General features: G+C 49.5%; 27 non-coding genes across 27 annotated transcripts; all 27 read right to left on the bottom strand.

The window, feature by feature from the left end:
- Positions 1-21912: 21912 nt before the first annotated feature.
- On the bottom strand, positions 21913-21989 carry Trnas-cga (transfer RNA serine (anticodon CGA)). The gene has a single exon. It is a non-coding gene; the product is annotated as a tRNA-Ser (tRNA).
- An 829-nt stretch (positions 21990-22818) lies between these two features.
- Positions 22819-22895, bottom strand: Trnas-cga (transfer RNA serine (anticodon CGA)). The gene has a single exon. It is a non-coding gene; the product is annotated as a tRNA-Ser (tRNA).
- Positions 22896-24627: 1732 nt separating this feature from the next.
- On the bottom strand, positions 24628-24704 carry Trnas-cga (transfer RNA serine (anticodon CGA)). The gene has a single exon. It is a non-coding gene; the product is annotated as a tRNA-Ser (tRNA).
- Positions 24705-25832: 1128 nt separating this feature from the next.
- On the bottom strand, positions 25833-25909 carry Trnas-cga (transfer RNA serine (anticodon CGA)). The gene has a single exon. It is a non-coding gene; the product is annotated as a tRNA-Ser (tRNA).
- A 1129-nt stretch (positions 25910-27038) lies between these two features.
- Trnas-cga (transfer RNA serine (anticodon CGA)) lies at positions 27039-27115 on the bottom strand. Its single transcript has one exon. It is a non-coding gene; the product is annotated as a tRNA-Ser (tRNA).
- Positions 27116-27642: 527 nt separating this feature from the next.
- Trnas-cga (transfer RNA serine (anticodon CGA)) lies at positions 27643-27719 on the bottom strand. Its single transcript has one exon. It is a non-coding gene; the product is annotated as a tRNA-Ser (tRNA).
- Positions 27720-28548: 829 nt separating this feature from the next.
- On the bottom strand, positions 28549-28625 carry Trnas-cga (transfer RNA serine (anticodon CGA)). Its single transcript has one exon. It is a non-coding gene; the product is annotated as a tRNA-Ser (tRNA).
- A 225-nt stretch (positions 28626-28850) lies between these two features.
- On the bottom strand, positions 28851-28927 carry Trnas-cga (transfer RNA serine (anticodon CGA)). Its single transcript has one exon. It is a non-coding gene; the product is annotated as a tRNA-Ser (tRNA).
- A 225-nt stretch (positions 28928-29152) lies between these two features.
- Positions 29153-29229, bottom strand: Trnas-cga (transfer RNA serine (anticodon CGA)). Its single transcript has one exon. It is a non-coding gene; the product is annotated as a tRNA-Ser (tRNA).
- A 225-nt stretch (positions 29230-29454) lies between these two features.
- Positions 29455-29531, bottom strand: Trnas-cga (transfer RNA serine (anticodon CGA)). Its single transcript has one exon. It is a non-coding gene; the product is annotated as a tRNA-Ser (tRNA).
- Positions 29532-29756: 225 nt separating this feature from the next.
- On the bottom strand, positions 29757-29833 carry Trnas-cga (transfer RNA serine (anticodon CGA)). Its single transcript has one exon. It is a non-coding gene; the product is annotated as a tRNA-Ser (tRNA).
- Positions 29834-30058: 225 nt separating this feature from the next.
- Trnas-cga (transfer RNA serine (anticodon CGA)) lies at positions 30059-30135 on the bottom strand. The gene has a single exon. It is a non-coding gene; the product is annotated as a tRNA-Ser (tRNA).
- Positions 30136-33971: 3836 nt separating this feature from the next.
- On the bottom strand, positions 33972-34048 carry Trnas-cga (transfer RNA serine (anticodon CGA)). The gene has a single exon. It is a non-coding gene; the product is annotated as a tRNA-Ser (tRNA).
- A 527-nt stretch (positions 34049-34575) lies between these two features.
- Positions 34576-34652, bottom strand: Trnas-cga (transfer RNA serine (anticodon CGA)). Its single transcript has one exon. It is a non-coding gene; the product is annotated as a tRNA-Ser (tRNA).
- An 831-nt stretch (positions 34653-35483) lies between these two features.
- On the bottom strand, positions 35484-35558 carry Trnas-cga (transfer RNA serine (anticodon CGA)). The gene has a single exon. It is a non-coding gene; the product is annotated as a tRNA-Ser (tRNA).
- A 225-nt stretch (positions 35559-35783) lies between these two features.
- Trnal-caa (transfer RNA leucine (anticodon CAA)) lies at positions 35784-35860 on the bottom strand. The gene has a single exon. It is a non-coding gene; the product is annotated as a tRNA-Leu (tRNA).
- A 1130-nt stretch (positions 35861-36990) lies between these two features.
- Positions 36991-37067, bottom strand: Trnas-cga (transfer RNA serine (anticodon CGA)). Its single transcript has one exon. It is a non-coding gene; the product is annotated as a tRNA-Ser (tRNA).
- Positions 37068-37898: 831 nt separating this feature from the next.
- On the bottom strand, positions 37899-37973 carry Trnas-cga (transfer RNA serine (anticodon CGA)). The gene has a single exon. It is a non-coding gene; the product is annotated as a tRNA-Ser (tRNA).
- Positions 37974-39402: 1429 nt separating this feature from the next.
- On the bottom strand, positions 39403-39479 carry Trnas-cga (transfer RNA serine (anticodon CGA)). Its single transcript has one exon. It is a non-coding gene; the product is annotated as a tRNA-Ser (tRNA).
- An 828-nt stretch (positions 39480-40307) lies between these two features.
- Trnas-cga (transfer RNA serine (anticodon CGA)) lies at positions 40308-40384 on the bottom strand. The gene has a single exon. It is a non-coding gene; the product is annotated as a tRNA-Ser (tRNA).
- A 527-nt stretch (positions 40385-40911) lies between these two features.
- On the bottom strand, positions 40912-40988 carry Trnas-cga (transfer RNA serine (anticodon CGA)). Its single transcript has one exon. It is a non-coding gene; the product is annotated as a tRNA-Ser (tRNA).
- Positions 40989-41816: 828 nt separating this feature from the next.
- Trnas-cga (transfer RNA serine (anticodon CGA)) lies at positions 41817-41893 on the bottom strand. Its single transcript has one exon. It is a non-coding gene; the product is annotated as a tRNA-Ser (tRNA).
- A 228-nt stretch (positions 41894-42121) lies between these two features.
- On the bottom strand, positions 42122-42196 carry Trnas-cga (transfer RNA serine (anticodon CGA)). The gene has a single exon. It is a non-coding gene; the product is annotated as a tRNA-Ser (tRNA).
- A 1129-nt stretch (positions 42197-43325) lies between these two features.
- Trnas-cga (transfer RNA serine (anticodon CGA)) lies at positions 43326-43402 on the bottom strand. The gene has a single exon. It is a non-coding gene; the product is annotated as a tRNA-Ser (tRNA).
- A 527-nt stretch (positions 43403-43929) lies between these two features.
- On the bottom strand, positions 43930-44006 carry Trnas-cga (transfer RNA serine (anticodon CGA)). The gene has a single exon. It is a non-coding gene; the product is annotated as a tRNA-Ser (tRNA).
- Positions 44007-46647: 2641 nt separating this feature from the next.
- Positions 46648-46724, bottom strand: Trnas-cga (transfer RNA serine (anticodon CGA)). Its single transcript has one exon. It is a non-coding gene; the product is annotated as a tRNA-Ser (tRNA).
- A 21288-nt stretch (positions 46725-68012) lies between these two features.
- Positions 68013-68087, bottom strand: Trnas-cga (transfer RNA serine (anticodon CGA)). Its single transcript has one exon. It is a non-coding gene; the product is annotated as a tRNA-Ser (tRNA).
- Positions 68088-69599: the final 1512 nt, after the last annotated feature.

The following is a 69599-nucleotide window of genomic DNA, read 5'->3' as shown; positions in this document are numbered from 1 at the left end:
GACATGGCATAGATACAGCCTGGGGAACGTTTCCAGAATGAGATTTTCACTCTGCAGCGGAGTGTGCGCTGATATGAAACTTCCTGGCAGATTAAAACTGCGTGCCGGACCGAGACTCGAACTCGGGACATTTGCCTCTCGCGGGCAAGTGCTCTACCAACTGAGCCACCCAAGCACGACTCACGCTCCATCGTAACAGCTTTACTTCTGCCAGTACCTCGTCTCCTACCTTCCAAAGTTAACAGAAGCTCTCCTGCGAACCTTGCAGAACTAGCACTCCAGAAAGAAAGGATATTGCCGAGACATGGCATAGCTACAGCCTGGGGAACGTTTCCAGAATGAGATTTTCACTCTGCAGCGGAGTGTGCGCTGATATGAAACTTCCTGGCAGATTAAAACTGCGTGCCGGACCGAGACTCGAACTCGGGACATGTGCCTCTCGCGGGCAAGTGCTCTACCAACTGAGCCACCCAAGCACGACTCACGCTCCATCCTCACAGCTTTACTTCTGCCAGTACCTCGTCTCCTACCTTCCAAAGTTAACAGAAGCTCTCCTGCGAACCTTGCAGAACTAGCACTCCTGAAAGAAAGGTTATTGCGGAGACATGGCATAGCTACAGCCTGGGGAACGTTTCCAGAATGAGATTTTCACTCTGCAGCGGAGTGTGCGCTGATATGAAACTTCCTGGCAGATTAAAACTGCGTGCCGGACCTAGACTCGAACTCGGGACATTTGCCTCTCGCGGGCAAGTGCTCTACCAACTGAGCCACCCAAGAACAACTCACGCCCCATGCTCACAGCTTTATTTCTGCCAGTACCTCGTCTCCTACCTTACAAAGTTAACAGAAGCTCTCCTGCGAACCTTGCAGAACTAACACTCCTGAAAGAAAGGATATTGCGGAGACATGACATAGCTACAGTCTGGGGAATGTTTCCAGAATGAGATTTTCACTCTGCAGCGGAGTGTGCGCTGATATGAAACTTCCTGGCAGATTAAAACTGCGTGCCGGACCGAGACTCGAACTCGGGACATTTGCCTCTCGCGGGCAAGTGCTCTACCAACTGAGCCACCCAAGCACAACTCACGCTCCATCCTCACAGCTTTATTTCTGCCAGTACCTCGTCTCCTACCTTCCAAAGTTAACAGAAGCTCTCCTGCGAACCTTGCAGAACTAGCACTCCTGAAAGAAAGGATATTGCGGAGACATGGCACAGCTACAGCCTGGGGAATATTTCCAGAATGAGATTTTCACTCTGCAGCGGAGTGTGCGCTGATATGAAACTTCCTGGCAGATTAAAACTGCGTGCCGGACCGAGACTCGAACTCGTGACCTTTGCCTCTCGGGGGCAAGTGCTCTACCAACTGAGCCACCCAAGCACGACTCACGCTACATCCTCACAGCTTTACTTCTGCCAGTACGTCGTCTCCTACCTTCCAAAGTTAACAGAAGCTCTCCTGCGAACCTTGCAGAACTAGCACTCCTGAAGGAAAGGATATTGCGGAGACATGGCATAGCTACAGCCTGGGGAATGTTTCCAGAATGAGATTTTCACTCTGCAGCGGAGTGTGCGCTGATATGAAACTTCCTGGCAGATTAAAACTGCGTGCCGGACCGATACCCGAACTCGGGACATTTGCCTCTTGCGGGGAAGTGCTCTACCAACCGAGCCACCCAAGCACAACTCACGCCCCATTGCCACAGCTTTATTTCTGCCAGTACCTCGTCTCCTACCTTCCAAAGTTAACAGAAGCTCTCCTGCGAACCTTGCAGAACTAGCACTCCTGAAAGGAAGGATATTGCGGAGACATGGCACTGCTACAGCCTGGGGAATGTTTCCAGAATGAGATTTTCACTCTGCAGCAGAGTGTGCGGTGATATGAAACTTCCTGGCAGATTAAAACTGCGTGCCGGACTGAGACTCGAACTCGGGACCTTTGCCTCTCGCGGTCTAGTGCTCTAGCAACTGAGCCACCCAAGCACAACTCACGCTCCATCCTCACAGCTTTATTTCTGCCAGTTCCTCGTCTCCTACCTTCCAAAGTAACAGGAGTTCTCCTGCAAACTTGCAGAACCAGCACTCCTGAAAGAAAGGATATTGCGGAGACATGGCATAGCTACAGCCTGGGGAATGTTTCCAGAATGAGATTTTCACTCTGCAGCGGAGTGTGCGCTGATATGAAACTTCCTGGCAGATTAAAACTGCGTGCCGGACCGAGACTCGAACTCGGGACATTTGCCTCTTGCGGGCAAGTGCTCTACCAACCGAGCCACGCAAGCACAACTCACGCCCCAAGCTCACAGCTTTATTTCTGCCAGTACCTCGTCTCCTACCTTCCAAAGTTAACAGAAGCTGACCTGCGAACCTTGCAGAACTAGCACTCCTGAAAGAAAAGATATTGCGGAGACATGGCATAGCTACAGCCTGGGGTATGTTTAAAGAATGAGATTTTCACTCTGCAGCGGAGTGTGCGCTGATATGAAGCTTCCTGGCAGATTAAAACTGCGTGCTGGACCGAGAATCGAACTCGGTACCTTTGCCTCTCGGGGGCAAGTGCTCTACCAACTGAGCCACCCAAGCACGACTCACGCCCCATCCTCACAGCTTTACTTCTGCCAGTACCTCATCTCCTACCTTACAATGTTAACAGAAGCTCTCCTGCGAACCTTGCAGAACTAGCACTCCTGAAAGAAAGGATATTGCGGAGTCATGGCATAGCTACAGGCTGGGGAATGTTTCCAGAATGAGATTTTCACTCTGCAGCGAAGTGTGCGCTGATATGAAACTTCCTGGCAGATTAAAACTGCGTGCCGGACCGAGACTCGAACTCGGGACATTTGCCTCTCGCGGGCAAGTGCTCTACCAACCGAGCCACCCAAGCACAACTCACGCTCCATCCTCACAGCTTTACTTCTGCCAGTACCTCGTCTCCTACATTCCAAAGTTAACAGAAGCTCTCCTGCGAACCTTGCAGAACTAGCACTCCCGAAAGAAAGGATATTGCGGAGACATGGCATAGCTACAGCCTGGGGAATGTTTCCAGAATGAGATTTTCACTCTGCAGCGGAGTGTGCGCTGATATGAAACTTCCTGGCAGATTAAAACTGCGTGCCGGACCGAGACTCGAACTCGGGACGTTTGCCTCTCGCGGGCAAGTGCTCTACCAACTGACCCACCCAAGCACGACTCACGCCCCATCCTCACAGCTTTACTTCTGCCAGTACCTCGTGTCTTACCTTCCAAAGTTAACAGAAGCTCTCCTGCGAACCTTGCAGAACTAGCACTCCTGAAAGAAAGGATAATGCGGAGACATGGCATAGCCACAGCCTGGGGAATGTTTGCAGAATGAGATTTTCACTCTGCAGCGGAGTGTGCGATGATATGAAACTTCGTGGCAGATTAAAACTGCGTGCCGGACCGAGACTCGAACTCGGGACCTTTGTCTCTCGCCGGCAAGTGCTCTACCAACTGAGCCACCCAGGCACAACTCACGCCCCATCCTCACAGCTTTACTTCTGCCAGTACCTCGTCTCCTAGCTTCCAAAGTTAACAGAAGCTCTCCTGCGAACCTTGCAGAACTAGCACTCCTGAAAGAAAGGATATTGCGTAGAAATGGCATAGCCACAGCCTAGGGAATGTTTCCAGTATGAGATTTTCACTCTGCTGCGGAGTGTGCGCTGATATGAAACTTCGTGGCAGATTAAAACTGCGTGCTGGACCGAGACTCGAACTCGGGATATTTGCCTCTCGCGGGCATGTGCTCTACCAACCGAGCCACCCAAGCACAACTCACGCTCCATCCTCACAGCTTTACTTCTGCCAGTACCTCGTCTCCTACCTTCCAAAGTTAACAGAAGCTCTCCTGCGAACCTTGCAGAACTAGCACTCCTGAAAGAAAGGATATTGCGGAGACATGGCATAGCCACAGCCTGGGGAATGTTTCCAGAATGAGATTTTCACTCTGCAGCGGAGTGTGCGCTGATATGAAACTTCATGGCAGATGAAAACTGCGTGCCGGACCGAGACTCGAACTCGTGACCATTGCCTCTTGCGGGCAAGTGCTCTACCAACCGAGCCACCAAAGCACGACTCACGCCCCATCCTCACTGCTTTACTTCTGCCAGTACCTCGTCTCCTACCTTCCAAAAATAACAGAAGCTCTCCTGCGAACCTTGCAGAACTAGCACTCCTGAAAGAAATGATATTGCGGAGACATGGCATAGCCACAGGCTGGGGAATGTTTCCAGAATGAGATTTTCACTCTGCAGTGCAGTGTGCGCTGATATGAAACTTCCTGAGAGATTGAATCTGCGTGCCGGACCGAGACTCGAACTCGGGACATTTGCCTCTCGCGGGCAAGTGCTCTACCAACTGAGCCACATAAGCACGACCCACGCTCCATCCTCACAGCTTTATTTCTGCCAGTACCCCGTCTCCTACCTTCCAAAGATAACAGAAGCTCTCCTGCAAACCTTGCAGAACTAGCACTCCTGAAAGAAAGGATATTGCGTAGAAATGAAATAGCCACAGCCTAGGGAATGTTTCCAGTATGAGATTTTCACTCTGCTGCGGAGTGTGCGCTGATATGAAACTTCGTGGCAGATTAAAACTGCGTGCCGGACCGAGACTCGAACTCGGGACATTTGCCTATCGTGGGCATGTGCTCTACCAACCGAGCCACCCAAGCACTACTCACGCTCCATCCTCACAGCTTTACTTCTGCCAGTACCTCGTCTCCTACCTTCCAAAGCTAACAGAAGCTCTCCTGCGAACCTTGCAGAACTAGCACTGCTGAAAGAAATAATATTGCGGAGACATGGCTTAGCTACAGCCTGGGGAATGTTTCCAGAATGAGGTTTTCACTCTGCAGCGGAGTGTGCGCTGATATGAAACTTCCTGGCAGATTAAAACTGCGTGCCGGACCGAGACTCGTACTCGTGACCTTTGCCTCTTGCGGGCAAGTGCTCTACCAACCGAGCCACCCAAGCACGACTCACGCCCCATCCTCACAGCTTTACTTCTGCCAGTACCTCGTCTCCTACCTTCCAAACATAACAGAAGCTCTCCTGCGAACCTTGCAGAACTAGCACACCTGAAAGAAATGATATTGCGGAGACATGGCATAGCCACAGGCTGGGGAATGTTTCCAGAATGAGATTTTCACTCTTCAGTGCTGTGTGCGCTGATATGGAACTTCCTGACAGATTAAATCTGCGTGCCGGACCGAGACTCGAACTCGTGACATTTGCCTCTCGCGGGCAAGTGCTCTACCAACCGAGCCACATAAGCACGACCCACGCCCCATCCTCACAGCTTTATTTCTGCCAGTACCTCGTCCTACCTTCCAAAGATAACAGAAGCTCTCCTGCGAACCTTGCAGAACTAGCCCTCCTGAAAGAAAGGATATTGCGGAGACATGGCATAGCCACAGCCTAGGGAATGTTTCCAGTGTGAGATTTTCACTCTGCAGCGGAGTGTGCGCTGATATGAAACTTCGTGGCAGATTAAAACTACGTGCCGGACCGAGACTCGAACTCGGGACCTTTGCCTCTCGCGGACAAGTGATCTACCAACTGAGCCACCCAAGCACAACTCACGCCCCATCCTCACTGCTTTACTTCTGCCAGTACCTCGTCTCCTACCTTCCAAACATAACAGAAGCTCTCCTGCGAACCTTGCAGAACTAGCACACCTGAAAGAAATGATATTGCGGAGACATGGCATAGCCACAGGCTGGGGAATGTTTCCAGAATGAGATTTTCACTCTTCAGTGCTGTGTGCGCTGATATGAAACTTCCTGACAGATTAAATCTGCGTGCCGGACCGAGACTCGAACTCGGGACATTTGCCTCTCGCGAGCAAGTGCTCTACCAACTGAGCCACATAAGCACGACCCACGCCCCATCCTCACAGCTTTATTTCTGCCAGTACCTCGTCCTACCTTCCAAAGATAACAGAAGCTCTCCTGCGAACCTTGCAGAACTAGCCCTCCAGAAAGAAAGGATATTGCGGAGACATGGCATAGTCACCGCCTAGGGAATGTTTCCAGTGTGAGATTTTCACTCTGCAGCGAAGTGTGCGCTGATATGAAACTTCGTGGCAGATTAAAACTACGTGCCGGACCGGGACTCGAACTCGGGACCTTTGCCTCTCGCGGACAAGTGATCTACCAACTGAGCCACCCAAGCACAACTCACGCCCCATCCTCACAGCTTTACTTCTGCCAGTACCTCGTCTCCTACCTTCCAAAGTTAACAGAAGCTCTCCTGCGAACCTTGCAGAACTAGCACTCCTGAAAGAAAGGATATTGCGGAGACATGGCATAGCTACAGCCTGGGGAATGTTTCCAGAATGAGATTTTAACTCTGCAGCGGAGTGTGCGCTGATATGAAATTTCCTGGCAGAATAAAACTGCGTGCCGGACCGAGACTCGAACTCGGAACGTTTGCCTCTCGCGGGCAAGTGCTCTACCAACTGACCCACCCAAGCACGACTCACGCCCCATCCTCACAGCTTTACTTCTGCCAGTACCTCGTGTCTTACCTTCCAAAGTTAACAGAAGCTCTCCTGCGAACCTTGCAGAACTAGCACTCCTGAAAGAAAGGATATTGCGGAGACATGGCATAGCCACAGCCTGGGGAATGTTTGCAGAATGAGATTTTCACTCTGCAGCGGAGTGTGCGCTGACATGAAACTTCGTGGCAGATTAAAACTGCGTGCCGGACCGAGACTCGAACTCGGGACCTTTGTCTCTCGCCAGCAAGTGCTCTACCAACTGAGCCACCCAAGCACAACTCACGCCCCATCCTCACAGCTTTACTTCTGCCAGTACCTCGTCTCCTACCTTCCAAAGATAACAGAAGCCCTCCTGCGAACCTTGCAGAACTAGCACTCCTGAAAGAAAGGATATTTCGGAGACATGGCATAGCCACAGCCTGGGGAATGTTTCCAGAATAAGATTTTCACTCCGCAGCGGAGTGTGCGCTGATATGAAACTTCCTGGCAGATTAAAACTGCGTGCCGGATCGAGACTCGAACTCGGGACCTTTGCCTCCCGCGGGAGAGTGCTCTACCAACCGAGCCACCCAAGCACAACCCACGCCCCATCCTCACTGCTTTACTTCTGCCAGTACCTCGTCTCCTACCTTCCAAAGATAACAGAAGCTCTCCTGCGAACCTTGCTGAACTAGCACTCCTGAAAGAAATGATATTGCGGAGACATGGCATAGCCACAGGCAGGGAATGTTTCCAGAATGAGATTTTCACTCTGCAGTGCAGTGTGCGCTGATATGAAACTTCCTGGCAGATTAAATCTGCGTGCCGGACCGAGACTCGAACTCGGGACATTTGCCTCTCGCGGGCAAGTGCTCTAACAACTGAGCCACATAAGCACGACCCACGCTCCATCCTCACAGCTTTATTTCTGCCAGTACCCCGTCTCCTACCTTCCAAAGATAACAGAAGCTCTCCTGCAAACCTTGCAGAACTAGCACTCCTGAAAGAAAGGACATTGCTTAGAAATGGCATAGCCACAGCCTAGGGAATGTTTCCAGTATGAGATTTTCACTCTGCTGCGGGGTGTGCGCTGATATGAAACTTCGTGGCAGATTAAAACTGCGTGCCGGACCGAGACTCGAACTCGGGACATTTGCCTCTCGCGGGCATGTGCTCTACCAACCGAGCCACCGAAGCACAACTCACGCTCCATCCTCACCGCTTTACTTCAGCCAGTACCTCGTCTCCTACCTTCCAAAGCTAACAGAAGCTCTCCTGCGAACCATGCAGAACTAGCACTCCTGAAAGAAATAATATTGCGGAGACATGGCATAGCTACAGCCTGGGGAATGTTTCCAGAATGAGATTTTCACTCTGCAGCGGAGTGTGCGCTGATATGAAACTTACTGGCAGATTAAAACTGCGTGCCGGACCGAGAATCGAACTCGGGACGTTTGCCTCTCGCGGGCAAGTGCTCTACCAACCGAGCCACCCAAGCACAACTCACGCTCCATCCTCACAGCTTTACTTCTGCCAGTACCTCGTCTCCTACCTTCCAAAGTTAACAGAAGCTCTCCTGCGAACCTTGCAGAACTAGCACTCCTGAAAGAAAGGATATTGCGGAGACATGGCATAGCAACAGGCTGGGGAATGTTTCCAGAATGAGATTTTCACTCTGCAGCGGAGTGTGCGCTGATATGAAACTTCCTGGCAGATTAAAACTGCGTGCCGGACCGAGACTAGAAATCGTGACCTTTGCCTCTTGCGGGCAAGTGTTCTACCAACCGAGCCACCCAAGCACGACTCACGCCCCATCCTCACTGCTTTACTTCTGCCAGTACCTCGTCTCCTACCTTCCAAAGTTAACAGAAGCTCTCCTGCGAACCTTGCAGAACTAGCACTCCTGAAAGAAAGGATATTGCGGAGACATGGCATAGCTACAGCCTGGGGAATGTTTCCAGAATGAGATTTTCACTCTGCAGCGGAGTGTGCGCTGATATGAAACTTACTGGCAGATTAAAACTGCGTGCCGGACCGAGACTCGAACTCGGGATGTTTGCCTCTCGCAGGCAAGTGCTCTACCAACCGAGCCACCCAAGCACAACTCACGCTCCATCCTCACAGCTTTACTTCTGCCAGTACCTCGTCTCCGACCTTCCAAAGATAACAGAAGCTCTCCTGCGAACCTTGCAGAACTAGCACTCCTGAAAGAAAGGATATTGCGGAGACATGACATAGCTACAGCCTGGGGAATGTTTCCAGAATGAGATTTTCACTCTGCAGCGGAGTGTGCGCTGATATGAAACTTCCTGGCAGATTAAAACTGCGTGCCGGACCGAGACTCGAACTCGGGACGTTTGCCTCTCGCGGGCAAGTGCTCTACCAACCGAGCCACCCAAGCACGACTCACGCCCCATCCTCACAGCTTTACTTCTGCCAGTACCTGGTCTCCTACCTTCCAAAGATAACAGAAGCTCTCCTGCGAACCTAGAAGAACTAGCACTCCTGAAAGAAAGGATATTGCGGAGACATGGCATAGCTACAGCCTGGGGAATGTTTCCAGAATGAGATTTTCACTCTGCAGTGGAGTGTGCGCTGATATGAAACTTCCTGGCAGATTAAAACTGCGTGCTGGACCGAGACTCGAACTCGGGACATTTGCCTCTCGCGGCCAAGTGCTCTACCAACCGAGCCACCCAAGCACAACTCACGCCCCATGCTCACAGCTTTATTTCTGCCAGTACCTCGTCTCCTACCTTCCAAAGTTAACAGAAGCTCCCCTGCGAACCATGCAGAACTAGCACTCCTGAAAGATAGGATATTGCGGAGACATGTCTTAGCTACAGCCTGGGGAATGTTTCCAGAATGAGATTTTCACTCTGCAGTGGAGTGTGCGCTGATATGAAACTTCCTGGCAGATTAAAACTGCGTGCCGGACCGAGACTCGAACTCGGGACATTTTGTAAGTAGGCTGTTTATGTTTTCTCTATGTAAGTAGGCTGTTTATGTTTTCTCTATTTAAGTAGGCTGTTTATATTTTCTTGTTGGCAACGTTAAGTAGGCTGTTTAGGTTTTTTTATGGTAACGCCACCTCTGTATGAAAATCACTGGCTGTGCTGTGTGCAGTCTGTGGCTGCTTTGCATTGTTGTAATACTCGCCATTGTAGTGTTGGGCAGCGGCAGCTGGATGCGAACAGCGCGTAGCGTTGCGCAGTTGGAGGTGAGCCGCCAGCAGTGGTGGATGTGGGGAGAGAGATGGCGGAGTTTTGAAATTTGTCATGAACTGCTATATTTATATATGATGATATCAAGGTAAATGCATTGTTTGTTCTCTACTAATACCTTTCATTTGCTAACTATCCCTATCAGTAGTTAGTGCCTTCCATAGTTTGAATCTTTTATTTAGCTGGCAGTAGTGGCGCTCGCTGTATTGCAGTAGCTTGAGCAGCGAAGATTTTTGTGAGGTAAGTGATTTGTGAAAGGTATAGTTTAATGTTAGTCAGGGCCATTCTTTTGTAGGGAATTTTGAAAGTCAGATTGCGTTGCGCTAACAAAATATTGTGTGTCAGTTTAAGCACAGTCATGCATAAATAGTAAAAAAGGGGACGTTTCATATGTCGACCCTTAGCCTAGGATACCTCACTGGAATCTTCTGATTTTTTTCTTGTAGTTTGTGTAATTAGTGTAGATTTTGTTTATTGCTAGCGCGTAATTATAGAGAGAATTTCCTTTGTAGTTGCAGTCTTTCATTGTGGTACAGTAAAACAGTTGTAGCATGCATGCAGTTTTACACCAAGTATTTCTCAGCAGCGCGTGCAATTAACTAGATATTTTTTCAGTGTTATGTTAATGTGTTCTCTTATTTTTGCTCTTCAAATTGTGCTTTTCTGTGTTGTCGTGTGAAATATTGTGACAATAATGGCGTGTGAAAAACGTAATACTAGGCTCCAAAGTAAACTGAGAAATGACAGTGAAAACGAAAGCAGTGTGTTAGCGCCGCAGAGTAATGAATTAACAGACATTCAAAGTAGTAATTTGGTAACTGTGCATAGGGAAATGGAGCGGGCGGCAAACAATGGCGTGGACAGTGAAACAATTAGTGAAGAGGGACGCATTATCGAACGATCGGTCGGCAACAGCTCGCCTCAGGAATCCGAAATGACAGGAAACAATCTCGCAAATACTGTAGATTCAGGTTTTGGTTCCTCACCGTTTTCTCAAATAAGTCAAGACACATTTTCTGCTTGTCAAAATGTGAATGTTGCCGGTGCAAATTCACTGCCGAAAAGCACTGAGGAACATGTTCCAGACACCAGTGCATTGTTATTACAATTAATACAGCAAATGGGACAAACACAGCAAAAGCTTCAAAAGTTAGACACAATGGAACAAAATCTTCGAAAGTTAGACACAGTGGAACAAAATCTCAAAAAGTTAGACACAGTGGAACAAAATCTTAAAAAGTTAGACTCATTGGAACAAACTCTTGAACAAACACGTGAAGACTTAACTACTGAGTTACATAACATTGAATCGAAATGTCAAAAAGTCTGTAATGACGTAAAAACACAAATTTGTGAGCATTTTCAACCTATTTTTTCGCGGCATGAAAATGCATTACAGAATCACGAAGCAGCCATAAAAGAACTGCAAATTATTGTTCATGAAAATCATGAGACCTTGCAAGCTAAATTTGACTCAGTTGCATCTACCGATTCGGTTACGCAACTTGCAAAAACTCAGGATAAATTAAAGGACACAGTAGATTCGATTTCAACACAAATGGACACTCTGAAACTTGGTTCAGAAAAACACACTGAGGAAATGTGTTCATTATCAGAGAAAGTAGTTCAACTTTCGGATCAGCTAAATAATTTATCTACGAAGGTAGATGATAATCTGAATGACGCAAAACCGGTAGTCTTTAATGACACAGAACAGAGCGAACAAATTAGGAAACTGAAACAAAATCTGAATCAAATTGATACGCAACACCAAAGAGAAATCCGGGAAGTACAAGATCAGCTGACACAGGTAATACAAGAATTACGTATTTCAGAAGACACTCGCGCTCCAACACGGGAAGAGGAACTTAGAAATACGCAAAAGCCACAAAATAATAACACAGGGCATTTCGGTAATTATGAAAGAAATTGGCAAGGTACACCGAATTTTGAGATGGAACCGCCGACACGACGTAACTATGACCGAGATGCTACTCGCAGACACAATGATTTTGACTATAAGCTGCTCATTACTACACGTAAATTCAAAACGTTTAAGAATTCTGCCAACGACATTCATCCACAAGCGTGGCTCCATCAATTCTCTCATTGTTTCCCTCCCAACTGGTCATTGGAGCACAGGTTAGAATTTATGTGTGGCTACTTAGAGAATGAACCAGGTGTAAGAATGCGATCGGTCATTCACGATTGTCACAGTGAAGGAGATTTTTATCATGCCTTCCTCTCAGCGTATTGGTCTCAAGCTACACAAGACCGTGTAAAACATAGCATCATGATGATGAAACACTTTGAACAATCTGAATTTTCCAGTCTTGTCAAATATTTTGAAGACATGTTGCATAAGAATCAATATCTATCAAACCCATACAGCCCCTCAGAACTCATCCGCATTTGCTTACTCAAATTGCCTGAACATTTACGACATATTATTTTAGCAGGACGCTGCAAAGATGACATTGAAGCATTTCAGGGTCTGTTACAAGAACTGGAAATTGACACTGACAATCGGGGAACGCGGAAACAGGAGCACAACAATTACAGGTCACATCTGTCACAATTCCACGATGAAAGAAATAATAACTGGACACGACAAGGCTATTCTCACAACACATATCGTGACCAAAACAGACACCACCCGTATGACAACCGTTGGCAGAGTAGTAATAATTACAGGGAAAGATCACCTCTCCGCAGTAATGACTATCACAGAGACAATCAGAGAAACAGACAATATGGGAACCAAAATAATTATTATCAAGGGAGACAGAATAACTTCAGACGCAACGGTCCAGCGCGCAGTTACGATTCAGGGAGAAATTCTCCACCACGTGACCGACAAGAAAGATACTATCAAATCTACCGACATGACGACAGACGATATGATCGTAACGACAGACCTGAATTGCATCAGAACTGGCGAGATTTAAACAGAGCAGGGCCCTCTCGAGGAGGTGAATTTGTAGAAGTTAGGTCTCCAAATCCCAATAACGACAAAAAAAAACTTCATCACCACATCTTTAAAGGACATTGCTCATGAACAAGATAAAGATCCGATTTGGAAAGACATCAAGAGCAAATGGCATGAAAAGACACACACACAGATTCGGCATTATTACCTGGTTAGAAACAACATACTCTTCAAACGCTGCACTGTTGATGACAAGCTATGGGTACTTTGCATTCCTGACGATTTTGTTAATAAGCTCATTTGGTACATTCATTTCAGCTATGCACATTTTGGCCCAAGAAAATGTTATCATATTCTTCGAACGACTTGTTATTTTAACAATATGGAAAAGAGAATTCGAAGAGTCTTGTCTATTTGTAAACTTTGTCAAAAGGCGAAACCATCTACTATCTCCCATAGTGCTCCGCTGTTTCCTATCATTCCTTCTAAATTAAAAGAATTTGCTGCTGTTGATCTCTTGGGACCGCTTGTCAGAACATCTAATGGATTTTCGTACGTTCTAGTCGCTGTTGAACTTACTTCAAAATTTGTTTCTTTCACACCGTTACGTAAAGCCACTGGACGGTCTGTATCCAACGCCTTTGTTAAAAATTTCTTACGTGAAGTTGGACACGTTAGTAAAGTCATTTCAGATAACGGACCGCAATTCAGATCTGCTGTTTGGTCACGCATGCTTCGCAACCATAAAATCAAACCTGTTTTTATTTCATTGTACTCACCACATTGTAACCCGTCTGAACGGATTATGAAAGAAATCAATAAGCTTTGCAGACTTTATTGTCACAGAAAGCATCAGCATTGGGACAGATATTTACACTTATTTCAAAATGTGCTGAATGAAATGCCTCATGATTCCACTGCTTTACCACCTACTCTTGTACTAAAGAATGAAGAACCACCGAACAGAATCAGAGAGCTTGTACCTTTCCCAAATACACGTAAACTTCGACACAAAGACATAATTGATTTGGCTCTTAAAAATATAAAATCTGCAGCAGACAAAAGGAGAAAACTACACGGTAAAGCAAATGCAAAGAAATTGTATATTGGTCAGAAAGTTCTCATTAAAGCTCATTCATTGTCACATAAGAAGAAACACTTGAGTCACAAATTCTTTCTAGTTTACAATGGACCTTACAGAATCCGACGTATACCACATGATAATTGTGTTGAAGTTGAAACTCTGCGTACTAGGAAGAGTAAAGGTTTACACCACATTTCACATGTAAAACCATTTATTGACAGATAATCTGTCTTTTAACTTTGTCTTTGCCATAAAACGTTTCACTTCACGTTACTAGTATGCTTTAGAAACTGTTACCATGCAACAATGTTTGAAGTTAAATATCCAGCCAAGAACCAAGAGAAATTATTTAAACAGAAATTACGAATGCATTGTTATTGTGGACAGACGACACAGTGTTATTGTGTGTGTGCATTCTTGCTTGTTTGTTGCACGATTGCGTAACGACTATAAAGCTCACATACTTAGAACATTTACCAGTACTGCTAATGAGATTTTAATGCAACATTTTGGTTAACTTGAAAATACATTCCGGATTTAAAGTACTTTCTGTGAGATACCAGATGAGACAATAGTTAGTTTATGTGACAGCTACACGATTTTATCACGACGCTACTAATGAGTGACAATTTACAATGTTGATTTTGCGGTGTTTCTGTTTTATATCTGCACAGTTTTTCTGTATTATTCTGGAAAGTAAAACATGTTTTAGTAGTAACTTTTATGGTATAGCTACAAGGAGACAGCCTTTTCTGTAGCACAACAATACGTTACAGCACAGTACTTTCTTCATCACGGCAATAAGTGTAATAAGTATGATATCTATACGCAAAGCATTTCACTTTGTTTATCATGAGGTCAGTACATTGACTTCTGCAGAACTTAGCTTTCGGAGGACGATAACTACGACACTTCCACAGAGATTATGTTGCAACAAGACGCACATTTAGCGCTACAGGACACGTATTTGAGTGATCAATTTTGTACTAAAAACATTTATTTTCAAAGATATTTGAAACACAATGATACAAAGTTTTTCCGTGATACATTTCATTCCATTGCAATAATCTGTAGCACCTGAGGGTATAATTACATTAATCCTCAGGGGGGTACATGCTTACTTTGTGTACCATGTGTGTGGCAACCACAAGGAACCCTAGCTAATATGGTATTTGCTTATACAACTTTACACATCGGTACCATATTTCTCTAACACACAATTTACACAGCTATCTGATCATTTAACTGAGAGAGACAAACATTTATTTTTACTACATCAGTGACACATGTTTACGCAATTACACAGTTGGATAACTTCACACTTATGAAATTGTATTTTGTCTGTACTTTGTGAAATGCTCATATTTTTTCGGAACCATTGTGATACTATGAGAGCTTTGAATGATGTATTTGGTATGGATTCATGATTTTTAAAGTACGTTTGAGGCAGATGACACTTTTGACATGAGCAAAGAATTTTTTTAATTATTGGAGGAAGCTACGACGATTTTGAGATTTGACCGAGGTGTTATGATGTTATTTTTACGACGACGATGTGTATTATGCTGCTGAGGTATGTTTACGATTAATAGGCTGAGGCTATATGAGTTATTTGATTATGCTTCATATTTATAATGACGAAATATTGACGAGTGTCGATGGATACGTATATGTGTAATAAGGTAAGGAGTAATGAATAGTGGGTAGGGACTCTTGACTTGTGAAAAAGGATGTTGGAAACCAAGAATCGTACTTTAAGAGTTATGACATGTGTGAATCATGTGTGAATGTATCACAATGCCACTGAACATTTTTTGGACACTGTTATATTCATAGGATTTTGTTTCTACAGATTTGCAACGCTAATTCTTGACCTGTGAAATATTTTTATGTGAGGCTGTCACTGTAGCGGTAAATATTTCCGTAAGAAAGTTAAGTGACCACCTGCACGTAATGCGTCGCGGGCACCCAGCTGTGTCAGACGCCTGGAGAAAAAGCCATTATTGCGAGCCCTTTTCAGCGGCACAGGTAGAAAAAAAAGGGGACGTGGGACGTGTCAAACACCTGGAGAACAAGCCATTAGGGTGTGCCTTTCATCGCTAATGCGACACCCTCATTACTTGAAAACATATGATTACTCGCACTTTGTGCTAATTACTGAAATGCTTATGAATTGATGGGAAATATTCGTACATCTGCACACCTGATTACGACAAGCGTCTTTCTACGAGAGTTGAGAGAATTTCTACTAACTTATGAAATGTCACATGACTATTGAATGATATTTTTATGCTTTGGTTTGCGTAACTGCTTATTTCATTTGATACCTGTTTTTCAGCTGTGTTGCAGCATTGCTTTTATAAAATGAAATGCATTTGCTAATGTGAACACTTTCTGTCAACAGATCTATTAAATAATTATTTTATGATCCACATTCTTTAAAAAAAAGGAGCACTTGGAAAGGAAAGAACAATAAGAAGGAACTAATAACAGTAACACATAATTTTCTTTTCAAGTACTTGGTAATTTCTTTTGTAGAATAAATTGTGATGCATCACTCTAATGTTAAGATGTGACATAGGTATTAGACATGGCCATTTTAGTGTAATATTTTTTCTGCTTGCGCTATGTCATGTTTAGGTATAAGTTGCTGCTGTTTGCCAGGCATAGTGTTATTGAATTTGACTTTTGCTAATTTATACTGTAGCTTGCTTTGCAATTTTCCATTTTTTTCATTGCTGTTTATAATAATTGTTTTACGTGCTGCTGCATTGCCTCGTCCCTTAGTTTAGCATCTGAGCTCAGTAGATTTAAGTTAGCTTAAGAGGGGGTAGACTATATGAGAAACTGACTATGGAGAATAGGTAAAGAATGCATTGCGAAGTTATATAAAAAAGGATTTGGGCCCAAATGAGTATTGTACAATCAGAAATAATTATTTTGAAAGAAATATGATTAGAATACAGAAAAGAGGTACAGATAGGACTTTTTGGGAATAATGATGAACGAAGGGAGATCTCCAAGAACAAAAAAGGTTTTGTTCGCAAAATACTGCAGTACCAAATCTTACACTGAAAACAAACCCTGTCCTTTTCTCCTGTGTTATTCTGGTATGTGTATATGTACCCTTGTGTATTTGTCTTTTTCCTGTCTTTATGTGTTTAGCTAATAAGATTTATGTTGTAGAATTTTTCAAATACTATGTTATTTACTTTGTAAAGATATTAGACATTATTCATTCTGTTTAAATGCTTATGTGTGAAGTTGATGTTTCGAGAGTTATTCTGAACTTTTATGTACGTACTCATGTCATAATTCCTGTAACACTGATGTCTATGTTAGTTCGATTCTTTTGTAAAGCCTGTACTACAAATGTTATCTGTATTGTTATGTTCTTTAATGATGTATTTTGTACCTTTGTTATTGTATTCTTCTGTTATAAAATTGTAATTGTCACCAGTTCATGATATTATTAACTTGTAAGTTACATTTCACTGCACACGTTTCTGTTGGTCATAGTATATGGACAATATGTGAGAAGTTGGGACTGTTAGTGTTTGCACATGTGTTAATAATTCCGCAAGGGACTGGATAACAGCATTGCTGGTTCTAAGGACACGTCAAACAAATTTTTTGTGAGTGGACAAGGGGTGGTTTATGGACTTGCTATATTCTCCGCAAGACTCTTCGATGGTGATTGTGCACCTGCACAGTCGCAACAGATGGCTGCTGGCCGTGTCTACAAGGACTACAGTAGGTCTACATCTTTGATGATTCATCAATACCATTATTTCTACAAGGACTGCAGTGGGGTCTGCACCTCTGGTGGCCCACCAATACCACAATCTCTACCAGGACTACAGTGGGTCTGCTCTGTGATGACCTACCTACCAATATTCTTCAAAACTTCGAATGACTCTGCTGTGGGTTTGCTCTGTTGTGACCCATTACTTGTCTGCATGTCGAGAGTCAGCACTGTCTTTCCGTTGGAAGGACAACACTACTTCTTCAAGACTGCATGGAAATCCACTACTTCCGTGTGCATTTTCTTCTACTGCTCAGACTTTGAGAAAAACACTATATTTTACCGTAATGAATGATCAGGAATTTTAGCTTTTGACCAACATTGTATCAATAAGTGTGTGCATTTGATTTCTTTGTTATCGTAATTATGAAAAAATTTTTCAATTCTGTATTGGCCACTGCCCAATCCTATTTGTAAAAATTTTTTGTGGGGAGCATGGGGGCTATGTAAGTAGGCTGTTTATGTTTTCTCTATGTAAGTAGGCTGTTTATGTTTTCTCTATGTAAGTAGGCTGTTTATATTTTCTTGTTGGCAACGTTAAGTAGGCTGTTTAGGTTTTTTATGGTAACGCCACCTCCGTATGAAAATCACTGGCTGTGCTGTGTGCAGTCTGTGGCTGCTTTGCATTGTTGTAATACTCGCCATTGTAGTGTTGGGCAGCGGCAGCTGGATGCGAACAGCGCGTAGCGTTGCGCAGTTGGAGGTGAGCCGCCAGCAGTGGTGGATGTGGGGAGAGAGATGGCGGAGTTTTGAAATTTGTCATGAACTGCTATATTTATATATGATGATATCAAGGTAAATACATTGTTTGTTCTCTATTAATACCTTTCATTTGCTAACTATCCCTATCAGTAGTTAGTGCCTTCCATAGTTTGAATCTTTTATTTAGCTGGCAGTAGTGGCGCTCGCTGTATTGCAGTAGCTTGAGCAGCGAAGATTTTTGTGAGGTAAGTGATTTGTGAAAGGTATAGTTTAATGTTAGTCAGGGCCATTCTTTTGTAGGGAATTTTGAAAGTCAGATTGCGTTGCGCTAACAAAATATTGTGTGTCAGTTTAAGCACAGTCATGCATAAATAGTAAAAAAGGGGACGTTTCAATTTGCCTCTCGCGGGCAAGTGCTCTACCAACCGAGCCACCCAAGCACAACTCACGCTCCATCCTCACAGCTTTACTTCTGCCAGTACCTCGTCTCCTACCTTCCAAAGTTAACAGAATTTCTCCTGCGAACCTTGCAGAACTAGCACCCCTAAAAGAAAGGATATTGCGGAGACATGGCATAGCTACAGCCTGGGGAATGTTCCCAGAATGAGATTTTCACTCTGCAGCGGAGTGTGCGCTGATATGAAACTTCCTGACAGATTAAAACTGCGTGCCGGACCGAGACTCGAACTCGGGACATTTGCCTCTCGGGGGCAAGTGCTCTACCACCTGAGCCACCCAAGCACAACTCACGCCCCATGCTCACAGCTTTATTTCTGCCAGTACCTCGTCTCCTACCTTCCAAAGTGAACAGAAGATCTCCTGCGAACCTTGCAGAACTAGCACTCCTGAAAGAAATATATTGCGGATACATGGCATAGGTACAGCCTGGGGAATGTTTCCAGAAAGAGATTTTCACTCTGCAGCGGAGTGTGCGCTGATATGAAACTTCCTGGCAGATTAAAACTGCGTGCCGGACCGAGACTCGAACTCGGGACCTTTGCCTCTCGCGGGCAAGTGCTCTACCAACCAAGCCACCCAAGCACAACTCACGCCCCATGCTCACAGCTTTATTTATGCCAGTACCTCGTCTCCTACCTTCCAAAGTTAACAGAAGCTCTCCTGCGAACCTTGCAGAACTAGCACTCCTGAAAGAAAGGATATTGCGGAGACATGGCATAGCTACAGCCTGGAGAATGTTTAGAGAATGAGATTTTCACTCTGCAGTGGAGTGTGCGCTGATATGAAACTTCCTGGCAGATTAAAACTGCGTGCCGGACCGAGACTCGAACTGGGGACATTTGCCTCTCAGGGGCAAGTGCTCTACCAACTGAGCCACCCAGGCACAACTCACGCCCCATGCTCACAGTTTAATTTCTGCCAGTACCTCGTCTCCTACCTTCCAAAGTTAACAGAAGCTCTCCTGCGAACCTTGCAGTACTAGCACTCCTGAAAGAAAGGATATTGCGGAGACATGGCATAGCTACAGCCTGGGGAATGTTTCCAGAATGAGATTTTCACTCTGCAGTGGAGTGTCCGCTGATATGAAACTTCCTGGCAGATTAAAACTGCGTGCCGGACCGAGACTCGAACTCGGGACATTTGACTCTCGCGGGCAAGTGCTCTACAAACCGAGCCACCCAAGCACAACTCACGCTCCATCCTCACAGCTTTACTTCTGCCAGTACCTCGTCTCCTACCTTCCAAAGTTAACAGAAGCTCTCCTGCGAACCTTGCAGAACTAGCACTCCTGATAAAAAGGATATTGCGGAGACATGGCATAGCTACAGCCTGGGGAATGTTCCCAGAATGAGATTTTTACTCTGCAGCGGAGTGTGCGCTGATATGAAACTTCCTGACAGATTAAAACTGCGTGCCGGACCGAGACTCGAACTCGGGACATTTGCCTCTCGCGGGCAAGTGCTCTACCACCTGAGCCACCCAAGCACAACTCACGCCCCATGCTCACAGCTTTATTTCTGCCAGTACCTCGTCTCCTACCTTCCAAAGTGAACAGAAGATCTCCTGCGAACCTTGCAGAACTAGGACTCCTGAAAGAAATATATTGCGGATACATGGCATAGGTACAGCCTGGGGAATGTTTCCAGAAAGAGATTTTCACTCTGCAGCGGAGTGTGCGCTGATATGAAACTTCCTGGCAGATTAAAACTGCGTGCCGGACCGAGACTCGAACTGGGGACATTTGCCTCTCAGGGGCAAGTGCTCTACCAACTGAGCCACCCAGGCACAACTCACGCCCCATGCTCACAGTTTAATTTCTGCCAGTACCTCGTCTCCTACCTTCCAAAGTTAACAGAAGCTCTCCTGCGAACCTTGCAGTACTAGCACTCCTGAAAGACAGGATATTGCGGAGACATGGCATAGCTACGGCCTGGGGAATGTTTCCAGAATGAGATTTTCACTCTGCAGTGGAGTGTCCGCTGATATGAAACTTCCTGGCAGATTAAAACTGCGTGCCGGACCGAGACTCGAACTCGGGACATTTGCCTCTCGCGGGCAAGTGCTCTACAAACCGAGCCACCCAAGCACAACTCACGCTCCATCCTCACAGCTTTACTTCTGCCAGTACCTCGTCTCCTACCTTCCAAAGTTAACAGAAGCTCTCCTGCGAACCTTGCAGAACTAGCACTCCTGAAAGAAAGGATATTGCGGAGACAGGGCATAGCTACAGCCTGGGGAATGTTTCCAGAAAGAGATTTTCACACTGCAGAGAAGTGTGCGCTGATGTGAAACTTCCTGGCAGATTAAAACTGCGTGCCGGACCGAGACTCGAACTCGGAACATTTGCCTCTCGGGGGCAAGTGCTCTACCAACTGAGCCACCTAAGCACAACTCACGCCCCATGCTCACAGTTTTATTTCTGCCAGTACCTCGTCTCATACCTTCCAAAGTTAACAGAAGCTCTCCTGCGAACCTTGCAGTACTAGCACTCCTGAAAGGAAGGATATTGCGGAGACATGGCATAGCTACAGCCTGGGGAATGTTTCCAGAATGAGATTTTCACTCTGCAGCGGAGTGTGCCCTGATATGAAACTTCCTGACAGATTAAAACTGCGTGCCGGACCGAGACTCGAACTCGGGACATTTGCCTCTCGCGGGCAAGTGCTCTACCAACCGAGCCACCCAAGCACAAGTCACGCCCCATGCTCACAGCTTTATTTCTGCCAGTACCTCGTCTCCTACCTTTCAAAGTTAACAGAAGCTCTCCTGCGAACCTTGCAGATCTATCACTCCTGAAAGAAAGGATATTGCGGAGACATGGCATAGCTACAGCGTGGGGAATGTTTCCAGAATGAGATTTTCACTCTGCAGCGGAGTGTGCGCTGATATGAAACTTCCTAAGAGATTAAAACTGCGTGCCCGACCGAGACTCGAAATCGGGACATTTGCCTCTCGCGGGCAAGTGCTCTACCAACTGAGCCACCTAAGCACAACTCACGCCCCATGCTCACAGTTTTATTTCTGCCAGTACCTCGTCTTCTACCTTCCAAAGTTAACAGAAGCTCTCCTGCGAACCTTGCAGTACTATCACTCCTGAAAGAAAGGATATTGCGGAGACATGGCATAGCTACAGCCTGGGGAATGTTTCCAGAATGAGATTTTCACCCTGCAGCGGAGAGTGCGCTGATATGAAACTTCCTGGCAGATTAAAACTGCGTGCCGGACCGAGACTCGAACTCGGGACCTTTGCCTCTCGGGGGCAAGTGCTCTACCAACTGAGCCACCCAAGCACGACTCACACTCCATCCTCACAGCTTTACTTCTGCCAGTACCTCGTCTCCTAGCTTCCAAAGTTAACAGAAGCTCTCCTGCGAACCTTTGCAGAACTAGCACCCCTGAAAGAAAGGATATTGCGGAGACATGGCATAGCTACAGCCTGGGGAATGTTTCCAGAATGAGATTTTCACTCTGCAGAGGAGTGTGCGCTGACATGAAACTTCCTGGCAGATTAAAACTGCGTGCCGGACCGAGACTCGAACTCGGGACATTTGCCTCTCGGGGGCAAGTGCTCTACCAACTGAGCCACCCAAGCACGACTCACACTCCATCCTCACAGCTTTACTTCTGCCAGTACCTCGTCTCCTAGCTTCCAAAGTTAACAGAAGCTCTCCTGCGAACCTTTGCAGAACTAGCACCCCTGAAAGAAAGGATATTGCGGAGACATGGCATAGCTACAGCCTGGGGAATGTTTCCAGAATGAGATTTTCACTCTGCAGAGGAGTGTGCGCTGATATGAAACTTCCTGGCAGATTAAAACTGCGTGCCGGACCGAGACTCGAACTCGGGACATTTGCCTCTCGGGGGCAAGTGCTCTACCAACTGAGCCACCCAAGCACGACTCACACTCCATCCTCACAGCTTTACTTCTGCCAGTACCTCGTCTCCTAGCTTCCAAAGTTAACAGAAGCTCTCCTGCGAACCTTTGCAGAACTAGCACCCCTGAAAGAAAGGATATTGCGGAGACATGGCATAGCTACAGCCTGGGGAATGTTTCCAGAATGAGATTTTCACTCTGCAGAGGAGTGTGCGCTGATATGAAACTTCCTGGCAGATTAAAACTGCGTGCCGGACCGAGACTCGAACTCGGGACCTTTGCCTCTCGGGGGCAAGTGCTCTACCAACTGAGCCACCCAAGCACGACTCACACTCCATCCTCACAGCTTTACTTCTGCCAGTACCTCGTCTCCTAGCTTCCAAAGTTAACAGAAGCTCTCCTGCGAACCTTTGCAGAACTAGCACCCCTGAAAGAAAGGATATTGCGGAGACATGGCATAGCTACAGCCTGGGGAATGTTTCCAGAATGAGATTTTCACTCTGCAGAGGAGTGTGCGCTGATATGAAACTTCCTGGCAGATTAAAACTGCGTGCCGGACCGAGACTCGAACTCGGGACATTTGCCTCTCGGGGGCAAGTGCTCTACCAACTGAGCCACCCAAGCACGACTCACACTCCATCCTCACAGCTTTACTTCTGCCAGTACCTCGTCTCCTAGGTTCCAAAGTTAACAGAAGCTCTCCTGCGAACCTTTGCAGAACTAGCACCCCTGAAAGAAAGGATATTGCGGAGACATGGCATAGCTACAGCCTGGGGAATGTTTCCAGAATGAGATTTTCACTCTGCAGAGGAGTGTGCGCTGATATGAAACTTCCTGGCAGATTAAAACTGCGTGCCGGACCGAGACTCGAACTCGGAACATTTGCCTCTCGGGGGCAAGTGCTCTACCAACTGAGCCACCTAAGCACAACTCACGCCCCATGCTCACAGTTTTATTTCTGCCAGTACCTCGTCTCATACCTTCCAAAGTTAACAGAAGCTCTCCTGCGAACCTTGCAGTACTAGCACTCCTGAAAGAAAGGATATTGCGGAGACATGGCATAGCTACAGCCTGGGGAATGTTTCCAGAATGAGATTTTCACTCTGCAGCGGACTGTGCCCTGATATGAAACTTCCTGACAGATTAAAACTGCGTGCCGGACCGAGACTCGAACTCGGGACATTTGCCTCTCGCGGGCAAGTGCTCTACCAACCGAACCACCCAAGCACAAGTCACGCCCCATGCTCACAGCTTTATTTCTGCCAGTACCTCGTCTCCTACCTTTCAAAGTTAACAGAAGCTCTCCTGCGAACCTTGCAGATCTATCACTCCTGAAAGAAAGGATATTGCGGAGACATGGCATAGCTACAGCCTGGGGAATGTTTCCAGAATGAGATTTTCACTCTGCAGCGGAGTGTGCGCTGATATGAAACTTCCTAAGAGATTAAAACTGCGTGCCCGACCGAGACTCGAAATCGGGACATTTGCCTCTCGCGGGCAAGTGCTCTACCAACTGAGCCACCTAAGCACAACTCACGCCCCATGCTCACAGTTTTATTTCTGCCAGTACCTCGTCTCATACCTTCCAAAGTTAACAGAAGCTCTCCTGCGAACCTTGCAGTACTAGCACTCCTGAAAGAAAGGATATTGCGGAGACATGGCATAGCTACAGCCTGGGGAATGTTTCCAGAATGAGATTTTCACTCTGCAGAAGAGTGTGCGCTGATATGAAACTTCCTGGCAGATTAAAACTGCGTGCCGGACCGAGACTCGAACTCGGGACATTTGCCTCTCGGGGGCAAGTGCTCTACCAACTGAGCCACCCAAGCACGACTCACACTCCATCCTCACAGCTTTACTTCTGCCAGTACCTCGTCTCCTAGCTTCCAAAGTTAACAGAAGCTCTCCTGCGAACCTTTGCAGAACTAGCACCCCTGAAAGAAAGGATATTGCGGAGACATGGGATAGCTACAGCCTGGGGAATGTTTCCAGAATGAGATTTTCACTCTGCAGAGGAGTGTGCGCTGATATGAAACTTCCTGGCAGATTAAAACTGCGTGCCGGACCGAGACTCGAACTCGGGACCTTTGCCTCTCGGGGGCAAGAGCTCTACCAACTGAGCCACCCAAGCAGCACTCACGCTCCATCCTCACAGCTTTACTTCTGCCAGTACCTCGTCTCCTACCTTCCAAAGTTAACAGAAGCTCTCCTGCGAACCTTGCAGAACTAGCACTCGTGAAAGAAATGATATTGCGGAGACATGGCATAGCCACAGCCTGGGGAATGTTTCCAGAATGAGATTTTCACTCTGCAGTGGAGTGTGCGCTGATATGAAACTTCCTGGCAGATTAAAACTGCGTGCCGGTCCGAGACTCGAACTCGGGACATTTGCCTCTCGGGGGCAAGTGCTCTACCAACTGAGCCACCCAAGCTCGACTCACACTCCATCCTCACAGCTTTACTTCTGCCAGTACCTCGTCTCCTAGCTTCCAAAGTTAACAGAAGCTCTCCTGCGAACCTTTGCAGAACTAGCACCCCTGAAAGAAAGGATATTGCGGAGACATGGCATAGCTACAGCCTGGGGAATGTTTCCAGAATGAGATTTTCACTCTGCAGAGGACTGTGCGCTGATATGAAACTTCCTGGCAGATTAAAACTGCGTGCCGGACCGAGACTCGAACTCGGAACATTTGCCTCTCGGGGGCAAGTGCTCTACCAACTGAGCCACACAAGCAGCACTCACACTCCATCCTCACAGCTTTACTTCTGCCAGTACCTCGTCTCCTACCTTCCAAAGTTAACAGAAGCTCTCCTGCGAACATTGCAGAACTAGCACCCCTGAAAGAAAGGATAATGCGGAGACATGGCATAGCTACAGCCTGGGGAATGTTTCCAGAATGAGATTTTCACTCTGCAGCGATGTGTGCGCTGATATGAAACTTCCTGGCAGATTAAAACTGCGTGCCGGACCGAGACTCGAACTCGGGACATTTGCCTCTCGCGGGCAAGTGCTCTACCAACTGAGCCACCCAAGCACAACTCACGCTCCATCCTCACAGCTTTACTTCAGCCAGTACCTCGTCTCCTACCTTCCAAAGTTAACAGAAGCTCTCCTGCGAACCTTGCAGAACTAGCACTCCTGAAAGAAATGATATTGCGGAGACATGGCATAGCCACAGCCTGGGGAATGTTTCCAGAGTGAGATTTTCACTCTGCAGTGGAGTGTGCGCTGATATGAAACTTCTTGGCAGATTAAATCTGCGTGCCGGACCGAGACTCGAACTCGGGACCTTTGCCTCTCGAGGGCAAGTGCTCTACCAACCGAGCCACCCAAGCAGCACTCACGCTCCATCCTCACAGCTTTACTTCTGCCAGTACCTCGTCTCCTAGCTTCCAAAGTTAACAGAAGCTCTCCTGCGAACCTTTGCAGAACTAGCACCCCTGAAAGAAAGGATTTTGCGGAGACATGGCATAGCTACAGCCTGGGGAATGTTTCCAGAATGAGATTTTCACTCTGCAGAGGAGTGTGCGCTGATATGAAACTTCCTGGCAGATTAAAACTGCGTGCCGGACCGAGACTCGAACTCGGGACATTTGCCTCTCGCGGGCAAGTGCTCTACCAACTGAGCCACCCAAGCACAACTCACGCTCCATCCTCACAGCTTTACTTCAGCCAGTACCTCGTCTCCTACCTTCCAAAGTTAACAGCAGCTCTCCTGCGAACCTTGCAGAACTAGCACTCCTGAAAGAAAGGATATTGCGGAGACATGGCATAGCTACAGCCTGGGGAATGTTTCCAGAATGAGATTTTCACTCTGCAGAGGAGTGTCCACTGATATGAAACTTCCTGGCAGATTAAAACTGCGTGCCGGACCGAGACTCGAACCCGGGACATTTGCCTCTCGCGGGCAAGTGCTCTACCAACCAAGCCACCCAAGCAGCACTCACGCTCCATCCTCAGAGCTTTATTTCTGCCAGTACCTCGTCTCCTACCTTCCAAAGTTAACAGAAGCTCTCCTGCGAACCTTGCAGAACTAGCACTCCTGAAAGAAATGATATTGCGGAGACATGGCATAGCCACAGCCTGGGGAATGTTTCCAGAATGAGATTTTCACTCTGCAGTGGAGTGTGCGCTGATATGAAACTTCATGGCAGATTAAATCTGCGTGCCGGACCGAGACTCGAACTCGGGACCTTTGCCTCTGGAGGGCAAGTGCTCTACCAACTGTGCCACCCAAGCACGACTCACACTCCATCCTCACAGCTTTACTTCTGCCAGTACCTCGTCTCCTAGCTTCCAAAGTTAACAGAAGCTCTCCTGCGAACCTTTGCAGAACTAGCACCCCTGAAAGAAAGGATATTGCGGAGACATGGCATAGCTACAGCCTGGGGAATGTTTCCAGAATGAGATTTTCACACTGCAGAGGAGTGTGCGCTGATATGAAACTTCCTGGCAGATTAAAACTGCGTGCCGGACCGAGACTCGAACTCGGGACCTTTGCCTCTCGAGGGCAAGTGCTCTACCAACTGAGCCACCCAAGCACGACTCACACTCCATCCTCACAGCTTTACTTCTGCCAGTACCTCGTCTCCTAGCTTCCAAAGTTAACAGAAGCTCTCCTGCGAACCTTTGCAGAACTAGCACCCCTGAAAGAAAGGATATTGCGGAGACATGGCATAGCTACAGCCTGGGGAATGTTTCCAGAATGAGATTTTCACTCTGCAGTGGAGTGTGCGCTGATATGAAACTTCCTGGCAGATTAAAACTGCGTGCCGGACCGAGACTCGAACTCGGGAACATTGCCTCTCGGGGGCAAGTGCTCTACCAACTGAGCCACCCAAGCACGACTCACACTCCATCCTCACAGCTTTACTTCTGCCAGTACCTCGTCTCCTAGCTTCCAAAGTTAACAGAAGCTCTCCTGCGAACCTTTGCAGAACTAGCACCCCTGAAAGAAAGGATATTGCGGAGACATGGCATAGCTACAGCCTGGGGAATGTTTCCAGAATGAGATTTTCACTCTGCAGAGGAGTGTGCGCTGATATGAAACTTCTTGGCAGATTAAAACTGCGTGCCGGACCGAGACTCGAACTCGGGACCTTTGCCTCTCGAGGGCAAGTGCTCTACCAACTGAGCCACCCAAGCACGACTCACACTCCATCCTCACAGCTTTGCTTCTGCCAGTACCTCGTCTCCTAGCTTCCAAAGTTAACAGAAGCTCTCCTGCGAACCTTTGCAGAACTAGCACCCCTGAAAGAAAGGATATTGCGGAGACATGGCATAGCTACAGCCTGGGGAATGTTTCCAGAATGAGATTTTCACTCTGCAGTGGAGTGTGCGCTGATATGAAACTTCCTGCCAGAATAAAACTGCGTGCCGGACCGAGACTCGAACACGGGACCTTTGCCTCTCGAGGGCAAGTGCTCTACCAACTGAGCCACCCAAGCACGACTCACACTCCATCCTCACAGCTTTACTTCTGCCAGTACCTCGTCTCCTAGCTTCCAAAGTTAACAGAAGCTCTCCTGCGAACCTTTGCAGAACTAGCACCCCTGAAAGAAAGGATATTGCGGAGACATGGCATAGCTACAGCCTGGGGAATGTTTCCAGAATGAGATTTTCACTCTGCAGTGGAGTGTGCGCTGATATGAAACTTCTTGGCATATTAAATCTGCGTGCCGGACCGAGACTCGAACTCGGGACCTTTGCCTCTCTAGGGCAAGTGCTCTACCAACCAAGCCACCCAAGCACGACTCACACTCCATCCTCACAGCTTTACTTCTGCCAGTACCTCGTCTCCTAGCTTCCAAAGTTAACAGAAGCTCTCCTGCGAACCTTTGCACAACTAGCACCCCTGAAAGAAAGGATATTGCGGAGACATGGCATAGCTACAGCCTGGGGAATGTTTCCAGAATGAGATTTTCACTCTTCAGTGGAGTGTGCGCTGATATGAAACTTCCTGGCAGATTAAAACTGCGTGCCGGACCGAGACTCGAACTCGGGACCTTTGCCTCTCGGGGGCAAGTGCTCTACCAACTGAGCCACCCGAGCACGACTCACACTCCATCCTCACAGCTTTACTTCTGCCAGTACCTCGTCTCCTACCTTCCAAAGTTAACAGAAGCTCTACTGCGAACCTTTGCAGAACTAGCACCCCTGAAAGAAAGGATATTGCGGAGACATGGCATAGCTACAGCCTGGGGAATGTTTCCAGAATGAGATTTTCACTCTGCAGTGGAGTGTGCGCTGATATGAAACTTCTTGGCAGATTAAATCTGCGTGCCGGACCGAGACTCGAACTCGGGACCTTTGCCTCTCGAGGGCAAGTGCTCTACCAACTGAGCCACCCAAGCACGACTCACACTCCATCCTCACAGCTTTACTTCTGCCAGTACCTCGTCTCCTAGCTTCCAAAGTTAACAGAAGCTCTCCTGCGAACCTTTGCAGAACTAGCACCCCTGAAAGAAAGGATATTGCGGAGACATGGCATTGCTACAGCCTGGGGAATGTTTCCAGAATGAGATTTTCACTCTGCCGTGGAGTGTGCGCTGATATGAAACTTCCTGGCAGATTAAAACTGCGTGCCGGACCGAGACTCGAACTCGGGACCTTTGCCTCTCGGGGGCAAGTGCTCTACCAACTGAGCCACCCAAGCACGACTCACACTCCATCCTCACAGCTTTACTTCTGCCAGTACCTCGTCTCCTAGCTTCCAAAGTTAACAGAAGGTCTCCTGCGAACCTTTGCAGAACTAGCACCCCTGAAAGAAAGGATATTGCGGAGACATGGCATAGCTACAGCCTGGGGAATGTTTCCAGAATGAGATTTTCACTCTGCAGTGGAGTGTGCGCTGATATGAAACTTCCTGGCAGATTAAAACTGCGTGCCGGACCGAGACTCGAACTCGGGACCTTTGCCTCTCGGGGGCAAGTGCTCTACCAACTGAGCCACCCAAGCACGACTCACACTCCATCCTCACAGCTTTACTTCTGCCAGTACCTCGTCTCCTAGCTTCCAAAGTTAACAGAAGCTCTCCTGCGAACCTTTGCAGAACTAGCACCCCTGAAAGAAAGGATATTGCGGAGACATGGCATAGCTACAGCCTGGGGAATGTTTCCAGAATGAGATTTTCACTCTGCAGTGGAGTGTGCGCTGATATGAAACTTCTTGGCAGATTAAATCTGCGTGCCGGACCGAGACTCGAACTCGGGACCTTTGCCTCTCGAGGGCAAGTGCTCTACCAACTGAGCCACCCAAGCACGTCTCACACTCCATCCTCACAGCTTTACTTCTGCCAGTACATCGTCTCCTATCTTCCAAAGTTAACAGAAGCTCTCCTGCAAACCTTTGCAGAACTAGCACCCCTGAAAGAAAGGATATTGCGGAGACATGGCATAGCTACAGCCTGGGGAATGTTTCCAGAATGAGATTTTCACTCTGCAGTGGAGTGTGCGCTGATATGAAACTTCCTGGCAGATTAAAACTGCGTGCCGGACCGAGACTCGAACTCGGGACCTTTGCCTCTCGGGGGCAAGTGCTCTACCAACTGAGCCACCCAAGCACGACTCACACTCCATCCTCACAACTTTACTTCTGCCAGTACCTCGTCTCCCAGCTTCCAAAGTTAACAGAAGCTCTCCTGCGAACCTTTGCAGAACTAGCACCCCTGAAAGAAAGGATATTGCGGAGACATGGCATAGCTACAGCCTGGGGAATGTTTCCAGAATGAGATTTTCACTCTGCAGAGGAGTGTGCGCTGATATGAAACTTCCTGGCAGATTAAAACTGCGTGCCGGACCGAGACTCGAACCCGGGATATTTGCCTCTCGCGGGCAAGTGCTCTACCAACCAAGCCACCCAGGCAGCACTCACGCTCCATCCTCACAGCTTTACTTCTGCCAGTACCTCGTCTCCTACCTTCCAAAGTTAACAGAAGCTCTCCTGCGAACCTTGCAGAACTAGCACCCCTGAAAGAAAGGATATTGCGTAGACATGGCATAGCTACAGCCTGGGGAATGTTTCCAGAATGAGATTTTCACTCTGCAGCGATGTGTGCGCTGATATGAAACTTCCTGGCAGATTAAAACTGCGTGCCGGACCGAGACTCGAACTCGGGACATTTGCCTCTCGCGGGCAAGTGCTCTACCAACTGAGCCACCCAAGCACAACTCACGCTCCATCCTCACAGCTTTACTTCAGCCAGTACCTCGTCTCCTACCTTCCAAAGGTAACAGAAGCTCTCCTGCGAACCTTGCAAAACTAGCACTCCTGAAAGAAATGATATTGCGCAGACATGGCATAGCCACAGCCTGGGGAATGTTTCCAGAATGAGATTTTCACTCTGCAGTGGAGTGTGCGCTGATATGAAACTTCTTGGCAGATTAAATCTGCGTGCCGGACCGAGACTCGAACTCGGGACATTTGCCTCTCGCGGGCAAGCGCTCTACCAACCGACCCACCCAAGCAAAACTCACGCTCCATCCTCTCAGCTTTACTCCTGCCAGTACCTCGTCTCCTACCTTCCGAAGTTAACAGAAATTCTCCTGCGAACCTTGCAGAACTAGCACTCCTGAAAGAAAGGATATTGCGGAGACATGGCATAGCTACAGCCTGGGGAATGTTTCCAGAATGAGATTTTCACGCTGCAGCGGAGTGTGCGCTGATATGAAACTTCCTGGCATCTTAAAACTGCGTGCCGGACCGAGACTCGAACTCGGGACATTTGCCTCTCGCGGGCAAGTGCTCTACCAACCGAGCCACCCATGCACAACTCACGCTCCATCCTCACAGCTTTACTTCTGCCAGTACCTCGTCTACTACCTTCCAAAGTTAACAGAAGCTCTCCTGCGAACCTTGCAGAACTACCACTCCTGAAAGAAATGATATTGCGGAGACATGGCATAGCCACAGCCTGGGGAATGTTTCCAGAATGAGATTTTCACTCTGCAGTGGACTGTGCGCTGATATGAAACTTCCTGGCAGATTAAATCTGCGTGCCGGACCGAGACTCGAACTGGGGACCTTTGCCTCTCGCGGGCAAGTGCTCAACCAACTGAGCCACCCAAGACGACTCACGCTCCATCCTCCCAGCTTTACTTCTGCCAATACCTCGTCTCCTACCTTCCAAAGATAACAGAAGCTCTCCTGCGAACCTTGCAGAACTAGCACTATTGAAAAAAAGGATATTGCGGAGACATGGCATAGTTACAGCCTGGGGAATGTTTCCAGAATGAGATTTTCACTCTGCAGCGGAGTGTGCGCTTATATGAAACTTCCTGGCAGATTAAAACTGCGTGCCGGACCGAGACTCGAACTCGGGACATTTGCCTCTCGCGGGCAAGTGCTCTACAAACCGAGCCACCCAAGCACAATTCACGCTCCATCCTCACAGCTTTACTTCTGCCAGTACCTCGTCTCCTACCTTCCAAAGTTAACAGAAGCTCTCCTGCAAACCTTGCAGAACTAGCACTCCTGAAAGAAAGGATATTGCGGAGACATGTCACAGCTACCGCCTGGGGAATGTTTCCAGAATGAGATTTTCACTCTGAAGAGAAGTGTGCGCTGATATGAAACTTCCTGGCAGATTAAAACTGCGTGCCGAACCGATCCTCGAATTCGGGACATTTGCCTCTCGCGGGCAAGTGCTCTACCAACCGAGCCACCCAAGCACAAGTCACGCCCCATGCTCACAGCTTTATTTCTGCCAGTACGTCGTCTCCTACCTTCCAAAGTTAACAGAAGCTCTCCTGCGAACCTTGCAGATCTAGCACTCCTGAAAGTAAGGATATGCGGAGACATGGCATAGCTACAGCCTGGGGAATGTTTCCAGAATGAGATTTTCACTCTGCAGTGGAGTGTGCGCTGATATGAAACTTCCTAAGAGATTAAAACTGCGTGCCCGACCGAGACTCGAACTCGGGACATTTGCCTCTCGCGGGCAAGTGCTCTACCAACCGAGCCACCCAAGCACAACTCACGCCCCATGCTCACAGCTTTATTTCTGCCAGTACCTCGTCTCCTACCTTCCAAAGTTAGCAGAAGCTCTCCTGCGAACCTTTGCAGAACTAGCACCCCTGAAAGAAAGGTTATTGCGGAGACATGGCATAGCTACAGCCTGGGGAATGTTTCCAGAATGAGATTTTCACTCTGCAGTGGAGTGTGCGCTGATATGAAACTTCCTGGCAGATTAAAACTGCATGCCGGACCGAGACTCGAACACGGGACCTATGCCTCTCGGGGGCAAGTGCTCTACCAACTGAGCCACCCAAGCACGGCTCACGCTCCATCCTATCAGCTTTACTTCTGCCAGTACCTCGTCTCCTACCTTCCCAAGTTAACAGAAGCTCTCCTCCGAACCTTGCAGAACTAGCACTCCTGAAAGAAAGGATATTGCGGAGACATGGCATAGCTACAGCCTGGGGAATGTTTCCAGAATAAGATTTTCACTCTGCAGCGGAGTGTGCGCTGATATGAAACTTCCTGGCAGATTAAAACTGCGTGCCGGACCGAGACTCGAACTCGGGACATTTGCCTCTCGCGGGCAAGCGCTCTACCAACCGAGCCACCCAAGCACAACTCACGCTCCATCCTCTCAGCTTTACTCCTGCCAGTACCTCGTCTCCTACCTTCCAAAGTTAAGAGAAATTCTCCTGCGAACCTTGCAGAACTAGCACTCCTGAAAGAAAGGATATTGCGGAGACATGGCATGCTACAGCCTGGGGAATGTTTCCAGAATGAGATTTTCACGCTGCAGCGGAGTGTGCGCTGATATGAAACTTCCTGGCAGATTAAAACTGCGTGCCGGACCGAGACTCGAACTCGGGACATTTGCCTCTCGCGGGCAAGTGCTCTACCAACCGAGCCACCCATGCACAACTCACGCTCCATCCTCACAGCTTTACTTCTGCCAGTACCTTGTCTACTACCTTCCAAAGTTAACAGAAGCTCTCCTGCGAACCTTGCAGAACTAGCACTCCTGAAAGAAATGATATTGCGGAGACATGGCATAGCCACAGCCTGGGGAATGTTTCCGGAATGAGATTTTCACTCTGCAGTGGACTGTGCGCTGATATGAAACTTCCTGGCAGATTAAAACTGCGTGCCGGACCGAGACTCGAACTCGGGACCTTTTCCTCTCGGGGGCAAGTGCTCTACCAACTGAGCCACCCAAGCACGACTCACACTCCATCCTCACAGCTTTACTTCTGCCAGTACCTCGTCTCCTAGCTTCCAAAGTTAACAGAAGCTCTCCTGCGAACCTTTGCAGAACTAGCACCCCTGAAAGAAAGGATATTGCGGAGACATGGCATAGCTACAGCCTGGGGAATGTTTCCAGAATGAGATTTTCACTCTGCAGAGGAGTGTGCGCTGATATGAAACTTCCTGGCAGATTAAAACTGCGTGCCGGACCGAGACTCGAACTCGGGACCTTTGCCTCTCGGGGGCAAGTGCTCTACCAACTGAGCCACCCAAGCACGACTCACACTCCATCCTCACAGCTTTACTTCTGCCAGTACCTCGTCTCCTAGCTTCCAAAGTTAACAGAAGCTCTCCTGCGAACCTTTGCAGAACTAGCACCCCTGAAAGAAAGGATATTGCGGAGACATGGCATAGCTACAGCCTGGGGAATGTTTCCAGAATGAGATTTTCACTCTGCAGAGGAGTGTGCGCTGATATGAAACTTCCTGGCAGATTAAAACTGCGTGCCGGACCGAGACTCGAACTCGGGACATTTGCCTCTCGGGGGCAAGTGCTCTACCAACTGAGCCACCCAAGCACGACTCACACTCCATCCTCACAGCTTTACTTCTGCCAGTACCTCGTCTCCTAGCTTCCAAAGTTAACAGAAGCTCTCCTGCGAACCTTTGCAGAACTAGCACCCCTGAAAGAAAGGATATTGCGGAGACATGGCATAGCTACAGCCTGGGGAATGTTTCCAGAATGAGATTTTCACCCTGCAGCGGAGAGTGCGCTGATATGAAACTTCCTGGCAGATTAAAACTGCGTGCCGGACCGAGACTCGAACTCGGGACCTTTGCCTCTCGGGGGCAAGTGCTCTACCAACTGAGCCACCCAAGCACGACTCACACTCCATCCTCACAGCTTTACTTCTGCCAGTACCTCGTCTCCTAGCTTCCAAAGTTAACAGAAGCTCTCCTGCGAACCTTTGCAGAACTAGCACCCCTGAAAGAAAGGATATTGCGGAGACATGGCATAGCTACATCCTGGGGAATGTTTCCAGAATGAGATTTTCACTCTGCAGAGGAGTGTGCGCTGATATGAAACTTCCTGGCAGATTAAAACTGCGTGCCGGACCGAGACTCGAACTCCTGACCTTTGCCTCTCGGGGGCAAGTGCTCTACCAACTGAGCCACCCAAGCACGACTCACACTCCATCCTCACAGCTTTACTTCTGCCAGTACCTCGTCTCCTAGCTTCCAAAGTTAACAGAAGCTCTCCTGCGAACCTTTGCAGAACTAGCACCCCTGAAAGAAAGGATATTGCGGAGACATGGCATAGCTACAGCCTGGGGAATGTTTCCAGAATGAGATTTTCACTCTGCAGAGGAGTGTGCGCTGATATGAAACTTCCTGGCAGATTAAAACTGCGTGCCGGAACGAGACTCGAACTCGGGACATTTGCCTCTCGGGGGCAAGTGCTCTACCAACTGAGCCACCCAAGCACGACTCACACTCCATCCTCACAGCTTTACTTCTGCCAGTACCTCGTCTCCTAGCTTCCAAAGTTAACAGAAGCTCTCCTGCGAACCTTTGCAGAACTAGCACCCCTGAAAGAAAGGATATTGCGGAGACATGGCATAGCTACAGCCTGGGGAATGTTTCCAGAATGAGATTTTCACCCTGCAGCGGAGAGTGCGCTGATATGAAACTTCCTGGCAGATTAAAACTGCGTGCCGGACCGAGACTCGAACTCGGGACCTTTGCCTCTCGGGGGCAAGTGCTCTACCAACTGAGCCACCCAAACACGACTCACACTCCATCCTCACAGCTTTACTTCTGCCAGTACCTCGTCTCCTAGCTTCCAAAGTTAACAGAAGCTCTCCTGCGAACCTTTGCAGAACTAGCACCCCTGAAAGAAAGGATATTGCGGAGACATGGCATAGCTACAGCCTGGGGAATGTTTCCAGAATGAGATTTTCACTCTGCAGAGGAGTGTGCGCTGATATGAAACTTCCTGGCAGATTAAAACTGCGTGCCGGACCGAGACTCGAACTCGGGACATTTGTCTCTTGGGGGCAAGTGCTCTACCAACTGAGCCACCCAGGCAGCACTCACGCTCCATCCTCACAGCTTTATTTCTGCCAGTACCTCGTCTCCTACCTTCCAAAGTTAACAGAAGCTCTCCTGCGAACCTTTGCAGAACTAGCACCCCTGAAAGAAAGGATATTGCGGAGACATGGCATAGCTACAGCCTGGGGAATGTTTCCAGAATGAGATTTTCACCCTGCAGCGGAGAGTGCGCTGATATGAAACTTCCTGGCAGATTAAAACTGCGTGCCGGCCCGAGACTCGAACTCGGGACCTTTGCCTCTCGGGGGCAAGTGCTCTACCAACTGAGCCACCCAAACACGACTCACACTCCATCCTCACAGCTTTACTTCTGCCAGTACCTCGTCTCCTAGCTTCCAAAGTTAACAGAAGCTCTCCTGCGAACCTTGCAGAACTAGCACCCCTGAAAGAAAGGATATTGCGGAGACATGGCATAGCTACAGCCGGGGGAATGTTTCCAGAATGAGATTTTCACTCTGCAGAGGAGTGTGCGCTGATATGAAACTTCCTGGCAGATTAAAACTGCGTGCCGGACCGAGACTCGAACTCGGGACATTTGCCTCTCGGGGGCAAGTGCTCTACCAACTGAGCCACCCAAGCAGCACTCACGCTCCATCCTCACAGCTTTACTTCTGCCAGTACCTCGTCTCCTACCTTCCAAAGTTAACAGAAGCTCTCCTGCGAACCTTTGCAGAACTAGCACCCCTGAAAGAAAGGATATTGCGGAGACATGGCATAGCTACAGCCTGGGGAATGTTTCCAGAATGAGATTTTCACTCTGCAGAGGAGTGTGCGCTGATATGAAACTTCCTGGCAGATTAAAACTGCGTGCCGGACCGAGACTCGAACTCGGGACATTTGCCTCTCGGGGGCAAGTGCTCTACCAACTGAGCCACCCAAGCACGACTCACACTCCATCCTCACAGCTTTACTTCTGCCAGTACCTCGTCTCCTAGCTTCCAAAGTTAACAGAAGCTCTCCTGCGAACCTTTGCAGAACTAGCACCCCTGAAAGAAAGGATATTGCGGAGACATGGCATAGCTACAGCCTGGGGAATGTTTCCAGAATGAGATTTTCACCCTGCAGCGGAGAGTGCGCTGATATGAAACTTCCTGGCAGATTAAAACTGCGTGCCGGACCGAGACTCGAACTCGGGACCTTTGCCTCTCGGGGGCAAGTGCTCTACCAACTGAGCCACCCAAGCACGACTCACACTCCATCCTCACAGCTTTACTTCTGCCAGTACCTCGTCTCCTAGCTTCCAAAGTTAACAGAAGCTCTCCTGCGAACCTTTGCAGAACTAGCACCCCTGAAAGAAAGGATATTGCGGAGACATGGCATAGCTACAGCCTGGGGAATGTTTCCAGAATGAGATTTTCACTCTGCAGAGGAGTGTGCGCTGATATGAAACTTCCTGGCAGATTAAAACTGCGTGACGGACCGAGACTCGAACTCGGGACCTTTGCCTCTCGGGGGCAAGTGCTCTAGCAACTGAGCCACCCAAGCACGACTCACACTCCATCCTCACAGCTTTACTTCCGCCAGTACCTCGTCTCCTAGCTTCCAAAGTTAACAGAAGCTCTCCTGCGAACCTTTGCAGAACTAGCACCCCTGAAAGAAAGGATATTGCGGAGACATGGCATAGCTACAGCCTGGGGAATGTTTCCAGAATGAGATTTTCACTCTGCAGAGGAGTGTGCGCTGATATGAAACTTCCTGGCAGATTAAAACTGCGTGCCGGACCGAGACTCGAACTCGGGACATTTGCCTCTCGGGGGCAAGTGCTCTACCAACTGAGCCACCCAAGCACGACTCACACTCCATCCTCACAGCTTTACTTCTGCCAGTACCTCGTCTCCTAGCTTCCAAAGTTAACAGAAGCTCTCCTGCGAACCTTTGCAGAACTAGCACCCCTGAAAGAAAGGATATTGCGGAGACATGGCATAGCTACAGCCTGGGGAATGTTTCCAGAATGAGATTTTCACCCTGCAGCGGAGAGTACGCTGATATGAAACTTCCTGGCAGATTAAAACTGCGTGCCGGACCGAGACTCGAACTCGGGACCTTTGCCTCTCGGGGGCAAGTGCTCTACCAACTGAGCCACCCAAACACGACTCACACTCCATCCTCACAGCTTTACTTCTGCCAGTACCTCGTCTCCTACCTTCCAAAGTTAACAGAAGCTCTCCTGCGAACCTTGCAGAACTAGCACCCCTGAGAGAAAGGATATTGCGGAGACATGGCATAGCTACAGCCTGGGGAATGTTTCCGGAATGAGATTTTCACTCTACAGCGATGTGTGCGCTGATATGAAACTTCCTGGCAGATTAAAACTGCGTGCCGGACCGAGACTCGAACTCGGGACATTTGCCTCTCGCGGGCAAGTGCTCTACCAACTGAGCCACCCAAGCACAACTCACGCTCCATCCTCACAGCTTTACTTCTGCCAGTACCTCGTCTCCTACCTTCCAAAGTTAACAGAAGCTCTCCTCCGAACCTTGCAGAACTAGCACTCGGTAAAGAAATGATATTGCGGAGACATGGCATAGCCACAGCCTGGGGAATGTTTCCAGAATGAGATTTTCACTCTGCAGTGGAGTGTGCGCTGATATGAAACTTCCTGGCAGATTAAAACTGCGTGCCGGACCGAGACTCGAACTCGGGACATTTGCCTCTCGGGGGCAAGTGCTCTACCAACTGAGCCACCCAAGCACGACTCACACTCCATCCTCACAGCTTTACTTCTGCCAGTATCTCGTCTCCTAGCTTCCAAAGTTAACAGAAGCTCTCCTGCGAACCTTTGCAGAACTAGCACCCCTGAAAGAAAGGATATTGCGGAGACATGGCATAGCTACAGCCTGGGGAATGTTTCCAGAATGAGATTTTCACTCTGCAGAGGAGTGTGCGCTGATATGAAACTTCCTGGCAGATTAAAACTGCGTGCCGGACCGAGACTCGAACTCGGAACATTTGCCTCTCGGGGGCAAGTGCTCTACCAACTGAGCCACCCAAGCAGCACTCACGCTCCATCCTCACAGCTTTACTTCTGCCAGTACCTCGTCTCCTACCTTCCAAAGTTAACAGAAGCTCTCCTGCGAAACTTGCAGAACTAGCACCCCTGAAAGAAAGGATATTGCGGAGACATGGCATAGCTACAGCCTGGGGAATGTTTCCAGAATGAGATTTTCACTCTGCAGCGATGTGTGCGCTGATATGAAACTTCCTGGCAGATTAAAACTGCGTGCCGGACCGAGACTCGAACTCGGGACATTTGCCTCTCGCGGGCAAGTGCTCTACCAACTGAGCCACCCAAGCACAACTCACGCTCCATCCTCACAGCTTTACTTCAGCCAGTACCTCGTCTCCTACCTTCCAAAGTTAACAGAAGCTCTCCTGCGAAACCTGTAGAACTAGCACTCCTGAAAGAAATGATATTGCGGAGACATGGCATAGCCACAGCCTGGGGAATGTTTCCAGAATGAGATTTTCACTCTGCAGTGGAGTGTGCGCTGATATGAAACTTCTTGGCAGATTAAATCTGCGTGCCGGACCGAGACTCGAACTCGGGACCTTTGCCTCTCGAGGGCAAGTGCTCTACCAACCGAGCCACCCAAGCAGCACTCACGCTCCATCCTCACACTTTTACTTCTGCCAGTACCTCGTCTCCTAGCTTCCAAAGTTAACAGAAGCTCTCCTGCGAACCTTTGCAGAACTAGCACCCCTGAAAGAAAGGATATTGCGGAGACATGGCATAGCTACAGCCTGGGGAATGTTTCCAGAATGAGATTTTCACTCTGCAGAGGAGTGTGCGCTGATATGAAACTTCCTGGCAGATTAAAACTGCGTGCCGGACCGAGACTCGAACTCGGGACATTTGCCTCTCGCGGGCAAGTGCTCTACCAACTGAGCCACCCAAGCAGCACTCACGCTCCATCCTCACAGCTTTACTTCTGCCAGTACCTTGTCTACTACCTTCCAAAGTTAACAGAAGCTCTCCTGCGAACCTTGCAGAACTAGCACTCCTGAAAGAAATGATATTGCGGAGACATGGCATAGCCACAGCCTGGGGAATGTTTCCAGAATGAGATTTTCACTCTGCAGTGGACTGTGCGCTGATATGAAACTTCCTGGCAGATTAAAACTGCGTGCCGGACCGAGACTCGAACTCGGGAACTTTGCCTCTCGGGGGCAAGTGCTCTACCAACTGAGCCACCCAAGCACGACTCACACTCCATCCTCACAGCTTTACTTCTGCCAGTACCTCGTCTCCTAGCTTCCAAAGTTAACAGAAGCTCTCCTGCGAACCTTTGCAGAACTAGCACCCCTGAAAGAAAGGATATTGCGGAGACATGGCATAGCTACAGCCTGGGGAATGTTTCCAGAATGAGATTTTCACTCTGCAGAGGAATGTGCGCTGATATGAAACTTCCTGGCAGATTAAAACTGCGTGCCGGACCGAGACTCGAACTCGGGACCTTTGCCTCTCGGGGGCAAGTGCTCTACCAACTGAGCCACCCAAGCACGACTCACACTCCATCCTCACAGCTTTACTTCTGCCAGTACCTCGTCTCCTAGCTTCCAAAGTTAACAGAAGCTCTCCTGCGAACCTTTGCAGAACCAGCACCCCTGAAAGAAAGGATATTGCGGAGACATGGCATAGCTACAGCCTGGGGAATGTTTCCAGAATGAGATTTTCACTCTGCAGAGGAGTGTGCGCTGATACGAAACTTCCTGGCAGATTAAAACTGCGTGCCGGACCGAGACTCGAACTCGGGACATTTGCCTCTCGGGGGCAAGTGCTCTACCAACTGAGCCACCCAAGCACGACTCACACTCCATCCTCACAGCTTTACTTCTGCCAGTACCTCGTCTCCTAGCTTCCAAAGTTAACAGAAGCTCTCCTGCGAACCTTTGCAGAACTAGCACCCCTGAAAGAAAGGATATTGCGGAGACATGGCATAGCTACAGCCTGGGGAATGTTTCCAGAATAAGATTTTCACCCTGCAGCGGAGAGTGCGCTGATATGAAACTTCCTGGCAGATTAAAACTGCGTGCCGGACCGAGATTCGAACTCGGGACCTTTGCCTCTCGGGGGCAAGTGCTCTACCAACTGAGCCACCCAAGCACGACTCACACTCCATCCTCACAGCTTTACTTCTGCCAGTACCTCGTCTCCTAGCTTCCAAAGTTAACAGAAGCTCTCCTGCGAACCTTTGCAGAACTAGCACCCCAGAAAGAAAGGATATTGCGGAGACATGGCATAGCTACAGCCTGGGGAATGTTTCCAGAATGAGATTTTCACTCTGCAGAGGAGTGTGCGCTGATATGAAACTTCCTGGCAGATTAAAACTGCGTGCCGGACCGATACTCGAACTCGGGACCTTTGCCTCTCGGGGGCAAGTGCTCTACCAACTGAGCCACCCAAGCACGACTCACACTCCATCCTCACAGCTTTACTTCTGCCAGTACCTCGTCTCCTACCTTCCAAAGTTAACAGCAGCTCTCCTGCGAACCTTGCAGAACTAGCACTCCTGAAAGAAAGGATATTGCGGAGACATGGCATAGCTACAGCCTGGGGAATGTTTCCAGAATGAGATTTTCACTCTGCAGAGGAGTGTCCGCTGATATGAAACTTCCTGGCAGATTAAAACTGCGTGCCGGACCGAGACTCGAACCCGGGACATTTGCCTCTCGCGGGCAAGTGCTCTACCAACCAAGCCACCCAAGCAGCACTCACGCTCCATCCTCAGAGCTTTATTTCTGCCAGTACCTCGTCTCCTAGCTTCCAAAGTTAACAGAAGCTCTCCTGCGAACCTTTGCAGAACTAGCACCCCTGAAAGAAAGGATATTGCGGAGACATGGCATAGCTACAGCCTGGGGAATGTTTCCAGAATGAGATTTTCACTCTGCAGTGGAGTGTGCGCTGATATGAAACTTCCTGGCAGATTAAAACTGCGTGCCGGACCGAGACTCGAACTCGGGACCTTTGCCTCTCGAGGGCAAGTGCTCTACCAACTGAGCCACCCAAGCACGACTCACACTCCATCCTCACAGCTTTACTTCTGCCAGTACCTCGTCTCCTAGCTTCCAAAGTTAACAGAAGCTCTCCTGGGAACCTTTGCAGAACTAGCACCCCTGAAAGAAAGGATATTGCGGAGACATGGCATAGCTACAGCCTGGGGAATGTTTCCAGAATGAGATTTTCACTCTGCAGTGGAGTGTGCGCTGATATGAAACTTCCTGGCAGATTAAAACCGCGTGCCGGACCGAGACTCGAACTCGGGACCTTTGCCTCTCGAGGGCAAGTGCTCTACCAACTGAGCCACCCAAGCACGACTCACACTCCATCCTCACAGCTTTACTTCTGCCAGTACCTCGTCTCCTAGCTTCCAAAGTTAACAGAAGCTCTCCTGCGAACCTTTGCAGATCTAGCACCCCTGAAAGAAAGGATATTGCGGAGACATGGCATAGCTACAGCCTGCGGAATGTTTCCAGAATGAGATTTTCAATCTGCAGAGGAGTGTGCGCTGATATGAAACTTCCTGGCAGATTAAAACTGCGTGCCGGACCGATACTCGAACTCGGGACCTTTGCCTCTCGAGGGCAAGTGCTCTACCAACTGAGCCACCCAAGCACGACTCGCACTCCATCCTCACAGCTTTACTTCTGCCAGTACCTCGTCTCCTAGCTTCCAAAGTTAACAGAAGCTCTCCTGCGAACCTTTGCAGAACTAGCACCCCTGAAAGAAAGGATATTGCGGAGACATGGCATAGCTACAGCCTGGGGAATGTTTCCAGAATGAGATTTTCACTCTGCAGTGGAGTGTGCGCTGATATGAAACTTCCTGGCAGATTAAAACTGCGTGCCGGACCGACACTCGAACTCGGGACCTTTGCCTCTCGGGGGCAAGTGCTCTACCAACTGAGCCACCCAAGCACGACTCACACTCCATCCTCACAGCTTTACTTCTGCCAGTACCTCGTCTCCTAGCTTCCAAAGTTAACAGAAGCTCTCCTGCGAACCTTTGCAGAACTAGCACCCCTGAAAGAGAGGATATTGCGGAGACATGGCATAGCTACAGCCTGGAGAATGTTTCCAGAATGAGATTTTCACTCTGCAGAGGAGTGTGCGCTGATATGAAACTTCTTGGCAGATTAAAACTGCGTGCCGGACCGAGACTCGACTCGGGACCATTGCCTCTCGAGGGCAAGTGCTCTACCAACTGAGCCACCCAAGCACGACTCACACTCCATCCTCACAGCTTTACTTCTGCCAGTACCTCGTCTCCTAGCTTCCAAAGTTAACAGAAGCTCTCCTGCGAACCTTTGCAGAACTAGCACCCCTGAAAGAAAGGATATTGCGGAGACATGGCATAGCTACAACCTGGGGAATGTTTCCAGAATGAGATTTTCACTCTGCAGTGGAGTGTGCGCTGATATGAAACTTCCTGGCAGATTAAAACTGCGTGCCGGACCGAGACTCGAACTCGGGACCTTTGCCTCTCGAGGGCAAGTGCTCTACCAACTGAGCCACCCAAGCACGACTCACACTCCGTCCTCACAGCTTTACTTCTGCCAGTACCTCGTCTCCTAGCTTCCAAAGTTAACAGAAGCTCTCCTGCGAACCTTTGCAGATCTAGCACCCCTGAAAGAAAGGATATTGCGGAGACATGGCATAGTTACAGCCTGGGGAATGTTTCCAGAATGAGATTTTCACTCTGCAGTGGAGTGTGCGCTGATATGAAACTTCTTGGCCCATTAAATCTGCGTGCCGGATCGAGACTCGAACTCGGGACCTTTGCCTCTCGAGGGCAAGTGCTCTACCAACTGAGCCACCCAAGCACGACTCACACTCCATCCTCACAGCTTTACTTCTGCCAGTACCTCGTCTCCTAGCTTCCAAAGTTAACAGAAGCTCTCCTGCGAACCTTTGCAGAACTAGCACCCCTGAAAGAAAGGATATTGCGGAGACATGGCATAGCTACAGCCTGGGGAATGTTTCCAGAATGAGATTTTCACTCTGCAGTGGAGTGTGCGCTGATATGAAACTTCCTGGCAGATTAAAACTGCGTGCCGGACCGAGACTCGAACTCGGGACCTTTGCCTCTCGAGGGCAAGTGCTCTACCAACTGAGCCACCCAAGCACGACTCACACTCCATCCTCACAGCTTTACTTCTGCCAGTACCTCGTCTCCTAGCTTCCAAAGTTAACAGAAGCTCTCCTGCGAACCTTTGCAGAACTAGCACCCCTGAAAGAAAGGATATTGCGGAGACATGGCATAGCTACAGCCTGGGGAATGTTTCCAGAATGAGATTTTCACTCTGCAGTGGAGTGTGCGCTGATATGAAACTTCCTGGCAGATTAAAACTGCGTGCCGGACCGAGACTCGTACTCGGGACCTTTGCCTCTCGAGGGCAAGTGCGCTACCAACTGAGCCACCCAAGCACGACTCACACTCCATCCTCACAGCTTTACTTCTGCCAGTACCTCGTCTCCTAGCTTCCAAAGTTAACAGAAGCTCTCCTGCGAACCTTTGCAGAACTAGCACCCCTGAAAGAAAGGATATTGCGGAGACATGGCATAGCTACAGCCTGGGGAATGTTTCCAGAATGAGATTTTCACTCTGCAGTGGAGTGTGCGCTGATATGAAACTTCCTGGCAGATTAAAACTGCGTGCCGGACCGAGACTCGAACTCGGGACCTTTGCCTCTCGAGGGCAAGTGCGCTACCAACTGAGCCACCCAAGCACGACTCACACTCCATCCTCACAGCTTTACTTCTGCCAGTACCTCGTCTCCTAGCTTCCAAAGTTAACAGAAGCTCTCCTGCGAACCTTTGCAGAACTAGCACCCCTGAAAGAAAGGATATTGCGGAGACATGGCATAGCTACAGCCTGGGGAATGTTTCCAGAATGAGATTTTCACTCTGCAGTGGAGTGTGCGCTGATATGAAACTTCCTGGCAGATTAAAACTGCGTGCCGGATCGAGACTCGAACTCGGGACCTTTGCCTCTCGAGGGCAAGTGCTCTACCAACTGAGCCACCCAAGCACGACTCACACTCCATCCTCACAGCTTTACTTCTGCCAGTACCTCGTCTCCTAGCTTCCAAAGTTAACAGAAGCTCTCCTGCGAACCTTTGCAGAACTAGCACCCCTAAAAGAAAGGATATTGCGGAGACATGGCATAGCTACAGCCTGGGGAATGTTTCCAGAATGAGATTTTCACTCTGCAGTGGAGTGTGCGCTGATATGAAACTTCCTGGCAGATTAAAACTGCGTGCCGGACCGAGACTCGAACTCGGGACCTTTGCCTCTCGAGGGCAAGTGCGCTACCAACTGAGCCACCCAAGCACGACTCACACTCCATCCTCACAGCTTTACTTCTGCCAGTACCTCGTCTCCTAGCTTCCAAAGTTAACAGAAGCTCTCCTGCGAACCTTTGCAGAACTAGCACCCCTGAAAGAAAGGATATTGCGGAGACATGGCATAGCTACAGCCTGGGGAATGTTTCCAGAATGAGATTTTCACTCTGCAGTGGAGTGTGCGCTGATATGAAACTTCCTGGCAGATTAAAACTGCGTGCCGGACCGAGACTCGAACTCGGGACCTTTGCCTCTCGAGGGCAAGTGCGCTACCAACTGAGCCACCCAAGCACGACTCACACTCCATCCTCACAGCTTTACTTCTGCCAGTACCTCGTCTCCTAGCTTCCAAAGTTAACAGAAGCTCTCCTGCGAACCTTTGCAGAACTAGCACCCCTGAAAGAAAGGATATTGCGGAGACATGGCATAGCTACAGCCTGGGGAATGTTTCCAGAATGAGATTTTCACTCTGCAGTGGAGTGTGCGCTGATATGAAACTTCCTGGCAGATTAAAACTGCGTGCCGGACCGAGACTCGAACTCGGGACCTTTGCCTCTCGAGGGCAAGTGCGCTACCAACTGAGCCACCCAAGCACGACTCACACTCCATCCTCACAGCTTTACTTCTGCCAGTACCTCGTCTCCTAGCTTCCAAAGTTAACAGAAGCTCTCCTGCGAACCTTTGCAGAACTAGCACCCCTGAAAGAAAGGATATTGCGGAGACATGGCATAGCTACAGCCTGGGGAATGTTTCCAGAATGAGATTTTCACTCTGCAGTGGAGTGTGCGCTGATATGAAACTTCCTGGCAGATTAAAACTGCGTGCCGGATCGAGACTCGAACTCGGGACCTTTGCCTCTCGAGGGCAAGTGCTCTACCAACTGAGCCACCCAAGCACGACTCACACTCCATCCTCACAGCTTTACTTCTGCCAGTACCTCGTCTCCTAGCTTCCAAAGTTAACAGAAGCTCTCCTGCGAACCTTTGCAGAACTAGCACCCCTAAAAGAAAGGATATTGCGGAGACATGGCATAGCTACAGCCTGGGGAATGTTTCCAGAATGAGATTTTCACTCTGCAGTGGAGTGTGCGCTGATATGAAACTTCCTGGCAGATTAAAACTGCGTGCCGGACCGAGACTCGAACTCGGGACCTTTGCCTCTCGAGGGCAAGTGCGCTACCAACTGAGCCACCCAAGCACGACTCACACTCCATCCTCACAGCTTTACTTCTGCCAGTACCTCGTCTCCTAGCTTCCAAAGTTAACAGAAGCTCTCCTGCGAACCTTTGCAGAACTAGCACCCCTGAAAGAAAGGATATTGCGGAGACATGGCATAGCTACAGCCTGGGGAATGTTTCCAGAATGAGATTTTCACTCTGCAGTGGAGTGTGCGCTGATATGAAACTTCCTGGCAGATTAAAACTGCGTGCCGGACCGAGACTCGAACTCGGGACCTTTGCCTCTCGGGGGCAAGTGCTCTACCAACTGAGCCACCCAAGCACGACTCACACTCCATCCTCACAGCTTTACTTCTGCCAGTACCTCGTCTCCTAGCTTCCAAAGTTAACAGAAGCTCTCCTGCGAACCTTTGCAGAACTAGCACCCCTGAAAGAAAGGATATTGCGGAGACATGGCATAGCTACAGCTGGGGAATGTTTCCAGAATGAGATTTACACTCTGCAGAGGAGTGTGCGCTGATATGAAACTTCCTGGCAGATTAAAACTGCGTGCCGGACCGAGACTCGAACCCGGGACATTTGCCTCTCGCGGGCAAGTGCTCTACCAACCAAGCCACCCAAGCAGCACTCACGCTCCATCCTCACAGCTTTACTTCTGCCAGTACCTCGTCTCCTACCTTCCAAAGTTAACAGAAGCTCTCCTGCGAACCTTGCAGAACTAGCACCCCTGAAAGAAAGGATATTGCGTAGACATGGCATAGCTACAGCCTGGGGAATGTTTCCAGAATGAGATTTTCACTCTGCAGCGATGTGTGCGCTGATATGAAACTTCCTGGCAGATTAAAACTGCGTGCCGGACCGAGACTCGAACTCGGGACATTTGCCTCTCGCGGGCAAGTGCTCTACCAACTGAGCCACCCAAGCACAACTCACGCTCCATCCTCACAGCTTTACTTCAGCCAGTACCTCGTCTCCTACCTTCCAAAGTTAACAGAAGCTCTCCTGCGAACCTTGCAGAACTAGCACTCCTGAAAGCTATGATATTGCGGAGACATGGCATAGCCACAGCCTGGGGAATGTTTCCAGAATGAGATTTTAACGCTGCAGCGGAGTGTGCGCTGATATGAAACTTCCTGGCATCTTAAAACTGCGTGCCGGACCGAGACTCGAACTCGGGACATTTGCCTCTCGCGGGCAAGTGCTCTACCAACCGAGCCACCCATGCACAACTCACGCTCCATCCTCACAGCTTTACTTCTGCCAGTACCTCGTCTACTACCTTCCAAAGTTAACTGAAGCTCTCCTGCGAACCTTGCAGAACTAGCACTCCTGAAAGAAATGATATTGCGGAGACATGGCATAGCCACAGCCTGGGGAATGTTTCCAGAATGAGATTTTCACTCTGCAGTGGACTGTGCGCTGATATGAAACTTCCTGGCAGATTAAATCTGCGTGCCGGACCGAGACTCGAACTGGGGACCTTTGCCTCTCGCGGGCAAGTGCTCAACCAACTGAGCCACCCAAGACGACTCACGCTCCATCCTCACAGCTTTACTTCTGCCAGTACCTCGTCTCCTACCTTCCAAGTTAACAGAAGCTCTCCTGCGAACCTTGCAGAACTAGCACTCCTGAAAGAAATGATATTGCGGAGACATGGCATAGCTACAGCCTGGGGAATGTTTCCAGAATGAGATTTTCTCTCTGCAGCGGAGTGTGCGCTGATATGAAACTTCCTGGCACATTAAAACTGCGTGCCGGACCGAGACTCGATCTCGGGGCATTTGCCTCTCGCGGGCAACTGCTCTACCAACCGAGCCACCCAAGCACAACTCACGCTCCATCCTCACAGCTTTACTTCTGCCAATACCTCGTCTCCTACCTTCCAAAGATAACAGAAGCTCTCCTGCGAACCTTGCAGAACTAGCACTATTGAAAAAAAGGATATTGCGGAGACATGGCATAGTTACAGCCTGGGGAATGTTTCCAGAATGAGATTTTCACTCTGCAGCGGAGTGTGCGCTTATATGAAACTTCCTGGCAGATTAAAACTGCGTGCCGGACCGAGACTCGAACTCGGGAAATTTGCCTCTCGCGGGCAAGTGCTCTACCAACCGAGCCACCCAAGCACAACTCACGCTCCATCCTCACAGCTTTACTTCTGCCAGTACCTCGTCTCCTACCTTCCAAAGTTAACAGAAGCTCTCCTGCAAACCTTGCAGAACTAGCACTCCTGAAAGAAAGGATATTGCGGAGACATGTCATAGCTACAGCCTGGGGAATGTTTCCAGAATGAGATTTTCACTCTGAAGAGAAGTGTGCGCTGATATGAAACTTCCTGGCAGATTAAAACTGCGTGCCGAACCGATCCTCGAATTCGGGACATTTGCCTCTCGCGGGCAAGTGCTCTACCAACCGAGCCACCCAAGCACAAGTCACGCCCCATGCTCACAGCTTTATTTCTGCCAGTACCTCGTCTCCTACCTTCCAAAGTTAACAGAAGCTCTCCTGCGAACCTTGCAGAACTAGCACTCCTGAAAGTAAGGATATGCGGAGACATGGCATAGCTACAGCCTGGGGAATGTTTCCAGAATGAGATTTTCACTCTGCAGTGGAGTGTGCGCTGATATGAAACTTCCTAAGAGATTAAAACTGCGTGCCCGACCGAGACTCGAACTCGGGACACTTGCCTCTCGCGGGCAAGTGCTCTACCAACCGAGCCACCCAAGCACAACTCACGCCCCATGCTCACAGCTTTATTTGTGCCAGTACCTCGTCTCCTACCTTCCAAAGTTAGCAGAAGCTCTCCTGCGAACCTTTGCAGAACTAGCACCCCTGAAAGAAAGGATATTGCGGAGACATGGCATAGCTACAGCCTGGGCAATGTTTCCAGAATGAGATCTTCACTCTGCAGTGGAGTGTGCGCTGATATGAAACTTCCTGGCAGATTAAAACTGCGTGCCGGACCGAGACTCGAACTCGGGACACTTGCCTCTCGCGGCCAAGTGCTCTACCAACCGAGCCACCCAAGCACAACCCACGCCCCATGCTCTCAGCTTTATTTCTGCCAGTACCTCGTCTCCTACCTTCCAAAGTTAGCAGAAGCTCTCCTGCGAACCTTTGCAGAACTAGCACCCCTGAAAGAAAGGATATTGCGGAGACATGGCATAGCTACAGCCTGGGGAATGTTTCCAGAATGAGATCTTCACTCTGCAGTGGAGTGTGCGCTGATATGAAACTTCCTGGCAGATTAAAACTGCGTGCCGGACCGAGACTCGAACTCGGGACACTTGCTTCTCGCGGCCAAGTGCTCTACCAACCGAGCCACCCAAGCACAACCCACGCCCCATGCTCACAGCTTTACTTCTGCCAGTACCTCGTCTCCTACCTTCCAAAGTTAACAGAAGCTCCCCTGCGAACCATGCAGAACGAGCACTCCTGAAAGATAGGATATTGCGGAGACATGGCTTAGCTACATCCTGGGGAATGTTTCCAGAATGAGATTTTCACTCTGCAGTGGAGTGTGCGCTGATATGAAACTTCCTGGCAGATTAAAACTGCATGCCGGACCGAGACTCGAACACGGGACCTATGCCTCTCGGGGGCAAGTGCTCTACCAACTGAGCCACCCAAGCACGGCTCACGCTCCATCCTATCAGCTTTACTTCTGCCAGTACCTCGTCTCCTACCTTCCCAAGTTAACAGAAGCTCTCCTCCGAACCTTGCAGAACTAGCACTCCTGAAAGAAAGGATATTGCGGAGACATGGCATAGCTACAGCCTGGGGAATGTTTCCAGAATGAGATTTTCACTCTGCAGCGGAGTGTGCGCTGATATGAAACTTCCTGGCAGATTAAAACTGCGTGCCGGACCGAGACTCGAACTCGGGACATTTGCCTCTCGCGGGCAAGCGCTCTACCAACCGAGCCACCCAAGCACAACTCACGCTCCATCCTCTCAGCTTTACTCCTGCCAGTACCTCGTCTCCTATCTTCCAAAGTTAAGAGAAATTCTCCTGCGAACCTTGCAGAACTAGCACTCCTGAAAGAAAGGATATTGCGGAGACATGGCATAGCTACAGCCTGGGGAATGTTTCCAGAATGAGATTTTCACGCTGCAGCGGAGTGTGCGCTGATATGAAACTTCCTGGCAGATTAAAACTGCGTGCCGGACCGAGACTCGAACTCGGGACATTTGCCTCTCGCGGGCAAGTGCTCTACCAACCGAGCCACCCATGCACAACTCACGCTCCATCCTCACAGCTTTACTTCTGCCAGTACCTTGTCTACTACCTTCCAAAGTTAACAGAAGCTCTCCTGCGAACCTTGCAGAACTAGCACTCCTGAAAGAAATTATATTGCGGAGACATGGCATAGCCACAGCCTGGGGAATGTTTCCAGAATGAGATTTTCACTCTGCAGTGGACTGTGCGCTGATATGAAACTTCCTGGCAGATTAAATCTGCGTGCCGGACCGACACTCGAACTGGGGACCTTTGCCTCTCGCGGGCAAGTGCTCAACCAACTGAGCCACCCAAGCACGACTCACGCTCCATCCTCACAGCTTTACTTCTGCCAGTACCTCGTCTCCTACCTTCCAAGTTAACAGAAGCTCTCCTGCGAACCTTGCAGAACTAGCACTCCTGAAAGAAATGATATTGCGGAGACATGGCATAGCTACAGCCTGAGGAATGTTTCCAGAATGAGATTTTCTCTCTGCAGCGGAGTGTGCGCTGATATGAAACTTCCTGGCAGATTAAAACTGCGTGCCGGACCGAGACTCGAACTCGGGGCATTTGCCTCTCGCGGGCAACTGCTCTACCAACCGAGCCACCCAAGCACAACTCACGCTCCATCCTCACAGCTTTACTTCTGCCAATACCTCGTCTCCTACCTTCCAAAGATAACAGAAGCTCTCCTGCGAACCTTGCAGAACTAGCACTATTGAAAAAAAGTTATTGCAGAGACATGGCATAGTTACAGCCTGGGGAATGTTTCCAGAATGAGATTTTCACTCTGCAGCGGAGTGTGCGCTGATATGAAACTTCCTGGCAGATTAAAACTGCGTGCCGGACCGAGACTCGAACTCGGGACATTTGCCTCTCGCGGGCAAGTGCTCTACCAACCGAGCCACCCAAGCACAACTCACGCTCCATCCTCACAGCTTTACTTCTGCCAGTACCTCGTCTCCTACCTTCCAAAGTTAACAGAAGCTCTCCTGCAAACCTTGCAGAACTAGCACTCCTGAAAGAAAGGATATTGCGGAGACTTGGCATAGCTACAGCCTGGGGAATGTTTCCAGAATGAGATTTTCACTCTGCAGAGAAGTGTGCGCTGATATGAAACTTCCTGGCAGATTAAAACTGAGTGCCGAACCGATCCTCGAATTCGGGACATTTGCCTCTCGCGGGCAAGTGCTCTACCAACCGAGCCACCCAAGCACAAGTCACGCCCCATGCTCACAGCTTTATTTCTGCCAGTACCTCGTCTCCTACCTTCCAAAGTTAACAGAAGCTCTCCTGCGAACCTTGCAGAACTAGCACTCCTCAAAGTAAGGATATGCGGAGACATGGCATAGCTACAGCCTGGGGAATGTTTCCAGAATGAGATTTTCACTCTGCAGCGGAGTGTGCGCTGATATGAAACTTCCTAAGAGATTAAAACTGCGTGCCTGACCGAGACTCGAACACGGGACATTTGCCTCTCGGGGGCAAGTGCTCTACCAACTGAGCCACCCAAGCACGGCTCACGCTCCATCCTATTAGCTTTACTTCTGCCAGTACCTCGTCTCCTACCTTCCCAAGTTAACAGAAGCTCTCCTCCGAACCTTGCAGAACTAGCACTCCTGAAAGAAAGGATATTGCGGAGACATGGCATAGCTACAGCCTGGGGAATGTTTCCAGAATGAGATTTTCACTCTGCAGCGGAGTGTGCGCTGATATGAAACTTACTGGCAGATTAAAACTGCGTGCCGGACCGAGACTCGAACTCGGGACATTTGCCTCTCGCGGGCAAGTGCTCTACCAACCGAGCCACCCAAGCACAACTCACGCTCCATCCTCACAGCTTTTCTTCTGCCAGTACCTCGTCTCCTACCTTCCAAAGTTAACAGAAGCTCTCCTGCGAACTTTGCAGAACTAGCACCCCTAAAAGAAAGGATATTGCGGAGACATGTCATACCTACAGCCTGGAGAGTGTTTCCAGAATGAGATTTTCACTCTGCAGCGGAGTGTGCGCTGATATGAAACTTCCTGGCGGATTAAAACTGCGTGCCGGACCGAGACTCGAACTCGGGACTTTTGTTTCTCGCGGGCAAGTGCTCTACCAACCGAGCCACCCAAGCACAACTCACGCTCCATCCTCACAGCTTTACTTCTGCCAGTACCTCGTCTCCTACCTTCCAAAGTTAACAGAAGCTCTCCTGCGAACTATGCAGAACTAGCACCCCTAAAAGAAAGGATATTGCGGAGACATGTCATACCTACAGCCTGGAGAGTGTTTCCAGAATGAGATTTTCACTCTGCAGCGGAGTGTGCGCTGATATGAAACTTCCTGGCAGATTAAAACTGCGTGCCGGACCGAGACTCGAACTCGGGACATTTGCCTCTCGGGGGCAAGTGCTCTAAGAACTGAGCCACCCAAGCATAACTCACGCCCCATGCTCACAGCTTTACTTCTGCCAGTACCTCGTCTCCTACCTTCCAAAGTTAACAGAAGCTCTCCTGCGAACCTTGCAGAACTAGCACTCCTGATAGAAAGGATATTGCGGAGACATGGCATAGCTACAGCCTGGGGAATGTTTCCAGAATGAGATTTTCACGCTGCAGCGGAGTGTGCGCTGATATGAAACTTCCTGGCAGATTAAAACTGCGTGCCGGACCGAGACTCGAACTCGGGACATTTGCCTCTCGCGGGCAAGTGCTCTACCAACCGAGCCACCCATGCACAACTCACGCTCCATCCTCACAGCTTTACTTCTGCCAGTACCTCGTCTCCTACCTTCCAAAGTTAGCAGAAGCTCTCCTGCGAACCTTGCAGAACTGGCACTCCTGAAAGAAATGATATTGCGGAGACATGGCATAGCCACAGCCTGGCGAATGTTTCCAGAATGAGATTTTCACTCTGCAGTGGACTGTGCGCTGATATGAAACTTCCTGGCAGATTAAATCTGCGTGCCGGACCGAGACTCGAACTGGGGACCTTTGCCTCTCGCGGGCAAGTGCTCAACCAACTGAGCCACCCAAGCACGACTCACGCTCCATCCTCTCAGCTTCACTTCTGCCAGTACCTCGTCTCCTACCTTCCAAGTTAACAGAAGCTCTCCTGCGAACCTTGCAGAACTAGCACTCCTGAAAGAAATGATATTGCGGAGACATGGCATAGCTACAGCCTGGGGAATGTTTCCAGAATGAGATTTTCTCTCTGCAGCGGAGTTTGCGCCGATATGAAACTTCCTGGCAGATTAAAACTGCGTGCCGGACCGAGACTCGAACTCGGGGCATTTGCCTCTCGCGGGCAACTGCTCTACCAACCGAGCCACCCAAGCACAACTCACGCTCCATCCTCACAGCTTTACTTCTGCCAATACCTCGTCTTTTACCTTCCAAAGATAACAGAAGCTCTCCTGCGAACCTTGCAGAACTAGCACTATTGAAAAAAAGGATATTGCGGGGACATGGCATAGTTACAGCCTGGGGAATGTTTCCAGAATGAGATTTTCACTCTGCAGCGGAGTGTGCGCTGATATGAAACTTCCTGGCAGATTAAAACTGCGTGGCGGACCGAGACTCGAACTCGGGACATTTGCCTCTCGCGGGCAAGTGCTCTACCAACCGAGCCACCCAAGCACAACTCACGCTCCATCCTCACAGCTTTACTTCTGCCAGTACCTCGTCTTCTACCTTCCAAAGTTAACAGAAGCTCTCCTGCAAACCTTGCAGAACTAGCACTCCTGAAAGAAAGGATATTGCGGAGACATGGCATAGCTACAGCCTGGGCAATGTTTCCAGAATGAGATTTTCACTCTGCAGAGAAGTGTGCGCTGATATGAAACTTCCTGGCAGATTAAAACTGCGTGCCGAACCGATCCTCGAATTTGGGACATTTGCCTCTCGCGGGCAAGTGCTCTACCAACCGAGCCACCCAAGCACAAGTCACGCCCCATGCTCACAGCTTTATTTCTGCCAGTACCTCGTCTCCTACCTTCCAAAGTTAACAGAAGCTCTCCTGCGAACCTTGCAGAACTAGCACTCCTGAAAGTAAGGATATGCGGAGACATGGCATAGCTACAGCCTGGGGAATGTTTCCAGAATGAGATTTTCACTCTGCAGAGAAGTGTGCGCTGACATGAAACTTCCTGGCAGATTAAAACTGCGTGCCGGACCGAGACTCGAACTCGGGACATTTGCCTCTCGCGGCCAAGTGCTCTACCAACCGAGCCACCCAAGCACAACCCACGCCCCATGCTCTCAGCTTTATTTCTGCCAGTACCTCGTCTCCTACCTTCCAAAATTAACAGAAGCTCCCCTGCGAACCATGCAGAAGTAGCACTCCTGAAAAATAGGATATTGCGGAGACATGGCTTAGCTACAGCCTGGGAAATGTTTCCAGAATGAGATTTTCACTCTGCAGTGGAGTGTGCGCTGATATGAAACTTCCTGGCAGATTAAAACTGCGTGCCGGACCGAGATTCGAACACGGGACCTTTGCCTCTCGGGGCAAGTGCTCTACCAACTGAGCCACCGAAGCACGGCTCACTCTCCATCCTATCAGCTTTACTTCTGCCAGTACTTCGTCTCCTACCTTCCCAAGTTAACAGAAGCTCTCCTCCGAACCTTGCAGAACTAGCACTCCTGAAAGAAAGGATATTGCGGAGACATGGCATAGCTACAGCCTGGGGAATGTTTCCAGAATGAGATTTTCACTCTGCAGCGGAGTGTGCGCTGATATGAAACTTACTGGCAGATTAAAACTGCGTGCCGGACCGAGACTCGAACTCGGGACATTTGCCTCTCGGGGGCAAGTGCTCTAAGAACTGAGCCACCCAAGCATAACTCACGCCCCATGCTCACAGCTTTACTTCTGCCAGTACCTCGTCTCCTACCTTCCAAAGTTAACAGAAGCTCTCCTGCGAACCTTGCAGAACTAGCACTCCTGATAGAAATGATATTGCGGAGACATGGCATAGCTACAGCCTGGGGAATGTTTCCAGAATGAGTTTTTCACTCTGCAGCGGAGTGTGCGCTGATATGAAACTTCCTGACAGATTAAAACTGCGTGCCGGACCGAGACTCGAACTCGGGACATTTGCCTCTCGCGGGCAAGTGCTCTACCACCTGAGCCACCCAAGCACAACTCACGCCCCATGCTCACAGCTTTCTCTCTGCCAGTACCTCGTCTCCTACCTTCCAAAGTTAACAGAAGCTCTCCTGCGAACCTTGCAGAACTAGCACTCCTGATAGAAAGGATATTGCGGAGCCATGGCATAGCTACAGCCTGGGGAGTGTCTCCAGAATGAGATTTTCACTCTGCAGTGGAGTGTGCGCTGATATGAAACTTCCTGGCAGATTAAAACTGCGTGCCGGACCGAGACTCGAACACGGGACCTTTGCCTCTCGGGGGCAAGTGCTCTACCAACTGAGCCACCCAAGCACGGCTCACGCTCCATCCTATCAGCTTTACGTCTGCCTGTACCTCGTCTCCTACCATCCCAAGTTAACAGAAGCTCTCCTCCGAACCTTGCAGAACTAGCACTCCTGAAAGAAAGGATATTGCGGAGACATGGCATAGCTACAGCCTGGGGAATGTTTCCAGAATGAGATTTTCACTCTGCAGCGGAGTGTGCGCTGATATGAAACTTACTGGCAGATTAAAACTGCGTGCCGGACCGAGACTCGAACTCGGGACATTTGCCTCTCGCGTGCAAGTGCTCTACCAACCGAGCCACCCAAGCACAACTCACGCTCTATCCTCACAGCTTTACTTCTGCCAGTACCTCGTCTCCTACCTTCCAAAGTTAACAGAAGCTCTCCTGCGAACCTTGCAGAACTAGCACTCCTGAAAGAAAGGATATTGCGGAGACATGGTATAGCTACAGCCTGGGGAATGTTTCCAGAATGAGATTTTCACTCTGCAGTGGAGTGTCCGCTGATATGAAACTTCCTGGCAGATTAAAACTGCGTGCCGGACCGAGACTCGAACTCGGAACATTTGCCTCTCGGGGGCAAGTGCTCTACCAACTGAGCCACCTAAGCACAACTCATGCCCCATGCTCACAGTTTTATTTCTGCCAGTACCTCGTCTCCTACCTTCCAAAGTTAACAGAAGCTCTCCTGCGAACCTTGCAGTACTAGCACTCCTGAAAGAAAGGATATTGCGGAGACATGGCATAGCTACAGCCTGGGGAATGTTTCCAGAATGAGATTTTCACTCTGCAGCGGAGTGTGCGCTGATATGAAACTTCCTGACAGATTAAAACTGCGTGCCGGACCGAGACTCGAACTCGGGACATTTGCCTCTCGCGGGCAAGTGCTCTACCAACCGAGCCACCCAAGCACAAGTCACGCCCCATGCTCATAGCTTTATTTCTGCCAGTACCTCGTCTCCTACCTTTCAAAGTTAACAGAAGCTCTCCTGCGAACCTTGCAGATCTATCACTCCTGAAAGAAAGGATATTGCGGAGACATGGCATAGCTACAGCCTGGGGAATGTTTCCAGATTGAGATTTTCACTCTGCAGCGGAGTGTGCGCTAATATGAAGCTTCCTAAGAAATTAAAACTGCGTGCCCGACCGAGACTCGAACTCGGGACATTTGCCTCTCGCGGGCAAGTGCTCTACCAACTGAGCCACCTAAGCACAACTCACACCCCATGCTCACAGTTTTATTTCTGCCAGTACCTCGTCTCCTACCTTCCAAAGTTAACAGAACCTCTCCTGCGAACCTTGCAGTACTAGCACTCCTGAAAGAAAGTATATTGCGGAGACATGGCATAGCTACTGCCTGGGGAATGTTTCCAGAATGAGATTTTCACTCTGCAGCGGAAAGTGCGCTGATATGAAACTTCCTGGCAGATTAAAACTGCGTGCCGGACCGAGACTCGAACTCGGGACCTTTGCCTCTCGGGGGTAAGTGCTCCACCAACTGAACCACCCAAGCACGACTCACACTCCATCCTCACAGCTTTACTTCTGCCAGTACCTCGTCTCCTAGCTTCCAAAGTTAACAGAAGCACTCCTGCGAACATTTGCAGAATTAGCACCCCTGAAAGAAAGGATATTGCGGAGAAATGGCATAGTTACAGCCTGGGGAATGTTGCCAGAATGAGATTTTCACTCTGCAGCGGAGTGTGCGCTGATATGAAACTTCCTGGCAGATTAAAACTGCGTGCCGGACCGAGACTCGAACTCGGGACATTTGCCTCTCGCGGGCAAGTGCTCTACCAACCGAGCCACCCAAGCACAACTCACGCTCCATCCTCACAGCTTTACTTCTGCCAGTACCTCGTCTCCTACCTTCCAAAGTTAACAGAAGCTCTCCTGCAAACCTTGCAGAACTAGCACTCCTGAAAGAAAGGATATTGCGGAGACATGGCATAGCTACAGCCTGGGGAATGTTTCCAGAATGAGATTTTCACTCTGCAGCGGAGTGTGCGCTGATATGAAACTTCCTAAGAGATTAAAACTGCGTGCCCGACCGAGACTCGAACTCGGGACATTTGCCTCTCGCGGGCAAGTGCTCTACCAACCGAGCCACCCAAGCACAACTCACGCCCCATGCTCACAGCTTAATTTCTGCCAGTACCTCGTCTCCTACCTTCCAAAGTTAGCAGAAGCTCTCCTGCGAACCTTTGCAGAACTAGCCCCCCTGAAAGAAAGGATATTGCGGAGACATGGCATAGCTACAGCCTGGGGAATGTTTCCAGAATGAGATTTTCACTCTGCAGAGGAGTGTGCGCTGATATGAAACTTCCTGGCAGATTAAAACTGCGTGCCGGACCGAGACTCGAACTCGGGACCTTTGCCTCTCAGGGGCAAGTGGTCTACAAACTGAGCCACCCAAGCACAACTCACGCCCCATGCTCTCAGCTTTATTTCTGCCAGTACCTCGTCTCCTACCTTCCAAAGTTAACAGAAGCTCTCCTGCGAACCTTGCAGAACTAGCACTCCTGAAAGAAAGGATATTGCGGAGACATGGCATAGCCACAGCCTGGGGAATGTTTCCAGAATGAGATTATCACTCTGCAGTGGAGTGTGCGCTGATATGAAACTTCTTGGCAGATTAAATCTGCGTGCCGGACCGAGACTCGAACTCGGGACCTTTGCCTCTCGAGGAAAAGTGCTCTACCAACCGAGCCACCCAAGCACAAGTCACGCCCCATGCTCACAGCTTTATTTCTGACAGTACCTCGTCTCCTACCTTCCAAAGTTAACAGAAGCTCTCCTGCGAACCTTGCAGAACTAGCACTCCTGAAAGTAAGGATATGCGGAGACATGGCATAGCTACAGCCTGGGGAATGTTTCCAGAATGAGATTTTCATTCTGCAGCGGAGTGTGCGCTGATATGAAACTTCCTAAGAGATTAAAACTGCGTGCCCGACCGAGACTCGAACTCGGGACATTTGCCTCTCGCGGGCAAGTGCTCTACCAACCGAGCCACCCAAGCACAACTCACGCCCCATGCTCACAGCTTAATTTCTGCCAGTACCTCGTCTCCTACCTTCCAAAGTTAGCAGAAGCTCTCCTGCGAACCATTGCAGAACTAGCACTCCTGAAAGAAAGGATATTGCGGAGACATGGCATAGCTACAGCCTGGGGAATGTTTCCAGAATGAGATTTTCACTCTGCAGAGGAGTGTGCACTGATATGAAACTTCCTGGCAGATTAAAACTGCGTGCCGGACCGAGACTCGAACTCATGACCTTTGCCTCTCGGGGGCAAGTGGTCTACAAACTGAGCCACCCAAGCACAACTCACGCCCCATGCTCTCAGCTTTATTACTGCCAGTACCTCGTCTCCTACCTTCCAAAGTTAACAGAAGCTCTCCTGCGAACCTTGCAGAACTAGCACTCCTGAAAGAAAGGATATTGCGGAGACATGGCATAGCCACAGCCTGGGGAATGTTTCCAGAATGAGATTTTCACTCTGCAGTGGAGTGTGCGCTGATATGAAACTTCTTGGCAGATTAAATCTGCGTGCCGGACCGAGACTCGAACTCGGGACCTTTGCCTCTCGAGGAAAAGTGTTCTACCAACCGAGCCGACCAAGCAGCACTCACGCTCCATCCTCACAGCTTTACTTCTGCCAGTACCTCGTCTCCTACCTTCCAAAGTTAACAGAAGCTCTCCTGCGAACCTTGGAGAACTAGCACTCATGAAAGAAAGGATATTGCGGAGACATGGCATAGCTACAGCCTGGGGAATGTTTCCAGAATGAGATTTTCACTCTGCAGCGGAGTGTGCGCTGATATGAAACTTCCTGGCAGATTAAAACTGCGTGCCGGACCGAGACTCGAACTCGGGACATTTGTCTCTCGCGGGCAAGTGCTCTACCAACCGAGCCACCCAAGCACAACTCACGCTCCATCCTCACAGTTTTACTTCTGCCAGTACCTCGTCTCCTACCTTCCAAAGATAACAGAAGCTCTCCTGCGAACCTTGCAGAAATAGCACTCCTGAAAACAAGGATATTGCGGAGACATGGCATAGTTACAGCCTGGGGAATGTTTCCAGAATGAGATTTTCACTCTGCAGCGGAGTGTGCGCTGATATGAAACTTCCTGGCAGATTAAAACTGCGTGCCGTACCGAGACTCGAACTCGGGACATTTGCCTCTCGCGGGCAAGTGCTCTACCAACCGAGCCACCCAAGCACAACTCACGCTCCATCCTCACAGCTTTACTTCTGCCAGTATCTCGTCTCCTACCTTCCAAAGTTAACAGAAGCTCTCCTGCGAAAGTTGCAGAACTAGCACCCCTGAATTAAAGGATATTGCGGAGACATGGCATAGCTACAGCCTGGGGAATGTTTCCAGAATGATATTTTCACTCTGCAATGGACTGTGCGCTGATATGAAACTTCCTGGCAGATTAAATCTGCGTGCCGGACCGAGACTCGAACTCGGGACCTTTGCCTCTCGCGGGCAAGTGCACTACCAACTGAGCCACCCAAGCACGACTCACGCTCCATTCTCACAGCTTTACTTCTGCCAGTACGTCGTCTCCTACCTTCCAAGTTAACAGAAGCTCTCCTGCGACCCTGCAGAACTAGCACTCCTGAAAGAAATGATATTGCGGAGACATGGCAATGCTACAGCCTGGGGAATGTTTCCAGAATGAGATTTTCACTCTGCAGCGGAGTGTGCGCTGATATGAAACTTCCTGGCAGATTAAAACTGCGTGCCGGACCGAGACTCGAACTCGGGACATTTGCCTCTCGCGGGCAACTGCTCTACCAACCGAGCCACAAAAGCACAACTCACGCTCCAACTTCACAGCTTTACTTCTGCCAGTACCTCGTCTCCTACCTTCCAAAGATAACAGAAGCTCTCCTGCGAACCTTGCAGAAATAGCACTCCTGAAAGAAAGGATATTGCGGAGACATGGCATAGTTGCAGCCTGGGGAATGTTTCCAGAATGAGATTTTCACTCTGCAGCGGAGTGTGCGCTGATATGAAACTTCCTGGCAGATTAAAACTGCGTGCCGGACCGAGACTCGAACTCGGGACATTTGCCTCTCGCGGGCAAGTGCTCTACCAACCGAGCCACCCAAGCACAACTCACGCTCCATCCTCACAGCTTTACTTCTGCCAGTACCTCGTCTCCTACCTTCCAAAGTTAACAGAAGCTCTCCTGCGAACCTTTGCAGAACTAGCACCCCTGAAAGAAAGGATATTGCGGAGACATGGCATAGCTACAGCCTGGGGAATGTTTCCAGAATGAGATTTTCACTCTGCAGTGGACTGTGCGCTGATATGAAACTTCCTGGCAGATTAAATCTGCGTGCCGGACCGAGACTCGAACTCGGGACCTTTGCCTCTCGCGGGCAAGTGCACTACCAACTGAGCCACCCAAGCACGACTCACGCTCCATTCTCACAGCTTTACTTCTGCCAGTACCTCGTGTCCTACCTTCCAAGTTAACAGAAGCTCTCCTGCGAACCTTGCAGAACTAGCACTCCTGAAAGAAATGATATTGCGGAGACATGGCAATGCTACTGCCTGGGGAATGTTTCCAGAATGAGATTTTCACTCTGCAGCGGAGTGTGCGCTGATATGAAACTTCCTGGCAGATTAAAACTGCGTGCCGGACTGAGACTCGAACTCGGGACATTTGCCTCTCGCGGGCAAGTGCTCTACCACCTGAGCCACCCAAGCACAACTCACGCCCCATGCTCACAGCCTTATTTCTGCCAGTACCTAGTCTCCTACCTTCCAAAGTTAACAGAAGCTCTCCTGCGAACCTTGCAGAACTAGCACTCCTGAAAGAAAGGATATTGCGGAGACATGGCATAGCTACAGCCTGGGGAATGTTTCCAGAATGAGATTTTCACTCTGCAGCGGAGTGTGCGCTGATATGAAACTTCCTGGCAGATTAAAACTGCGTGCCGGACCGAGACTCGAACTCGGGACATTTGCCTCTCGCGGGCAAGTGCACTACCAACCGAGCCACCCAAGCACGACTCACGACACATCCTCACAGCTTTACTTCTGCCAGTACCTCGGCTCCTACCTTCCAAAGATAACAGAAGCTCTCCTGCGAACCTTGCAGAACTGGCACCCCTGAAAGAAATGATATTGCGGAGACATGGCAATGCCACAGCCTGGGGAATGTTTCCAGAATGAGATTTTCACTCTGCAGTGGAGTGTGCGCTGATATGAAACTTCGTGGCAGATTAAATCTGCATGCCGGACCGAGACTCGAACTCGGGACATTTGCGTCTCGCGGGCAAGTGCTCTACCAACTGAGCCACCCAAGCACGACTCACGCCCCATCCTCACAGCATTACTTCTGCCAGTACGTCTTCTTCTACCTTCCAAAGATAACAGTAGCTCTCCTGCGAACCTTGCAGAACTAGCACTCCTGAAAGAAAGGATATTGCGGAGACATGGCATAGCTACAGCCTGGGGAATGTTTCCAGAATGAGATTTTCACGCTGCAGCGGAGTGTGCGCTGATATGAAACTTCCTGGCAGATTAAAACTGCGTGCCGGACCGAGACTCGAACTCGGGACATTTGCCTCTCGCGGGCAAGTGCTCTACCAACCGAGCCACCCAAGCCCAACTCACGCTCCATCCTCACAGCTTTACTTCTGCCAGTACCTCGTCTCCTACCTTCCAAAGTTAACAGAAGCTCTCCTGCAAACCTTGCAGAACTAGCACTCCTGAAAGAAAGGATATTGCGGAGACATGGCATAGCTACAGCCTGGGGAATGTTTCCAGAATGAGATTTTCACTCTGCAGAGAAGTGTGCGCTGATATGAAACTTCCTGGCAGATTAAAACTGCGTGCCGAACCGATCCTCGAATTCGGGATATTTGCCTCTCGCGGGCAAGTGCTCTACCAACCGAGCCACCCAAGCACAAGTCACGCCCCATGCTCACAGCTTTATTTCTGCCAGTACCTCGTCTCCTACCTTCCAAAGTTAACAGAAGCTCTCCTGCGAACCTTGCAGAACTAGCACTCCTGAAAGTAAGGATATGCGGAGACATGGCATAGCTACAGCCTGGGGAATGTTTCCAGAATGAGATTTTCACTCTGCAGCGGAGTGTGCGCTGATATGAAACTTCCTAAGAGATTAAAACTGCGTGCCCGACCGAGACTCGAACTCGGGACATTTGCCTCTCGCGGGCAAGTGCTCTACCAACCGAGCCACCCAAGCACAACTAACGCCCCATGCTCACAGCTTAATTTCTGCCAGTACCTCGTCTCCTACCTTCCAAAGTTAGCAGAAGCTCTCCTGCGAACATTTGCAGAACTAGCACCCCTGAAAGAAAGGATATTGCGGAGACATGGCATAGCTACAGCCTGGGGAATGTTTCCAGAATGAGATTTTCACTCTGCAGAGGAGTGTGCGTTGATATGAAACTTCCTGGCAGATTAAAACTGCGTGCCGGACCGAGACTCGAACTCGGGACATTTGCCTCTCGCGGGCAAGTGCTCTACCAACCGAGCCACCCAAGCACAACTCACGCTCCATCCTCACAGCTTTACTTCTGCCAGTACCTCGTCTCCTACCTTCCAAAGTTAACAGAAGCTCTCCTGCGAACCTTGCAGAACTAGCACTCCTGAAAGAAAGGATATTGCGGAGACATGGCATAGCTACAGCCTGGGGAATGTTTCCAGAATGAGATTTTAACTCTGCAGCGGATTGTGCGCTGATATGAAACTTCCTGGCAGATTAAAACTGCGTGCCGGACCGAGACTCGAACTCGGGACATTTGCGTCTCGCGGGCAAGTGCTCTACCAACCGAGCCACCCAAGCACAACTCACGCTCCATCCTCACAGCTTTACTTCTGCCAGTACCTCGTCTCCTACCTTCCAAAGATAACAGAAGCTCTCCTGCGAACCTTGCAGAAATAGCACTCCTGAAAAAAAGGATATGGCGGAGACATGGCATAGTTACAGCCTGGGGAATGTTTCCAGAATGAGATTTTCACTCTGCAGCGGAGTGTGCGCTGATATGAAACTTCCTGGCAGATTAAAACTGCGTGCCGGACCGAGACTCGAACTCGGGATATTTGCCTCTCGCGGGCAAGTGCTCTACCAACCGAGCCACCCAAGCACAACTCACGCTCCATCCTCACAGCTTTACTTCTGCCAGTACCTCGTCTCCTACCTTCCAAGTTAACAGAAGCCCTCCTGCAAACCTTGCAGAACTAGCACTCCTGAAAGAAAGGATATTGCGGAGACATGGCATAGCTACAGCCTGGGGAATGTTTCCAGAATGAGATTTTCACTCTGCAGAGAAGTGTGCGCTGATATGAAACTTCCTGGCAGATTAAAACTGCGTGCCGAACCGATCCTCGAACTCGGGACATTTGCCTCTCGCGGGCAAGTGCTCTACCAACCGAGCCACCCAAGCACAAGTCACGCCCCATGCTCACAGCTTTATTTCTGCCAGTACCTCGTCTCCTACCTTCCAAAGTTAACAGAAGCTCTCCTGCGAACCTTGCAGAAATAGCACTCCTGAAAGAAAGGATATTGCGGAGACATGGCATAGCTACAGCCTGGGGAATGTTTCCAGAATGAGATTTTCACTCTGCAGCGGAGTGTGCGCTGATATGAAACTTCCTGGCAGATTAAAACTGCGTGCCGGACCGAGACTCGAAGTCGGGACATTTGCCTCTCGCGGGCAAGTGCTCTACCAACCGAGCCACCCAAGCACAACCCACGCTCCATCCTCACAGCTTTATTTATGCCAGTACCTCGTCTCCTACCTTCCAAAGTTAACAGAAGCTCTCCTGCAAACCTTGCAGAACTAGCACTCCTGAAAGAAAGGATATTGCGGAGACATGGCATAGCTACAGCCTGGGGAATGTTTCCAGAATGAGATTTTCACTCTGCAGAGAAGTGTGCGCTGATATGAAACTTCCTGGCAGATTAAAACTGCGTGCCGAACCGATCCTCGAATTCGGGACATTTGCCTCTCGCGGGCAAGTGCTCTACCAACTGAGCCACCCAAGCACAAGTCATGCCCCATGCTCACAGCTTTATTTCTGCCAGTACCTCGTCTCCTACCTTCCAAAGTTAACAGAAGCTCTCCTGCGAACCTTGCAGAACTAGCACTCCTGAAAGTAAGGATATGCGGAGACATGGCATAGCTACAGCCTGGGGAATGTTTCCAGAATGAGATTTTCACTCTGCAGCGGAGTGTGCGCTGATATGAAACTTCCTAAGAGATTAAAACTGCGTGCCCGACCGAGACTCGAACTCGGGACATTTGCCTCTCGCGGGCAAGTGCTCTACCAACCGAGCCACCCAAGCACAACTAACGCCCCATGCTCACAGCTTAATTTCTGCCAGTACCTCGTCTCCTACCTTCCAAAGTTAGCAGAAGCTCTCCTGCGAACCTTTGCAGAACTAGCACCCCTGAAAGAAAGGATATTGCGGAGACATGGCATAGCTACAGCCTGGGGAATGTTTCCAGAATGAGATTTTCACTCTGCAGAGGAGTGTGCGCTGATGTGAAACTTCCTGGCAGATTAAAACTGCGTGCCGGACCGAGACTCGAACTCGGGACCTTTGCCTCTCGGGGGCAAGTTGTCTACAAACTGAGCCACCCAAGCACAACTCACGCCTCATGCTCTCTGCTTTATTTTTGCCAGTACCTCGTCTCCTACCTTCCAAAGTTAACAGAAGCTCTCCTGCGAACCTTGCAGAACTAGCACTCCTGAAAGAAAGGATATTGCGGAGACATGGCATAGCCACAGCCTGGGGAATGTTTCCAGAATGAGATTTTCACTCTGCAGTGGAGTGTGCGCTGATATGAAACTTCTTGGCAGATTAAATCTGCGTGCCGGACCGAGACTCGAACTCGGGACCTTTGCCTCTCGAGGAAAAGTGCTCTACCAACCGAGCCACGCAAGCAGCACTCACGCTCCATCCTCACAGCTTTACTTCTGCCAGTACCTCGTCTCCTACCTTCCAAAGTTAACAGCAGCTCTCCTGCGAACCTTGCAGAACTAGCACTCCTGAAAGAAAGGATATTGCGGAGACATGGCATAGCTACAGCCTGGGGAATGTTTCCAGAATGAGATTTTCACTCTGCAGCGGAGTGTGCGCTGATATGAAACTTCCTGGCAGATTAAAACTGCGTGCCGGACCGAGACTCGAACTCGGGACATTTGCCTCTCGCGGGCAAGTGCTCTACCAACCGAGCCACCCAAGCACAACTCACGCTCCATCCTCACAGCTTTACTTCTGCCAGTACCTCGTCTCCTACCTTCCAAAGATAACAGAAGCTCTCCGGCGAACCTTGCAGAAATAGCACTCCTGAAAAAAAGGATATTGCGGAGACATGGCATAGTTACAGCCTGGGGAATGTTTCCAGAATGAGATTTTCACTCTGCAGCGGAGTGTGCGCTGATATGAAACTTCCTGGCAGATTAAAACTGCGTGCCGGACCGAGACTCGAACTCGGGACATTTGCCTCTCGCGGGCAAGTGCTCTACCAACCGAGCCACCCAAGCACAACTCACGCTCCATCCTCACAGCTTTACTTCTGCCAGTACCTCGTCTCCTACCTTCCAAAGTTAACAGAAGCTCTCCTGCGAAAGTTGCAGAACTAGCACCCCTGAATGAAAGGATATTGCGGAGACATGGCATAGCTACAGTCTGGGGAATGTTTCCAGAATGAGATTTTCACTCTGCAGTGGACTGTGCGCTGATATGAAACTTCCTGGCAGATTAAATTTGCGTGCCGGACCGAGACTCGAACTCGGGACCTTTGCCTCTCGCAGGGCAAGTGCACTACCAACTGAGCCACCCAAGCACGACTCACGCTCCATCCTCACAGCTTTACTTCTGCCAGTACCTCGTCTCCTACCTTCCAAGTTAACAGAAGCTCTCCTGCGAACCTTGCAGAACTAGCACTCCTGAAAGAAATGATATTGCGGAGACATGGCAATGCTACAGCCTGGGGGATGTTTCCAGAATGAGATTTTCACTCTGCAGCGGAGTGTGCGCTGATATGAAACTTCCTGGCAGATTAAAACTGCGTGCCGGACCGAGACTCGAACTCGGGACATTTGCCTCTCGCGGGCAACTGCTCTACCAACCGAGGCACCCAAGCACAACTCACGCTCCATCTTCACAGCCTTACTTCTGCCAGTACCTCGTCTCCTACCTTCCAAAGATAACAGAAGCTCTCCTGCGAACCTTGCAGAACTAGCACTCCTGAAAAAAAGGATATTGCGGAGACATGGCATAGTTACAGCCTGGGGAATGGTTCCAGAATGAGATTTTCACTCTGCAGCGGAGTGTGCGCTGATATGAAACTTCCTGGCAGATTAAAACTGCGTGCCGGACCGAGACTCGAACTCGGGACATTTGCCTCTCGCGGGCAAGTGCTCTACCACCTGAGCCACCCAAGCACAACTCACGCCCCATGCTCACAGCTTTATTTCTGCCAGTACCTAGTCTCCTACCTTCCAAAGTTAACAGAAGCTCTCCTGCGAACCTTGCAGAACTAGCACTCCTGAAAGAAAGGATATTGCGGAGACATGGCATAGCTACAGCCTGGGGAATGTTTCCAGAATGAGATTTTCACTCTGCAGCGGAGTGTGCGCTGATATGAAACTTCCTGGCAGATTAAAACTACGTGCCGGACCGAGACTCGAACTGGGGACATTTGCCTCTCGCGGGCACGTGCACTACCAACCGAGCCACCCAAGCACGACTCACGACACATCCTCACAGCTTTACTTCTGCCAGTACCTCGTCTCCTACCTTCCAAAGATAACAGAAGCTCTCCTGCGAACCTTGCAGAACTGGCACCCCTGAAAGAAATGATATTGCGGAGACATGGCAATGCCACAGCCTGGGGAATGTTTCCAGAATGAGATATTCACTCTGCAGTGGAGTGTGCGCTGATATGAAACTTCGTGGCAGATTAAATCTGTGCGCCGGACCGAGACTCGAACTCGGGACCTCTGCCTCTCGCGGGCAAGTGCTCTACCAACTGAGCCACCCAAGCACGACTCACGCTCCATCCTCACAGCTTTACTTCTGCCAGTACCTCGTCTTACACCTTCCAAGTTAACAGAAGCTCTTCAGCGAACCTTGCTGAACTAGCACTCCTGAAAGAAATGATATTGCGGAGACATGGCATAGCTACAGCCTGGGGAATGTTTCCAGAATGAGATTTTCACTCTGCAGCGGAGTGTGCGCTGATATGAAACTTCCTTGCAGATTAAAACTGCGTGCCGGACCGAGACTCGAACTCGGGACATTTGCCTCTCGCGGGCAAGTGCTCTACCAACTGAGCCACCCAAGCACAACTCACGCTCCATCCTCACAGCTTTACTTCTGCCAGTAACCCGTCTCCTACCTTCCAAAGATAACAGAAGCTCTCCTGCGAACCTTGCAGAACTAGCACTCCTGAAAGAAAGGATATTGCGGAGACATGGCATAGTTACAGCCTGGGGAATGTTTCCAGAATGAGAATTTCACTCTGCAGCGGAGTGTGCGCTGATATGAAACTTCCTGGCAGATTAAAACTGCGTGCCGGACCGATACTCGAACTCGGGACATTTGCCTCTCGCGGGCAAGTGCTCTACCAACCGAGCCACCCAAGCACAACTCACGCTCCATCCTCACAGCTTTACTTCTGCCAGTACCTCGTCTCCTACCTTCCAAAGTTAGCAGAAGCTCTCCTGCAAACCTTGCAGAACTAGCACTCCTGAAAGAAAGGATATTGCGGAGACATGGCATAGCTACTGCCTGGGGAATGTTTCCAGAATGAGATTTTCACTCTGCAGAGAAGTGTGCGCTGATATGAAACTTCCTGGCAGATTGAAACTGCGTGCCGAACCGATCCTCGAATTCGGGACATTTGCCTCTCGCGGGCAAGTGCTCTACCAACCGAGCCACCCAAGCACAAGTCACGCCCCATGCTCACAGCTTTATGTCTGCCAGTACCTCGTCTCCTACCTTCCAAAGTTAACAGAAGCTCTCCTGCGAACCTTGCTGAACTAGCACTCCTGAAAGTAAGGATATGCGGAGACATGGCATAGCTACAGCCTGGGGAATGTTTCCAGAATGAGATTTTCACTCTGCAGCGGAGTGTGCGCTGATATGAAACTTCCTAAGAGATTAAAACTGCGTGCCCGACCGAGACTCGAACTCGGGACATTTGCCTCTCGCGGGCAAGTGCTCTACCAACCGAGCCACCCAAGCACAACTCACGCCCCATGCTCACAGCTTAATTTCTGCCAGTACCTCGTCTCCTACCTTCCAAAGTTAGCAGAAGCTCTCCTGCGAACCTTTGCAGAACTAGCACCCCTGAAAGAAAGGATATTGCGGAGACATGGCATAGCTACAGCCTGGGGAATGTTTCCAGAATGAGATTTTCACTCTGCAGAGGAGTGTGCGCTGATATGAAACTTCCTGGCAGATTAAAACTGCGTGCCGGACCGAGACTCGAACTCGGGACCTTTGCCTCTCGGGGGCAAGTGGTCTACAAACTGAGCCACCCAAGCACAACTCA

The sequence above is a fragment of the Schistocerca serialis genome, unplaced genomic scaffold (genome assembly GCF_023864345.2).
Source record: "Schistocerca serialis cubense isolate TAMUIC-IGC-003099 unplaced genomic scaffold, iqSchSeri2.2 HiC_scaffold_1420, whole genome shotgun sequence".
Lineage (NCBI taxonomy): Eukaryota > Metazoa > Arthropoda > Insecta > Orthoptera > Acrididae > Schistocerca > Schistocerca serialis.
The sequence above is the reverse complement of the archived record's forward strand: the minus strand, read 5'-3'. Positions and strand labels throughout refer to the sequence as shown.